Below are 54,654 nucleotides of genomic sequence, written 5' to 3' on the forward strand. Positions count from 1 at the left end.
CGACGACAGTGGTGACGATTTCGAATTTGGTGGTGCTCCAGCTCTTCCCGGCAACAACAGAAACGATAGAAATTGGCACAATCAAGGTAATTTCAACCCCCGTAGGAATAATGATGAATTTAAACTCAAGGTAGATATTCCTACTTTTAGTGGAGATCTTGGTATAGAGGGACTTCTGGATTGGATCACAGAAGTCGATAGGTTCTTTGATTACATGGAAATACCAAAGGAACGAAGGGTAAAATTAGTAGCTTTCCGATTAAAGGGAGGCGCATCTGTTTGGTGGGAACGGATGAGAGAGACCCGGATGAGAGAAGGAAGGGGTTCTGTTTGAACCTGGAGGCGCATGAAACAATTAATCAGAGGTAGATTTTTACCTCCTCACTATGAACAATATATGTTTGAATCTTATCAGAGGTGTGCGCAGGGTTCTCGTAGTGTTAATGAATATGCATCTGAATTTTTGAGATTAGCTGAAAGAAATCAATTATCTGAAAGTGATAACCAGCAGGCAACCCGTTATCTAAGCGGTTTAAGACCGTCTATTAGAGATAAAATTGGTGTACAGATGGTTCTTAGTGTGCAGGAAGCAAGGAACCTAACCTTGAAAGCAGAACTAATGTTCCAGGACAAGGCATGCAGTGATAATTATCGCCGGTATAGCGGGAGCGACAACAGACCGGCAACTGTCGACAGGAACAAATCAGTTCCGGCAGTACAACCTTCTCACCCGGTAAGTACAAGTAACGCCGATAAGGCTACTACAGGAGGACATACTCGAGGTAATCCTTCCAACCCTCCTAAACCTAGTAACCCTTATGCAAGGCCTGCTCCTATTAAATGTTTTAAATGTAATGAGGTTGACATAGATCCAGTGACTGTCCCAGGAGGAAGGCAGTTAATATGGTAGAAAGGGAAGAGGAAGAAGATATTGAGGAAGAAGTATATTGTGGACCTGATGGGGAGGATGAAGAGGGTCCATATGAACATGAGGAGTATACTTGTGTGGTAAGAAAATTAATGTTGTATTAGAAAAATAAGGATACTTCTCAAAGGCACAGATTATTTCGTACCAGATGTACTGTCAAGGGAAAATTATTTAATTTAATTATTGACAGTGGTAGTCAGGAAAATATTATTTGCAGGGATGTCATTCAACAATTACATCTGATTCTTGAAAAACATCCCAACCCATACACAATTGGGTGGATCAAGGAAGGAGGTGGCGTACGAGTGGAAGAACGCTGCAAGGTACCTTTTTCAATTGGTAAGTACCATGATGAAGCATATTGTGATATTGTAGATATGGATGCTTGCCATATTTTGTTAGGGAGGCCTTGGCAATTTGATACAGATGCAAGGCACATGGGTAGGAAGAATACCTACCAACTTGAAAAAGAAGGTACACGTTATACTTTGTTACCCATAACAGAAAAAAATATTACAAATACTCCAAAGGCACATGAGAAAAATTTCCTTACCATCACCTATCATCATGCTGAATTTGTTAAAGAATGTAAGGATACTCATGAGATACATTTGTTAGTAGTAAAACGAGAAGATGTTAATGATGAAAATACAATTCCAGCTGAAATACAGGGACTACTAGATGAATTTAATGATGTAGTTCTAGAGGAGTTACCAAATGAACTCCCTCCCATGAGAGATATACAACACCATATTGATTTTGTTCCAGGTGCTAGTCTACCTAACCTCCCACATTACAGGATGAGTCCTAAGGAGAATGAAATTTTACGAGAAAATGTAGAAGAATTATTGAAAAAGGGACACATTCAAATCAGCATGAGTCCTTGTGTAGTACCTACCTTATTAACACCTAAGAAGGATGACAGTTGGAGAATGTGTGTCGACAGCAGGGTCATTAACAAGATCACCATTGGGTACAAATTTCCCATTCCTAGCTGGACGACATGCTGGATCAACTAAGCGGAGCTGTAGTTTTCTCAAAAATAGATATCAGGAGTGGATATCATCAGGATCCATCCCGGAGATGAATGGAAGACAACCTTCAAGATTAGAGATGGCTTGTTCAAGTGGTTGGTCATGCCCTTTGGACTAACCAACGCACCCAGCACTTTCATGAGGCTGATGAACCAGGTATTGTGCCCCTTCATTGGTAAATTTGTGGTAGTCTATTTTGATGATATTTTGATATACAACAAATCTATCACTGAGCATGTGGAACATATTAAGGAGGTCCTGGAAACATTGAGGGAAAATAAATTATATGCTAATTTGAAGAAATGCATCTTTATGAATGATAATTTATTATTCATGGGATTTATTATAAGCAAGGATGGTGTGAAAGTAGATGAGGAAAAGGTGAAATCCATTAGGGAGTGGCCGACCCCATCCACTGTCACAGATGTCAGGCGATTTCATGGGTTAGCAACCTTCTATAGGCGTTTTATTAAGAATTTTAGTAGTATCATGGCTCCCATTACTGAATGCTTGAAAAAGAGGAAATTTCAATGGGGAGAAGAACAAGAGCAAAGTTTTGCTCTCATAAAAGAAAAGTTATGTACTGCTCCTGTTCTTGCCTTACCAGATTTCAATAAATTATTTGAAGTTGAATGTGACGCCAGTGGAGTTGGCATAGGGCCTGTATTGTCCCAAGAGAAAATACCCATTGCCTTCTTTAGTGAAAAATTATGCGAAGCCAGGAGAAAGTGGTCTACTTATGACAAAGAGTTTTGTACTGTGATAAGAGCCTTGAAAACATGGGAACACTATTTAATTGCAAAAGAATTTGTTCTCTATACTGACCACCAGGCCCTAAAATATCTTAGTGGGCAAAAGCAATTAAGAAGTGATTTACATGCCAGATGGTCTGCTTTCCTAGACAAATTCCCATATAAAATTGTGTATAAGACAGGACAGCAAAATAAAGTGGCTGATGCACTTAGTAGGCGTGTAGCTCTCATCAAGACCCTTAGCGTTGAGATTGTGGGTTTTGAGTGCCTAAAAGACTTATATGCCCAAGATGAAGACTTTTAACAGGTATGTGAGAAATGTGTGAATAAGCATTTAGCAGGAGACTTCTTTATTTATGACGGGTTCCTTATGAAAGAGGAACAACTGTGTATCCCTTGCACCTCCCTCCGCGAAAAAATCATCAGGGATTTGCATGGGGGTGGACTAGCAGGACACTTGGGAAGGGACAAAACAATAAAAGCTATTAAGGGGCGATATTACTGGCCGAAATTGAGAAGGGACGTGTCTACCATCGTAAGCAGGTGCTATGTTTGTCAGACAACTAGGGGACAAACCCTGAACACAGGTCTCTACATGCCCCTACCCGTTCCTACTGCTATATGGGAAGACTTGTCCATGGATTTTGTGCTAGGCTTGCCAAAGACCCAAAGGAACATGGACTCCGTTTTCGTGGTGGTTGATAGGTTCTCAAAAATGGCTCACTTCCTCCCATGCAAGAAAACACCAGATGCATCCGCAACAGCCAAATTATTTTTCAGGGAGATTGTTCGCTTACATGGGGTACCCAAGACCATCACTTCAGATCGTGACACACGGTTCCTCAGTCACTTTTGGATGACCCTGTGGAGGTTGTTTGATTCATCACTTAATTTCAGCAGTACAGCCCATCCGCAGACAGATGGACAAACAGAAGTGGTAAATCGAACCTTAGGGAATTTAATTCGCAGCATATGCCTGGAACGGCCGAAACAGTGGGACTTCGCCATAGCCCAGCCTGAGTTTGCCTATAACAATGCAGTGCATAGTTCTACAAGCAAATCCCCATTCTCCATCGTATACATGAATGTCCCTAACCATGCGCTGGATCTAGTGAAACTACCCAAGGTACCCAGCGCCAGTATCTTAGCAGAGCAGATGACAGAACAAATCCAGTCCATCCAAAACGCCGTGAAGTAGAAGCTAGAGCAATCCAATGCCAAGTACAAGATGGCCGCAGACAAACACCGCCGACCTCAAGTGTTTGATGTAGGTGATGAGGTTATGGTCTTCTTAAGGAAGGAAAGAATTCCCGTAGGTACCTACAACAAGTTGAAGTCTCGGAAGTATGGTCCATACAAGATCGTGAAGAAGATTAATGATAATGCCTATATAGTGGACCTACCAGATCATATGGGTATATCCAAGACCTTCATCGGTACCTATATAGTGGACCTACCAGATCATATGGCCAGAGATAACACTTGCCTATCCTCGTCATGACTCGGGGTCGAGTTCTCTCCAAGTGGGGGAGAATGATGGAGGCCCATCCCAAGGCCCATCTCATCCCCTAGGGGCGGCAACTCCTAGGATAAGGTCAAGAGTCCAAGATAAGTCAAGAAAGGATAATTCAAGATCCATCAAGACTTAATCCAAGACTCCAAGACTTATCAAGAATCCAAGATTATCAAGACTCTTCCAAGATTAGCAAGAACTCAAGACTCCAATCAAGATCCAACAAAGACTCCAAGAAGCATCAAGAAATCCAAGACTCCCAGATTTATGCATAAGGAGAGCCAGGAAGACTGGATGGTGGAAGATCAAGCCCAAGAAATCCAAGAGGGTTCGACCTTATCAAGACAACCCAAGAGGATCAAGATCAAGATCAAGATTCATGTTCTTTCCTAGTCCTTTTACAATTTTCAAATGTATTATAAATACTGTTATTTTCCCAAAGTTATTCATCAATTCATACTTCAGATTTTCAGAATTTCTTCAAGTTCTCTTCTTCCTATTTTCGCCACCATTTCTCTCTCCTAGAGAAATCGGTGTTTTTCGCTAGGTGCTAGCGAACGCCCGGTGCTTGCATAGCCAGCTCCGGTTCTCATTGCTTCCACGCTGCGTCAGTTAGCGTTCATGAGAGATGACCGTCCCTTAATATTATATTTGCCTATTGAGAGCTATTCTCACCAATCCATAGATTGCAGATTAGGAGCATCAATCACCATTTTAGTTTCATCAAATTCATTAACATCCTTGACAATGCGCAAGATGTTGAGGTTACAAAACATATTACAATGTTTCAGTGACAACTTTGCAAGTGTTGGACAATTACAAGTTAGATCACTAATTGTATTCTTAAGTAAATAAAGAGCCATAAGAAAAAAAAGGTTTTGAGTGATTAAATGTATGGAAGAAGGAAGGCTGAGATCACAACAATATAATTGTAAGTTTTTTAATGACTCACATCTAAAAATGATAGGATGTGAGTCATATAATTCATCTCCATAGCAATAACTAATTGGAGCATCATCATCAAAATCTATTTAGAGTTCCTCCACATCATCCTCTAATACTTATTTGATCTATGAGTCAACTTGGGATTTTTAGTGTAGTGAGTATCTACCTTAATGCACAATCTTTTAACCTTAGAACCCTTGTGACGGAAAAGTGAATTTTCAATAAAGGCAACTTTGCGCTTTACTATATGTCTTCGTGTTGGGAATATATCTCAACAAATGTCTCAACCATCTTGACAAGAAGCTAGTCTGAATGATCTCTTCCATTGACATGAAAGGCGTGATATGGTGAAGCAGATTGTCTTGTAAACCATTAAGCAAATCACAGAGTCTCCTACTAGGGTTTGAGATCCATCTCTTTCTGTGTCAGAAAGTTTTGCATCTTACTTCCTTCTACCTCCTTCATTTTCTTAGATAGCTTTCAACTACATAATTAATACTAATTATCGAGAATTGAAAGGGAAAAACTCAAGATCTCATAGGAAAAATCTTGTTTTCACTAGGGATTCTATCCAAGTCCTAGCCAAATTAAAACGTCTAAATACTGAGATATATATGTTGATAATCACTTGTTTCTTTGAATATATAGTATCACTATTGCATAATAGGATTTGTATGGATATATATGTTGATAAACTACTAACTGATAAAATCAAAACAATTGCATGCATTGGCCAAGAGTCCTATCAAAGCCAAAAGAGGTAATCAACACAGTGTTGGTACTTGATTCAGTTGTAGTGACCCCATATAAAAGGTTTATCATCCAATTATTAGTTTATTATACTACGTACATATGGTCATGATCCCTTAATATGATAATTGCCTCTTGAGAGTCATCTTTGCATTTCAGATGCACAATTTTAGGTGCATCAATCAACATTTCAGTTTCATTCTCTACTGATAATTATTCTCTCAAGTTCTCCAGAACTATTTAGCAAATCCTAATGAGTTTAGTTTCATGTTCATGGCTCTTATGTAACTCTTTAACCACACTACAATCATCTTCCTCCTCTTGGTTTATGTTTCATCCTATGAAAAGTTGTATATCTAAAAAGTTTTGACAATCTCCATGATAGAAGAAAACCATGTTCTTGAGATCTCTAGTATTCTCTTTCACTGAAATCATATTGTTGCTCCATTTTATCACCAATCTGAAATTTTGGGTAACAATTTTGTGAAAATAAAGTTATGAAAAGTGAAAAAAGAAGAAAAACATTAGCGACCGTATATTAAATTTTGGAGGTAAGGTAATATTTATAACAAGAGTTTTTAGTTGAGAAAAACTCTTAACAAATACAGAACCTAGAGAGCTCCCATTTTGTTAATCCTATGCTTAATTTGGGACATTTAATGAGGGCTTCTTTTTTTTTTTTTTTTGCATCTTCAATAAACACAATATCTATGCAACAAAATAAGGAGAAATAATGTTTGTTAATTGTGTCTTGTCATTACTGATAAGAATTTACTTAAAAATTGTCTAACACGAACAATGCAATTAGTATAGGGTTTCTAATCGTTAAGCGCACCTTTTTCCCTTAATATCAATAAAAATAATATTTTTTATATAATAACTGAAATGAGATATCTTTTTTTTTTTTTAATATCAAATAAGGGCATTCATCTTCCTCCTCTATTAACGTTTGTCGTCTTTCCAACGTGGTACGCCGGTTTGAACTCAAATTGCGGAACAAAACCATGAGATGGCAAACGTTTGCCTAAACATCGGGAAGATGACAAACTCCTCCTCCATGTGTGCCATCAATAGCGGAACAAAAGCAGGCTCCTCCAATCTAAACGGTTTAAACTCGAATTGCTTCAGTAGTGAATCCATCACCATCTTCCCGATGTGGTACGCCGGTACTTACTCCAACGCGGAAGTACCAACATTGGAGGAAGTACCAGCGTATACCGTCTTCCCAACGTTGGATTTGTTGCAATTCTTGTAGTGATAAGTACTAGTATACACCATCTTCTCAATGTTGGATTCGTTGCAATTCCTACAGTGATAAGTACCGGCGTACACTGTCTTCCCGATGGTGGATTCGCTGCAATTCCCGCGGCGACAAGTACCGGCGTACCTCGATTGTCTGCATCTGAAGCACATATCTATAAAGTGTAGGCCATCGCCGTGAGGAGGTCCGTGAACCTGTAGTTTACGATCGTCTTCCTTTGCATCTGGTACACGATTGCCGAAGAAGAGGACTTAAACAGTTTTGGTTGGTAGGTTGGCAGGCCATGGTCGAAGGACTTACACAGAGGTAGGGGAAGACGATCAACACTGTCCTTGTTTGATATTTTCCCCAGAAAATACCCTGTCTTGGTTATTATATAAAAATAGTATTTTTTATTGATATTAAGGACACAAAATTGGCCTTATCTGCTATTATCCCATTAATATACTAGACAACACAAAACATAAGACAACCCATTGTGTGCTTGAATAACTGCAAAGTCAATTATAAGATCTTGAACATGATCAGCATTGTATAGAAACAATTCTAGATGATTAGGCAAATAGGTAAAACACCTCCAAGATCAAAGTTAGCGTTCATGGGAGATGGCAATCCCTTAATATTATATTTTCCTCTTGAGATCTATTCTCACCATTCCAGAGATTGCATATTAGGAGCATAAATCACCATTTCAGTGTCATCAAATTCATTAACATCCTCGACAATGTGCAAGATGTTGAGGTTACAAAACATATTACAGTGCTTCAATGACAATTCTGCAAGTGTTGGACAATTACAAGTTAGATCACTAATTGCATTCTTAAGTAAATAAAGAGCCACAAGAAACAAGGTTTTGAGCGACCTTAAATGTATGAAAGCAGGAAGACTAAGATAACAACAACATAATTATACTAATCAAATTCATTAACATACTCGACAATGTGCAAGATGTTGAGGTTACAAAACATATTACAGTGCCTTAATGACAATTTTGCAAGTGTTGAACAATTACAAGTTAGATCACTAATTGCATTTTTAAGTAAATAGAGAGCCACAAGAAACAAGGTTTTGAGTGATCTTAAATGTATGAAAGCAGGAAGACCGAGATCACAACAATATAATTGTAAGCTTCTTAATGTTCCACATCTAAAAATGGCAGGAGGTAAGTCACATAATTCATCTCCAAAGCAATAACTAATTGGAACATCATCGTCAAAATCTAGATCGAGTTTCTCCACATCATCCTCTAATGCGTAATCAATCCATGAGTCAATTTGGGATTTTTTAGTGGAGTGAGTATCTACCTTAATGCACAACCTTTTAACCTTAGAACCCTTATGACGGAAAAGTGAAGTTTCAATAGAGGCAACTTTGCAATCTCCTATATGTCTCCATGTTGGGAATAATATCTCCACCGTCTTGACAAGAAGTTAGTTTGAATGATCTCATCTATGGACATGAAATACATGATATGGTGAAGTAGATTGTCTTGTAAACCACTAAGCAAATCACGGGTGTCTCCTACTAGGGTTTGAAATTCATCTCCTTCTGTGTTAGAAAGTTTCTGCATTTTTAATTCCTTCTACCTCCATTTTCTTGGATTAGCTTTCAACTATAAAACTAAAGCTAATTATCGAGAATTGAAGGGGAAAAACTTATGATTTCTACGATACTTAAGAACACAAAACAAATGAATAAGATAACACATATAATTTAGAGTAAAATTTTATGGATAAATTGAAAAAAAAAAAAGAAACAAAAAATAGAAGCAAACAAGGAGACATACTTGTTGAATCGATTTAGACAAATACCGCTCCAATCCCTTCTTATGACTTTGATATTCCATAAGTCGTTGATTGCCCATTTCATGTGTTATAATCTTGATTGTTCATGACCTATGAATAGACCTGTTCATGGGCTGGGCTTGGGCTTAGCTTTTGTCAAAATTCTAATAGGCCCGACCCAAAGCCTGAGCCTGAGAAAGTGTAAAATTGGACCTGGAGCCTGGCCCGTGAACAGGTATACCCGTGAATTAGGGGAAGAAGAAGAAGAAAGAAAGCAAACGGTGGAATCGAAGGAGGAGAGAGATGGGAAGAATCGAAGAAGAATGAATTCTGTTGTTGGTCACCAAGAGTGAAGACGATAACTCCTTTGGTATATGAGTGATGTCTGAGCCTACGATTGGTGCCAACTAACACTTGTAATTAAGTACTTTAACAGAATTTATCTATACCATATACTAAAATAAATGGTGCCGCCGGCTGAAAATTAAATCAGCTGTATGTACTCTCGTATTGCAAGGTTTTCTCTTTCACAAACACACTAGCCAAAATTCCTAGTTCATTAGCTTTTGTAAAATGATGAACATTGGCTCAAACATAACGGTTCTGTTAACAAGAGCATCCGTATGTATTGTTCATCATGAATGAAGTTTCCAAAGGAAGTCTGATAGGTCAATGAAGGGAATAAATTCCAACGGACAACCCACTGTTAGATTTATTGCCACAAACATGAGATGCTCATCCAAATGCTGGATTGTGCAGATGTCTTTCACAATTTCCAGCTTCATATAACCATTCGTCTTTTGAAGAATAACACCCTCCTCGTCTTCGCTTCTTTCTGGTATCATCCAATTCGGTAGGGCTCAAATCTTTTTGTATGTTGGGGCAACTACGATACACAATGTCAGCTTTTTGTATGTTGGGCTCATATATCAGACTAACAAGTTCTATTTGGGTTGGGCTCAGCCCAGACCTATCCCATCCAACCATAAATATAGGGTTTTGTTGGAATGTTGTGTTAGGATTTAGGATTTGGGTCCAGTCCATGAATTTATTACTGGAGTGGAACATCATCCTTGGTTCCACAGTTTGCTGAACAGTTATCATGTTCAGCCAAACCCTGTTCCTTCAAATGGGGTTATTATTACTTGGTTCTCCGTATTATTATTTTTTATTTTTTTCAAAAATTTATAAATTCCAATTCACATGTATGTTCTCTCTAAGTTTTCCTAGAATGGAGATGAAATAGCAAAGGGGAAAAAGGAGGTGTGCACCAAGTGATGGGAGTGCTCAAGGCTCCATGTACTATTGCAACTTAACCATCTCCCACTATTTCTACACCTACCAGTTTGAGAACCTATTCTCCAATTGCAGCCCCCTAGTTTCTCATGCCCATGAATCTGGGAGTCAAGATTCATTTTATTTTCTTAAAAATTTTATCAATTGGGTTTTATTTTAAAATTTTAAAGAATAATAAAGGACAAATTCAATATATATATTTTTATCAATAATAAATTCAATATTTCACTTTTTTTTTCCTGTGAGGTCAATTGTAAAAATGCTTAGGGGTACTTTTAAGTCGACACATAAACCATAAGAGTAGAATAAGTCAATTAACTAAACTATAAAGATAGTATAAGAAATTTGCCCTATTAATAAACCGATTATAAACGGAAACAGGCGTTGTTTAGACAAATCTCAAACTATAAGGTGATTTTTAATAAATTCATGAAACTATAACGGATCTTTTAGTAAATAATCCAAAAAAGTTGCGATGTGTTAATAAAAGTTTCGACGGTCCAGATTAAAGGTTGGTCAACCAATTGGTCCTCGGATTGAAGGGGACTAGGGAGTACGGTATTCCTGTAAAGCTTTGCAACGTGAAATCACCGAAATGCTTGAAATGGTTCATTTGTCCCCAAAACAGATCAGAACCCGCCGAGGCAAGCCCCTCTTCCGCCGGATTCGACTCCAATCATCCATAGTTTCTGGTAAGAAGCTTTTTCTCGTTCTGTAGATATTTCGGTCTTTTTTCTCTTTTACTGATATTTCTTCGAGCAGATCGTGAATTTTATTTACTTATTATTGGTAACCGATTTTGATGCGAAATCTGTAAATCTGATCTCGAATCGGAGTGTTCAAATACCTAAATTGGGGTTTCACAAAAAAAAAAACCTAAATTGGGATTTTATGTTCCAACTGGTCTTCTAAGGTTATATTTAGTTTTCGGATTTTTCAATTATCACAGTTATTCTGAAGCCTTAGGTTACGAAATTTATATCTTCCTCTCTGATATTGTTCTCAATTGATATAATATAAGATCTTGAAGTAATGTTTGCATTCAAGCATATTATTGCTTAGGTTTTGCTCAAATTGCAGTGAGTTTGTGTATTCGGAGAATTTTCTTTTATACTTATTTTGCTTATGAATCTCGAGTTTCTTCATACTAGAAAGTATGTGTTTCTTTACCCCTTCCCTCCATTAAAGATCAAAGTTTATTGGATCCAGAAGAGAAATTTTAGTGGTTTGCGTTTATTTGCACACTCGTCTACGAAAGTATGCAGTTGTGCAATCCTCACTGATGAGTTACTAGATTTTCTCTGTAGGTTTGACCTTTAGTGTAGGGGAGACATAATTCTGTTAGAAAGTTTAACCTGAGTCGATTTATCGGTTGACAGACAGAGAAACACAATCTACACTTAGTGTTTAGTTGGAAGGAGCAATGCCATCACAGAAGATTGAGACGGGTCATCAAGACACCGTTCATGATGTGGTCATGGATTACTACGGCAAGCGTCTCGCTACGGCGTCTTCTGATACTTCCATCAAGATCATTGGTGTGAGCACCTCAGCATCACAGCATCTTGCCACTCTGAGTGGTCATCAAGGTCCTGTGTGGCAGGTTGCATGGGCTCACCCCAAGTTCGGCTCCATCCTTGCTTCTTGTTCCTATGATGGGCGAGTAATAATTTGGAAAGAGGGCAACCAGAATGAGTGGACTCAAGCCCATGTCTTTGATGATCACAAAGCCTCCGTCAATTCCATTGCATGGGCTCCTCATGAACTTGGTCTCTGTTTGGCCTGTGGATCATCTGATGGAAACATATCGGTCTTCACTGCCAGGGCTGATGGTGGTTGGGACACTACAAGGATTGACCAAGCTCATCTCGTTGGGGTCACTTCAGTTTCATGGGCTCCATCAACAGCTCCTGGAGGTCTTGTTGGACCTGGCATTTACGAGCCTGTTCAGAAGCTTGTCTCCGGTGGCTGTGATAATACTGTGAAGATTTGGAAGCTGCAGAACGGAAGTTGGAAGATGGATTGCTTCCCTGCCCTTCAGATGCACACTGATTGGGTGCGGGATGTGGCTTGGGCACCCAACTTGGGGCTTCCGAAGTCTACCATTGCCAGTGCTTCACAGGATGGGACTGTAGTCATATGGACTGTGGCGAGAGAAGGGGAAAAATGGGAGGGTAAGGTTTTGAAAGATTTTAAGACCCCAGTTTGGAGAGTCTCCTGGTCATTGACTGGAAACATATTGGCCGTGTCTGATGGGAATAACAATGTAACATTGTGGAAAGAGGCAGTTGATGGAGAATGGCAACAGGTGACAACAGTTGAACCATAGAATTCAGCTTTTTCAGTTTTTCTCTTGCATTACTATACCATGCTTTAGGTTTCCTCTTCCACTCTGTTGGCAAGAGCTTTCTCCTTTTTCTTTTTTCCGTTTTCTTTCATTCTCACTTTCTTGAGTGTAGTGAGCCAAATACTTTTATGTAATTGTGTTGTTTTTATAGTTGCTTCTACCTACTTTAGGAGTGAAAGAAATGACGGTTGAGGTCACAAACCCTTTTTATTGGATTTGTGAAATCGTCTTCCTGATGTGTATGGCTATACTAGTTCTTCATTTCATCTCTTCAACTTGGTTGTGCATGCTTTTACATGATTCTGTTTTACAACTCTATTGCATCTGGGTATACTAAAGATGCCAATCCACTTGGATCATACATATTAAGTTGCTGTAATCTTTAGAGTTTTTTTTATGTTGAATTGTCATAGAAGCAACAAGTACAAGGGACAAGTAGAAACTGAATGTTCTCACAAGAAAGCATGGTAGAAGTCTGGAAGGGAATGTTAGTGATCCATCAGTAGCCAGATGACATGCAATTTGTAACATCCACTGACGAGGTTTAACTTTTAGTATACAACGTGAAATCTGCAGATGGTTTGAGCTGACTTGGGAATGCGAATTTTGATTTAGTAGGATGTCGTTATCCCAGCACTCTTATATTTTACATGCAATCCCTTGCTTTAAGTAATGCATTGTCTCCCAGCTGGCACACCGTTTTTTTTTAGTTACCAGAGAGAGAAGAACACGACATTAAGGCTGTATTTGGTTTGATAGAAATAAGAGAAAAGAAAGTTGAGGGTAAATTCTCAAGTAGTTTCACAAAATTTTTAACAACCTTCCCTGAACTTTCTGTTTCTCTCCTATTTTCTTCAAAACTATACATTACCCAAGGGAAATATGTGTGATTGAGTAGCCGAAAACATGCAGTTGTGATAAAATTCAACTTATTTTCTTCAAGTTGGTATACTGTGGTCAAACCTGTGACTTGTGATTGAGCTGAAGAATGCCAATGAATTCAACCAAAGAAATCAAGAATTCAAGATCACAAGATGCATGATTAATGGAGTCATGCAAAAGTCATGTCTTAAAACCAAAATCATTCATTGTCGAAAACTACATTGTTTAATTAGATATCATAATTTTTATTTTCTTAAGAGAAATGGTTAACTGATACGTATTTGCTAGTCTCCTAGTATGTATTTGGTTCCATTTATGTTTATTGAATAAATGTTTGTATTTTATTTGCTGGTAAAACCAAAAAATGTAATAATTGCAATTGTTTATGACAACTAGGCACTAGTCACCACTAGGCACCACATCAGCACAACAATGAATAAATGTCTGACTGTTTGTGGAAACTTTAAAAAATAAATTCCACAAATGGCTGTCATGCACAAAAACCAAAGTTCACTTTTTACATTTCCGATGCGTGCAGAAGAACAAGCGAGAGAAAATGCTGAGATGGTGCCTATGTGGCACTGTGAATAAATGTTTACCGAATAAACGTAAACGGAACCAAACACTCTCTTAATTGTCCTATAGGGACATTATGGAAAAATGATTTTGTATAAATGAAAAAGTAATTTTCTGATGAAACGAACAAACGAAAGTAATTGTCCTACAGGGACATTTGCTAGCCTCTTAAAAGTTGGCAACACTTCCAGAAGAAAAATCTCTACATAAAGTATTGTTTCTGTCAATGGTGGAATGACAAGTGATTCTATAGTAATAGGGAAACCGAGGAGATTGAGTTTTGAGAGTCCAAATGTTTTTGAGTAGGATTTGCAAATATTTCTTGATTTGGGAGGCTAATGAGAAAGCTTGGCTTTGAGGCTAAGCCATTTTAACATGCTCAACCATGATCAAAATGAAGTTTTGACAATATGTGGTGTAGAATAAACATTAGGTCATTAGCGATTTAAGAAGTAAAATGTCAGACCTGAGCTAAACATAAAGCATGGTTATAAGAAAAGAATTGGGGAACTAACGATACATGGAGCTGTAAGTCTGCAACTGTTTATCAAACAAACAGGCCTTCACTATAATTCAGGTCTTGATTCATTTCCCCATTTCCTTTTAAACCCATTGAAACCTCTTGAAAAGTAAGTGGGGTCATAAATGTATTCACCAAAATCTAGGTTATGGTGCATAGAAACCATGACTAGATGAGGCGCCACTGTATAGCAGTTTCTCAAAATATAAAATGAAAACTAGATAAATAAGTAACCATACCCAAAATTCAATCAATGCACAATCCTTGATAAGCTGGTTATTGAGTTGACACAAATATTAGTCAAAGAAATGATACCAATAAGAAAAAATAAAAGCAATTACATCAATCCTCCCAAAACTATTATGAATACAATAAAACCCCAGCACAACATGACCATGATGACCGGACACTCCACTGACCATCTCAACCACATAAGTTCTATGATAGTTATAGGAAGGGGAGAATCACAATAAGTTAATATGAAATATCACTTTGGGCTAGATGGGTTATTATAAGTAAATCCATTTTTAGTTTCTACGCTGGTTTTGTATGAGGCCTCGGCAACTAATTAGAAGGTAAACAAAATAATTATAATCATTCAAAGGCCCCATTCATCATCATAAGCTAAGCTTGTCCCAACTATATGGGTTGGGTTGCCAATTTACCATGATCATGTGTGTAACCAGATGCAACTATTTTCTGTTCTGTTCCAAGAACAATTTCTTATCAAAGCAAAGCTTAGTACAGGAGCATAAGTAGAAATAACAGGGGAAAAGATTCACTGTTATTCAATCAATTTGCTAATACAAGAAGAACCTTAACCATGTAATCGTAACCAGATGGAACAGAAGATCCATCATCCAGAATTAATTAGATTAAAGGAAATATATAACAATGAATGATAAAACAAAAATGAAAGAAACAGCATATTTGGTCAAACTAAAATTGTTGCCAAGCTATAACCAGGAGTCTTGGCAACCTTTCTGTCCTTCATCACCCTTCTTATCCTCTCAACATCTTCCCACATACAAGCACTAGCATATATGTTGGATAACACAACATAAACCCCATCATTCCAAGGTTCTAGCTCTTGGAGATGCCTAGCTACCCACTCTGCAACCTCCACATTCCCATGCTTCTCACAGGCACCCATGAGAGTCCCCCAAATAATAGAATTTTCCCTCATCGGCATCCTCTCCACCAATTCTTTGGCTTCTTCAAGCAATCCAGCGCGTCCGAGTAGATCCACCATGCAGCCATAGTGTTGCATCATGGGCGTGATTCCATATGTCCTCTTCATCATTTGGAAGTAGTGTCTCCCATCTCCCACCATTCCACCATGCACACATGCGCTCAGGACCCCTACAAAAGTGACATGGTTAGGCCTGACTCCTGCTTGTCTCATGGAACGAAAGCAATCAAGAGCATCATATGCACATCCGTGCAAGGCATGACCCATGATCATCGATGTCCATGTAGACACATTACGTTCCACCATTCCTGTGAAGACCCTGTGCGCCAGGTCCATTCGGCCACACTTCCCGTACATGTCTATAAGAGAATTCAACATCAAAATTTCTGCTTTCTCTAAAGTTTTAGCTTGGAATACACATTTGTGTAACTGGAGAGCTAAGTTCAAGTCCCCCAAATTTCCACAAGCAGAAGTTACACCAACCATGGTCACATCATCCGGATAGAAACCACATTGTCTTAGCTGTATGAAAATATTTATGGCTTCCTTAGCGAATCCTCCTTGGGAAAGGCCTCCTATGATGGCATTCCAAGAACCCAACTTCCTCTCATGGTTTTGTTCGAACAGCTTACGTGCGTTATTGAATTCTCCCACTTTGCAATAGAAGCTAATGAGCCCGCTCTCGCAGAACTCGTTCAACTCAAGGCCTCGCACAATAGCAACAGAATGAAGTTGGCGCCCGGCGTCAATTGCATAAACCTGACACACGGCCTTTAGGACAATAGGGATTGTATAGGAATCTGGTGACACCCCAGCTCGTGACATGGCAATATAAGCGTGAAGTGCCATGGATGGGACATCGAGCCTGACGTAGGACCTTATAATGCCGTTCCAATAAAATAGAGAGGGATAGATATCTAACATTTGGGTTCGAATGATTCGGGCATGTAGTTGACAAAGTTCTTGTAAGCATGTGCAGTTCGACAGTTGGGTAATGATAATTTTGGCCGGATCCTGATCGGAATCCGGCGATGTGGTGTTCTTGGGAGATTGAACATTAGTTTGGCCTTGAATGTGACAGGAATGGCTAGAAATGACACGGCTTTTGGGTCTTTTGGCTCTACGAAGACCAAGTAAGAGTAGATGGAATGAAGTCATGTGGTATTGTGGTGGATTCAAATACGCAGGATTTGGTTAGTATGACTTGAAGGCACATTATCAGATTATCTGACCACGCTGCTTAGCGCTTAGGAGTCAAGGCTCAGGAGACTCAGAATGGGATCCATGACACTAGTAGATTGGTATAATGGTATTGGTCCCACACAAGATAATAGGTTTAAAATAAGCTTGCTGAATGGCTGAATGAATTCAATTTTTCAAACACCGGCATTTCTCTCTCTCTCTCTCATGATACGTTCACGTTCATAGATAGGTGTGAGTGGGCTTGGTCCAAGAATTGAGGTCAAGCCCAACTTTTCAATCTCAAATTCATCTCATAACCCAAGCCCAACGTATGCAGCAAAACCTGGGTTTGGATTAACTTGGGTTCATAGTTGCAAATTTAAGCTCCGTTTGTTTGTGATACAAATACCAAATCGGGGTATTTATGTATTTTGGTTCACGTTTGCAAGTATTTATTTGATGCGTAAAAAAGTAATGATTATTAGAGTAAAAATGCAAATTTTTGATAGTTTTATACTCTAAAAAAGAGAGCATTATTGTACCTATTTTTTGGATACAATTTTGTATTCTCTTGATAATTAATTTTTTGACCAAATTTAAGACATTAAAGCATATGAAATTTGGAACATTTAATGACGGGCCCACACTTTTGCACCCATTTCAAACAAACAAGACAGAATACAAAAACAGCTTAAAATGTGAACAGTATTTACATTCATGAACCAAAAAATGAGTAAATAATAAATGTTTTTGAAAAGCAAATGAAAAAAGATTTTGAAAAACATTTATTAGTGCTTGTCTAGGTGCAACATATGTCAAACAGTGAAAAACGTCTTATTTCACAATCCGGGGAAACATTTTCTTGACAAACATATTAATCAAACAAAATTTAGACTCTATTGGGGAAATGCCTATTTGACAGTAAAGTGGTGTCATTTATCTAATAAACAGCAATAGAACCAAACAATTAAATGCCCCGAATAGCATCATCAAACTGCTTAAATGGATTAAAACCAAAACTATCTTCTATCATCTAACAAATCTAAATGGTGTTTGGCATCAAGGTGGTATATTTACCCTTGAATTTTAGCATAAACGTTTCTGCCATAGAAGTGCTTGACAGAGATGCATGTTTAACAGGCATTTAAAGCGTTCTAAATTTTCATTAAAATTTGCAATAATTAGGAGTTGGACAAGTCAAAAAAGTGGTTCACTTTTTTATTTCATAGTGGTGTTTTAGCAACACCATATATCTCGGAAGTGTCAATTTGGGCGGTGTTTGGCATCCATGCCGTTTGCTGAAAAAACGATACCACGTAGGCATTATATCAGAAAAAGCGATGTTTCATAAAATGACCTATTATTTGGTATCGTTTTTCTATAAATCACATTTTATAAACCGGAAAAATGTGGTCTGAAGCAATGCCAAATTTGATGTTTTTTCAAAAAACAACCTGTTGTGGTGTAATGATGTAGCATCATCTTGAACGTTGGGTAATATGACCAATGCTGAAAACGGTTCTATATCAATGATACCAAATAAAACCAGTACTGTTTTCTCAGAATATAATCTATTGCATCACTACATCCAAACAAAAAAAAAAAGCACTATTTTGGTATTTTTCTAAGAAAACGATGCTTACAACCAGACATGCCCAGCACCTACTTGATGTTTCCACCACAGCAATGCAAGAAATTGTTCTAGACTATGTTATTGCATTGACATTTTCTCTTGAACATACATATACAAAATACATTTGTTTGCATGCTTATGCTGAAAAACTGATATGATTAATTATTTAAATGCAATGAAAATGCCAAACACTCTCCAAGATTTGTCAAGGAATCGGTGCAGAGTCTGCAGACTGTTGTCTCTATACAAACTTAGAACCCCCTAGAATCAAAGTTCAAATTTTCATTAATATTAAGGTGGTGATTCTTTTTGGAATTGAGGTGAGGGAAAGTTGGTCAATGGGATTTTGGTTTCTATGGATCAAGAAACTCATGTTCTTTCAGATTTATATGGAGACCAGGGAAAATTTATTTTTCTCTTGGGTACCACTTGCCCAGAAAAGTGATATCCATCTCCTAAGTGGATAAATAACTTTTCCACATGAGAAAAAGTTGTCAACACTTAGGTGGGATAAAAACACCCTTTCTAATAATGATTTTTTTTGTTAAAAAGATCTTTATCTTATTTATCTAAAAAAAATATTGATAAATACATTTACCTGGATAAATAATCTATCATAAAATAAATAGGGCATAAATATCAAATCAGGAAAATAATAATTTTTTTAATTTTTAGTACTTGTCTTGAGGATATATTTCCAATGCATATTTGAAATGTGGTGTGGGGCATGTGTGGGGCACGCACCATGGGGAGCGATTGTGAATTGTCTGTTCAGCCGATGTGAGTTTCTTCATTTATTCAGCTGATCACATGAAATTCTGACTGCACGCTTACTAGAGATTCCCTCTGGATTTCATTAATCAGCACCATCAGTTGAGCTTGACTCATCCTTCTCCTTGCCATGTTAATCCCAACAAGGTGAGTTGCATGTCTCTAAACTCTATCCTCCTGTTAGGGCCGAGGAATCCTCGAGTATAGAACGAAGCTGATAGCCTAAGTTCAGAGCCTGGATGAAATCATTCCATTTTAACTTTTTTTAAGGAAATTGAACATTTAAGTTCACACATCATATTTAAGATTTCATTCATGGAGTCACTCAAATCTTGATAAGAAATAGAAATAAAACTTATAATTTCTAAAAATGAACTCATTTTTAATTCTGATACCGGAACCAGAATCACTAAAAAATTTGCAATTTAGTATTAATTTATTAATATTTTTATTAATTTATTATTACTTTATTATTTTTGTAGTACTTTGCAATTTAGTACTTTGTCATTAATATTTTATTATAGTATAACGTTTCACTTTTATCTTTGTGAATGGTCTATCCATATTTTAGTATTAACTTAATTATATTATACTATTAATGCATTATTATTTTATTAATTTAATCTTATAATTACTTTAATAATATTTAATTAGTATTAGGGTTTGGGCTTTTTTTTGTCAAGAATTTTTCACTTCTTGATAGACTTTGGAATGGAAATCCCATACCAAGGGGGAGCCATGAATGGCCATTCCTCCATATGGGAAAAACCCATTTCACAGAAAAAAAAAAAAAAAAAAAGGGAATCAAAATCTCATTTCAACCAAACAAATAGTTGGAATTGGGCTAGGCCATTCCAATTCCAATTCTAATAATAGGGGCAGAGCTAGAATTTTTTGTTGAGGGGGCCAAAACCTTGAAAATATAGATAGGGGGGACCAAAAACTAAGATACATGGGTAAGAGTGTCAAAATATAAGTGGGATTTAAATGGGTTTTATGAGAATTTTAAAAACATAGGAGGGGCCATGGCTCCCCTCCGCCACCCCCTGGCTCAGCCCCTGTCTAGTAACCTATTCTAAGGGAACCAAATTCATCCTCACATTCTATTTGCCTCCAAATGTTGGAACGCATATGTGAGTGATTGTGTCACTGTTCGAAAAACATATAAAATGTCAAAGAATTTATATATAAGGATTGACTCACAAGTTAATGGATTAAGCTTTTGGGATAGATATGGTGTCAAGTCCTATGTACACGTATGAGCTCCCTAATTTAGACGACTCTCTTCACCTTACCCAACACTAATTAAATTCCTCTATAGTCATTTCCTTTCCTCTTAATAGGAGAGTTTCAATTGCCAAGTAATTTTATTAAATGAATCTATAGTCTAAAACAAGTCAATAAAAATTGCAAACTTAAGCATTGATTAAACTAGCTAAATTTTATAGTTTAGCATATGGTTATTGTTATTTGTCAAGCTTTGTATTGTTAACAGAAATAAGAAGAGAAAAGGAAACAAGATTAAGAAGAGAAAAAGAGCACACACAAATCTACATGATTCGGCATAATTACATAAAAATGAAATTCCACTATTTCCAATCAATCAGTCAAAACCCTAAGAGAAAGCTAGTATTGCATATACCGTTTAGGATGAGGTCTCTTGCATAATCTCATTTGCTGGTGTAATTTCTTCATTTTCCGTAAGGCTGCGTTTGGAAACAATGCAGAATGTAGAGTGTAAAACGGTTCATATAAATTGTAAAATTGAGTTAGTTTTGCACTGATAAATTTACCTTCTTATCAAACAGACTTTTAGCTGTAATAGATGCAAACATGAAATCCAATAATGCATATGCTTTTTTTTATCAAAAGCCCACTTGAATACAAATTTACTTCTTTTTTTATTGATGTATTTTTACATCTTATTATCAACATAAATATGCATTGATTTATCATTTGTCAATGCATAAATGTAATATTGCCAAACATAGGCAAAAGTAAACTAGAGTGCAAATTTACCCTGAACCAAAATTTATACTCTATTTGCATTGTTTTCAAACACAGCCTAAGAGCAGACATCCTTCATTTCAATGCATTGTTGGAATCTTCACAAGAGATTTAATTTCTATAACTAAGGAGGCTACAAAAATAATTACCATTCGTTGAAATGACTGAATGCCCGTTTGGGAGGGATTTAACGCAGTAGCTTCTGGTATCACATGAGGTGAAAAACCTGGAACATCATGAAGCCATGTTTGATATATATATGAGCCGGAAAAATCAAAATGTTAGGCAACTACCTACTCTAAAGTGGCTCAGGCAATGCAGAATCTCTCCCAAACGGGGCGTGAAGCTCTGGCTTTTCTTCGCTTGGGAGTAATTAGGGATGCAAATGGATCGGATTGGATCGAATTCGAATCAGAATATATCTAAATCCGATCCAATACTGTTCATGCCGGATCTGATAAGACTTGATTTGAATTCGAATCCTATCAGTAAGTTTGATCTTTTGATCCAATCCGATATGACTTGTTTTCTTTAAAAATTAATAAATTATTAAAAGGAAAATAAAATATATTAATTTAAATAAAATAAAAACAAAAAAATACAAGTATTTTTAATTATTTTCATCATAAATATACATATTTTTATAAAAACAATAAATAATATAAGAATTTTATAAAAATATAATATAAATATATATTTATAAATATATAATATATATAGGATCGGATAAGGGTGATCGAAATCCCATCCGATTTCTGATTGGATCATATTATCCAATCCGCTTTAAAGATACAAACGTAAATTAGACCACCATGATCCGATCCATTTGCACCCTATCGAGTAATATTAGAATGGATGGCAAAACCATATATAATCAAATGCAGCCTGTGTAAATGAAGTCTAAACGATTACTTCCCCAAATAATTCTCTGTCATTCAGAATATTAAGCTTCTTAATTGTAGGTACAGAGAAAGAATCTAAAGTTGTAGCAGTCAGGAAGTAATGGCCATAGAGCTGCCCATTCTGTTGTAAAAGCGGTGAGATAAGCAAATGGTTGGATTATGGTCTTTCTAATCCGTGCAATTCGTTACTGAAATTCCTAGCAAAAAGAAAGCAACGACTTCACACACTACAAATGCTTTCTCTCATGCAAGTTTCTCTAATTAGCAAATGCTGCAAAATGTTATTAACCACCTTTTTGGGGGTTTTTTGATCACGTGAATTGCACGTGCTTTGTACCCGTTGTAATGACTTGTTCAAAAATCTTAGAAAGGTAGAGTTGACAACCTTCTTTATCCAGACTTGGTTGACAAGTTTGGTATCGCATTATGAAAAGAGGAGAAAATCTGCATTCTGAAAAATTGAAAAGCAAAGTTCGTCTGGTCAATTGTAACACTCAATCCATGCATGGGGAGGCAATTAATGTTTGGTTGAATGGTGTAGAGAATGGATAGATGAGCCATGTATGATGTAACCACAATAGCTAGCTTGAAGAGACGATTTAAAGAAAGAGATCATCAAATCTGACATCGTTCCTCTATAATTCATTTCTTATCAATTGAATTTATTAGTAGTCGTCACAGACTCAGACAGATTGCTCACTTGCAAAGCAGTCTGCTGCTATTTGAACATTGGAGTTAATTTTGATAGTCTGGCTTCCGGGGGTTTCTATCGAATCCAACCCCGTCTTGACTGTTTTTGGTTCTGTGTTGGTGAGCTGTTGTTCTATACAAGTTAATTCAATGAGCATTGCCCATCATGGTTTTCAAAATCGGATCGGAAAAATAGGAATTGGTCCGGTTTTCCCCAAAATCGGATTTTTGTTAAAAAATGTTGATTTGATCAGTAAATCATTGATTCGGGTGATTGAATCATTTGAATTTAATTTGTTATTTTTTGTCAGAATGGGCCATCTATTTGATTTGAACAATCGAACTATTCGACCTAAAAACCAAACCCCTGACCAATTTGTTGTCCAAATCGGTTTTAAGGCCATGCACTTTCTATGACTTAGGAGGAGGGGGAATATGAATATTCATCCCTCACTGAACTACTTTGGGTCCTTCTGAGAGGGCTGAAATTTTGATTGAATTGTTTTCACTGAACTTTTAGTTGTAAAAAAATTATTTTGGGCTTTTTTGGGGTTATTACCAAATATTTGCTTAAAGCCATTACAGAAAACCCTAAGTGCCTATTTGGGGGGCTTTCAGGTAGTGGATTTGGAAAAAGCCTGCCTGTCTAGAACCTTCATGTGCTTGAACGTGTAGGGTAAAAGAGTAATTATAATCAATGTTCTTTTAATTAAAAGAGACAAATAAAGAACCAAGTGGGATAATGTATCATGTGGAGGAAGCTTTAAAAGTCAAAACCTAACAGCCAAGCTTTTGTCAGCAGCTTCTGACTTTATGATGAGGTAGGCCCATATGGGCAGCCCATAACCAATGTTTGGTGAAACCCCTGGAAAGCCCAAAATAACCATCTTTCAAGTTTCAACCAAAAATAGGGGCTTCCTGTTGAAAGTTCCTTTAGAGCCTGTTTGGAAGGGCCTCAGACTTGAACTGTGATGAAGAAGCTTTTAAACTTAGCTTCATTGAAAAGTTTATTTCTTACCTTAGTTAAAGCAAATTCAAGCTTCCTGGGTCTTCATCAAACATAAATTTTAGGCTCTGTATGAAGCTCACCTTGCTAAGCCAGAAACCACTGCGTGAGAACTCTCCTCCAAAACGGGCTTAATGGCATCTCCAAAGAAGTTAGTTTTTGTTTTGTTTTTTTCTTTTTCTCTCCATCTTCGGTTGGTGATCAGAGGCACAAATTTAAAGGCAAAGAAAAGTAGAAAGCTACTATTCCTTGGAGGCTATAATCTTGGGTGGTGTTTGGCATTGATGCCATTTTTTGAAAAACGGTGTCATGTTGGTGTCACATCAGAAAAATGGGTGATTTAAAAAACAACCTCTTATTTGACATTATTTTTCCAAGAAAAAAATATTGCTTCAGACCATACATTAGAAATCGGGAAAGTATAGTTTTAATAAATGTCAAATTCAATGTTTTCTCAGAAAACATTCCATTGCTGCCAATGATGCAATGATGTGGTATCATCTTGGGCATTGAATCATGTATACCAGTGCTGAAAAGTGAAAACAGTAATACAACACTGATATCAAATAAAATCAATGTTATTTTCCCAAAAAACAGCCTATATGACAATACCAATGCCAAACATAAAAAAAGAACAATTTTATAAAAAAACGATACAATAAACCTTCATGCATACAACACCTTTTTCTCAGAAAACATATGAAAATATGGCATCGATGCCAAACACCCTACTTAATAAACTGTAGTTCACCAAGTCATCTAATCTTGAATGGCCAGAGCATGGGTCTCACCTTCCAATAAGTTTTTTTTTTTTTTATTTATCAAAAATGTCCCTGGTGTACATAGAAAAGCCAACAGCTCACAGGGGTGAGTCCGGAGATTTAGATGTATTCGAAACTGTGGCTCAGCCATAATATATTGCAGATTATAACACATCACGCTTTCTCTCAGTATTCTGTTGCACCGTGGTGTAGACCGAATCACAATATAACGTGGAATGGTACATACCACAAAATAAAATATCGCCCACGATTATAAACCGTGGACTGGTCCATGGTACTGAATACTGATCCCATTTCCAACCCAAACCCAATCCAGCATCTTATTATTCAACGGTGATAAGGATGAACGGCTACCCATCCAACAACCATTACGTGCATTAGTGACTTATTGTCTCACGTCACACGCACGCACGCTTGAGTTGAACATGCAAATGCAATTACACCTCTACTGTAATGATTTGGAAGTTGCAACCACCCTCTCTATAACGATGCACTATCCGTGAATAACTCCATTCTATTGGCATTGAGTAGCATCGGGTAAGAGGTGTTCACAAAACTTGTTCTTTCTCATTTTTAAACAGGCTTAAGTATTTTTTATCCTTTCAATTTCTCAAATCCCAAATCCTTCATTCTTTATTTTAAGAATAAAAAAAATACTACTGATAGGCTAATGATAAAACATCTATAGTTGGTATTATAAATGTGGTAACGGATCAAATGTTTTTTCATTAAAATTTATAGAAGGTATTGATTGGTGAAAGCTCTTCTGATATCTTCTCTTTTAACATGATAGATTTTCCTATGCTTAATAATATATACACAGGTTTAAAAAATCAGATAATGAGAACGGGTACTAATGATGTTAGATATGTTTGCCCCTAGTTGGTTGGTAGTTCAGACGTTGGTTACTTAGCTGGTTAGTTGAATAGCAAAGAAGGAAAGCTCAAAGAACCTGATGTGGTCATTCCGATGTTTAAGTCAGCGAATTAGAGATTTTTATGATAGTTAAATGTGAAAGAGATAGAGAATTGGTTCGAAGCCTTCAGAGGTAGTCGTGTACGTAGGTCAGTCTTTGTGCCTTATTCGGTTTCCTCCGAAACATTCGGTGTGAGAGCTGACTTCCGAGAGACCCGGGAGTAATTGGGATATGTGCAGAATAAGTCGACGAGCATGTCTCGCAGGTCACCACCTAGGCCTCAATCAGGTCGGCAAGCCTTCGAGGGAGGTCGCTCCTCACATCGATGTCACTTCGGTCAATACTGATGAGGTACCACAGGTTAGCCCTGGACAAGGTGTTATTAGCTGCCCTGAGTTGTGGACGAGGGTCGCCAATTAGACTTTAACCAGGTCGATAGCAGAGGCAGGTTGCCAAGTCAGCGACAGAGGTAGGCCACCAGTTGGGATTCCATCATTTTGACTAAGGCAAGTCATCGCTTAAGAGATGTTGAAATGTCATCCAGCTGTTCTGAGATGTCATGTGTCATGATGTCAATTGAGGGCCAAATCTACCCTCATTAGGTACCTATGTTAAATATAACTGGGTTCTAATATCTAAGTAGCCAAAAAACAAAACCCAAGCCCATCCAAAATTTTATTGAGTTATAGTAAAAAACCCTATATAGTTTTAATCTAAAATCCTAAAACCCTATATAGTTTTAAGGGGAAATCTATGATGCAGAAAAGATATGGTATGGGAAGAGCTTTGACCAATCAAAGCCCACCCATGAATTTTGATAAATAACACTTATTTTGCTATCACCTTTACAATTCCAATTTATCGGTCAAATGCTTTTCACATATCATATCTTTTCCATATCATAGTTGAACCCTAGTTTTAATCTAAAGTCCTAAAACCCTATATGATTTTGGCAAACGGATCCTATTAAAATCTAAAATATTTCGATGCCACAAAAAAATCCCACAAAATTGACATACCAAAGATTGAGCATGCAGAGAGACACTTATTGAGGATCCCACTTTCCCGTTTTATTAGTGTGCCGTTCTGTGACAGTCTGACACAGGCTTAGCCTTGTCTACGCTTGGCAGGCTTACGTTAGGGACATGACCGTCATTTTTGCTTGTAAGATTTTTAGGAGAACTGATGTCATCTTTAGGCAGACCACCAAAAGCTTAACGTACTCTTTGAGAAGGGGTGGTTGACCTCCTTGGGTGCCTAACCTTGGCACTCCTAGACCATCATCCCCTTGCGGGGTAGCCCTGGTTAATGGCTAGCATGGCTACCAAGGTTCCTCATGGGCGCACACTTGCTCATTGAGATAGTGTTGGACCGACACTGCGCTACCGATACTCAAGGGAGGCTTGGCATGCGGGATTGGCTCAAGCATGTCCCTTCACCACACCCGCCCCTTTCCCAAGCTGAGTGAGCTACCCCATTGCCTCTAGCGCACGGGTGTGTTTCGGCCCAAGCGGTTGCCTATCATCACGGCACACAGGTGCTTGTCATCATCGGCATTCAGGAGACCCATCACATCGATTCCAAGTCACCTCATCGGCGCATAGTCACCTTGCATTATGGTTGTCCCCCTTTAGCACGTAAGCGACGCCTCCCATGGACCGGTCTGAGCCAAGAGAGTGCCTCGGCCATTGGACTTGAGGTCATGATCCAGTGCTACTGACTTTGGTGGAACCATCCCACCGGACAACTCCTAGCCTCTAAGCGCATAAAGGCTTGTCCTAGCCTACCTTGGCCTAGACGTCGCACGGGTTTCTTCCGCTGTAGAACTACTCCCATGACAGTTGGTATCAAAGCGAGTTGGCCAATTGCAACCGTAGTTGGTTTTCAGCAGATTAGTCTAGAGCCAGTTGAAGCGGTCATTTCGACAAGCAGCATTTTGTGGGGTGCGGTCCCTAGGCACTTCCACCCAGGATCGAACAGAATTCAGATCAGGCCTGGTAAGAGGCCATTCATTGTTCGTGTCCCCATTCCAATGACACTAAAATAGCTTCCCTTGCGGGGACAGACGCGTTGGTTGTTGTCCTCATGCAGGGGCAGACATGTGAGCCTTGATAGGAATGTGGGTACACTGTTTGAGCAGATTGCTTATCAGGCCTAGCAAGAGGCCATTTTTTGTTCGTGTTCCCATTCCAATGACCCTAAAACAACTTCCCTTGTGGGTGCAGACACATTGGTTGTTGTCCTCATGTGGGGGCAGACGCGTGAGCCTTGTTAGGAATGTGGTTACACTAGCCGTTGGAGGATGGCGGCCCTACACTGGCAATGTATCAGGTGGACATGCTCAGTTTTCAGGTGGATCACTTGCAGCAGCAGAAGCTCATCACAAGGCGAGGGCATGTTCGGCAACTCATGGGTAAAAGTTGCCACCACTCGCACAGATTGCGGTCAGGTCTCCTTGAGGCAGCAGTAGTGGGGCCCCTCGGAGTGAAGATGTAGCCCGAGTCGGCGAGACGAAGCATAGTTTCGAGGGCCAAGAGAGCATAAGCCATGGCTAGGTTTGAGTAACCCAAATCGGCGAGGTGAAGTCTGTAGGCCAGCATGGTGAAAGGGTACCCAAGTCATCGCCAACATGAGGAGTAGACCTATCAGCGTGTTCGGTAGCATCACTAAAAAGCTACCAAGAAGACAGTTGAGCCTTGAGGTAAGATGATACATGGGGCAGACCTCTGCGAAGCACCACACACATTCTTCGAGGACCCTTCTTTCACAGTTCAACGGCATAGCTATTGCGCGGTTTGAGTAACCTCAACTCTAGAGGGGTGAAATCCAGGCAGGATGGCATGGTGAAATCGTTCTGTCCCCATAAATGGACACCAACATAGGCAAGACCCGGGTTGACCAGGTGAGCCTTGGAATTGGTGGAGAAGTGGATGGCGTTGGACACAAACGCGCATTCACGTGAAGACCATTGTCAAGGTCGACAATGGATTGAGTGGGGGAGCCTGTGACGGTCTGACACAAGCTTAGCCTTGCCTGCGCTTGGCAGACTTACATTAGGGACATGACCATCATTTTTGCCTGTAAGATTTTTGGGAGAACTGATGTCATCTTCAGGCAGACCACCAAAAGCTTAACGTACTCTTTGAGAAGGGGTGGTCAACTTCCTTGGGTGCCTAACCTTGGCACTCCTAGACCATCATCCCCTTGCGGGGTGGCCCTGGTTAATGGCTAGCATGGCTACCAAGGTTCCTCATGGGCGCACACTTGCTCATTGAGATAGTGTTGGACCGACACTGCGCTACCGATACTCAAGGGAGGCTTGGCATGCGGGCTTGGCTCAAGCATGTCCCTTCACCACACCCGCCCATTTCCCAAGCTGAGTGAGCTACCCCATTGCCTCTAGCGCACGGGTGTGTTTCAGCCCAAGCGGTTGCCTATCATCACGGCACACAGGTGCTTGTCATCATCGGCATTCAGGAGACCCATCACATCGATGCCAAGTCACCTCATCGACGCATAGTCACCTTGCATTATGGTTGTCCCCCTTTAGCACGTAAGCGACGCCTCCCATGGACCGGTCTGAGCCAAGAGAGTGCCTCGGCCATTGGACTTGAGGTTATGATCCAGTTGTATTGACTTTGGTGGAACCATCCCACCGGACAACTCCTAGCCTCTAAGCGCATAAAGGCTTGTCCTAGCCTACCTTGGCCTAGACGTCGCACGGGTTTCTTCCGCTGTAGAACTACTCCCATGACAGTTGGTATCAAAGCGAGTTGGCCAATTGCAACCGTAGTTGGTTTTCAGCAGATTAGTCTAGAGCCAGTTGAAGCGGTCATTTCGACAAGCAGCATTTTGTGGGGTGCGGTCCCTAGGCACTTCCACCCAGGATCGAACAGAATTCAGATCAGGCCTGGTAAGAGGCCATTCATTGTTCGTGTCCCCATTCCAATGACACTAAAACAGCTTCCCTTGCGGGGACAGACGCGTTGGTTGTTGTCCTCATGCAGGGGCAGACATGTGAGCCTTGATAGGAATGTGGGTACACTGTTTGAGCAGATTGCTTATCAGGCCTAGCAAGAGGCCATTTTTTGTTCGTGTTCCCATTCCAATGACCCTAAAACAACTTCCCTTGTGGGTGCAGATGCATTGGTTGTTGTCCTCATGTGGGGGCAGACGCGTGAGCCTTGTTAGGAATGTGGTTACACTAGCCGTTGGAGGATGGCGGCCCTACACTGGCAATGTATCAGGTGGACATGCTCAGTTTTCAGGTGGATCACTTGCAGCAGCAGAAGCTCATCATAAGGCGAGTGCATGTTCGGCAACTCATGGGTAAAAGTTGCCACCACTCGCACAGATTGCGGTCAGGTCTCCTTGAGGCAGCAGTAGTGGGGCCCCTCGGAGTGAAGATGTAGCCCAAGTCGGCGAGACGAAGCATAGTTTCGAGGGCCAAGAGAGCATAAGCCATGGCTAGGTTTGAGTAACCCGAATCGGCGAGGTGAAGTCTATAGGCCAGCATGGTGAAAGGGTACCCAAGTCATCGCCAACATGAGGAGTAGACCTATCAGCGTGTTCGGTAGCATCACTAAAAAGCTACCAAGAAGACAGTTGAGCCTTGAGGTAAGATGATACATGGGGCAGACCTCTGCGAAGCACCACACACATTCTTCGAGGACCCTTCTTTCACAGTTCAACGGCATAGCTATTGCGCGGTTTGAGTAACCTCAACTCTAGAGGGGTGAAATCCAGGCAGGATGGCATGGTGAAATGGTTCTGTCCCCATAAATGGACACCAACATAGGCAAGACCCGGGTTGACCAGGTGAGACCTGGAATTGGTGGAGAAGTGGATGGCGCGGGACACAGACGCGCATTCACGTGAAGACCATTGTCGAGGTCGACAATGGATTGAGTGGGGGAGCCTGTGACGGTCTGACACAAGCTTAGCCTTGCCTGCGCTTGGCAGGCTTACATTAGGGACATGACCATCATTTTCGCCTGTAAGATTTTTGGGAGAACTGATGTCATCTTCAGGTAGACCACCAAAAGTTTAACGTACTCTTTGAGGAGGGGTGGTCAACTTCCTTAGGTGCCTAACCTTGGCACTCCTAGACCATCATCCCCTTGCGGGGCAGCCCTGGTTAACGGCTAGCATGGCTACCAGGGTTCCTCATGGGCGCACACTTGCTCATGGGGACAGTGTTGGACCGGCACTGCGCTACCGATACTCAAGGGAGGCTTGGCATGCGGGCTTGGATCAAGCATGTCCCTTCACCACGCTCGCCCCTTGCCCAAGCTGAGTGAGCTACCCCGTTGCCTATAGAGCACGGGTGTGTTTCAGCCCAAGCGGTTGCCTATCATCATGGCACACAGGTGCTTGTCATCATCAGCATTCAGGAGGCCCATCACATCGGTGCCAAGTCACCTCATCGGCGCATAATTGCCTTGCATTATGGTTGTCCCCCTTTAGCACGTAAGTGGCGCCTCCCATGGACCGGCCTGAGCCAAGAGAGTACTCCAGCCATTGGACTTGAGGTCATGATCCAGTGTTACTGACTTTGGTGGAGTCATCCCATCGGGCAACTCCTAAGCTCTAAACGCATAAAGGCTTGTCTTGGCCTACCTTGGCCTAGACGCCGCACGGGTTTCTTCCGCTGTAAAACTATCCCCGTGACAGTTCGGCCCGATTTTTAGGTTAAGAGACCCATTTACAAAGGCCTCACGTTAAATCTCACCTTAACCCAAACACAGTCTTGGGCTTAGGCTTAAGCAAATTAAACTGGGCCAGGGTTGAACCGTTCTCAGTATTGGATTCCCCGAAGGGCTTAGGTCACTGGCTATTTGAGTTCTTAGACCTTACTGGTTCTACAATGATCCACTCAAACATCCCCGAGTTACCACGTGACACGTGGCACGTGTTATCACGTTAACGTGCAAATATTAAAGGTTTGAACACCACGTGCGGGAAGCATCAAAGAAAACGGTGATACTCTCTCTATTTATACTCGCAATATGGCATTGACCACCGTCAGTATTGGCTTTTGACACGAGCTAAGCACTCACATGGTTACTGACACCACCTCCAGCTCTATCACGTGCTACTCGGGCCCCACAAGAACCAGAATAAATTAATTAATAGAATATCATCATCGTCTAATTAGCTCCAAAAAGAAGATAAAAAAAAAAAAAATCTCTGAGAAAAATAAACCTCCAGCCGAAGCAACGACCCCGGTACCCTCTCTTTTTTCAGTCGTTCCGACTCCTTTTTTATTCAAGCATAAAAAGTAAAAAATCAAAATTACCTGTGTTAAAAGACGAAAACACCCCCACGGATTGACTTCTTTTCTCTATTCACTACGGATAAACCGTGTCATGTTAATGGCCAACATTATCTTTACCTTATTGAGTTCCCCGACGTGGATTCACCTGGGGATCTGTGTCGTCTGACTCGGGCCCACCTGACGCAGTCTCCAGTTGCCACGTCGAATGCAAACCATAGATCCGCTCTTACTCCTACGTGGCAATAGAAGATTAAAAGCGAAAAAGAACTGCAGGATGACACGTGGTGCGCTAAGAGACGTCGATGTAATATCCAGTTGAGCTGTAACCGTCGTGCTTAAACGTGAGTTAAGAATTTAATAAAGGGCAAAATAGGACAGAAAATTATTATTAAAAAAACGAGAATTCAGTGAGGCGAAGAAAAGAAAAAACTAACGCAACTCTCGAGGAGAAAAAATAAAGCAGAGGAATCCGGCTGTAAACTTGGACGCTAATGCACGAGTCACAGCGACAAACCAGCTAGATCGGTTCCTAAGGAGTTGAATTGAACACTTTATTTTATCACAATTTTTAAGTAATTAAATAAATAAATCTCCTTTTTATGAAATTACTTATATACCCCCGAATATCATGCATAGACAGAAAACTCCATCTTGCCATTACGTCCCAAAATGACTAAAAGTCCATCGTCTTCACTTGTCAACGTGCTAATTTTGGACATTTATGGAGGGTGGTAATGGAAAAACAGACATACTGAGCTCGAAGTAACGACTAGAATTTGAATTTCATTTCATGGTCAAGTAACGTATTACGTATGCCAGCAAAAAGGAGGGTATTTACGTAATTGTGAGAGAAGTAAGGCTATTTTCTTGTTTTTTATTTTGACGCCTTCAGGCAAGCGAGAGAAGTAAGGATTGCTTTTTAAAGTTTAGCACCGAATTTATTTAATTTTCATGGCAGGTAAAGATGCTTTATTATTTATTTTAACTTTTTTTTCTGGGGGGTTGCTTCTTTTTACTCGTCCAAATCCTCCATTTTAGCTGTCCGGTTGTCACCTTCAAACAGAAATAAACCCTACTCTTTCTCTCCTCTCCCTCCCTCTCTCTCTCTCTCTCTCTCTCTCTCTCTCTCTCTCTCTCTCTCTCTTTCCCCCGAACAGAAACGCTCACTCTTTCTCTTACCGGAAGCAAGCCCTAAGTTTGCCCAAGGACACATAAATGGAAGCACCGGAATTCTTCCACGGCGGCTACTGCCGCGCAGGAAATCCTCAATTCACGCCGGAAAAACGCCTTGCCGACTCTAAGTCCGGCGACCATTTCATTATCGATGACCTCCTCGACTTCTCCAATGAAGATGCTGTGATCACGGAGGGGACCTTCGACACAATAACGGGGAATTCGACAGACTCGTCGACGGTCACCGTCCTCGACAGCTGCAATTCCTCATTTTCAGGATCCGATACGCAAATTTCCGGCGACCTCGGTTGCAGGAATTTTCCTGATGCTCAATTCTCCGGAGACCTCTGTGTGCCAGTAATTTCTAATGAGAAATAATATGCTCTAGCTTATTTGTTTTTATTTTTTCTTTTTCGAGAATGCATTGTGTCGATTGTCATTTTCTAGTAGGGCGAAAATTTCGGAAAATTACTGAACCGTGTCTAATTTGGCGTGGTTTTGAATCCTCTTTTCTAAATGCTGGTTTTCATTTTAGACCTATATGTATGAAAGTTATCGAAGAATTCGGTCAGCAATTGTTTCGATAAGTTTTGTAAATTGTCGCTATGTTTTCATGGCTTACAATTCAGCTTCTCGTAAGAGAAACTGATAGATGGTGCAAAATTTTTTAAAACGCATTTGCATTCGAATGTTCTGAAAAGAAGAAGAAACAATTTTCTGAGTCTAGTTTTAATATATTTATATTTTATATTTTTGACAGTACGACGACTTAGCTGAGCTTGAATGGCTCTCGAATTTCGTGGAGGAATCGTTCTCAAGCGAGGATTTGCAGAAACTGCAACTGATTTCTGGGATGAAAGCGCGCACGGATGATGTATCCGAAACTCGAGAATTCCAACCAGAGAACAACAAGAATAACTCGGTATTTCGCCCAGAGATGTCAGTTCCCGCCAAAGCGAGAAGCAAGCGTTCCCGCGCGGCTCCGGGCAACTGGTCTTCAAGACTGCTCGTACTGTCGCCGACAACATCGTCGTCGGAATCCGATGTTGCAACGAGTTCCGGTAAGAAAAGCACGAAAGGGACACTGAAGAAGAGAGAAAGTTCAGACGGTGCAAGTGGCAATGGCGAGGGGCGGAAATGCCTGCATTGTGCTACCGACAAGACACCGCAGTGGCGGACCGGGCCCATGGGTCCGAAGACGCTTTGCAACGCATGCGGTGTCCGGTACAAGTCAGGGAGATTGGTCCCAGAGTACCGGCCGGCAGCGAGCCCGACATTTGTTCTCACGAAACACTCCAATTCGCATAGAAAAGTACTGGAGCTTCGACGACAGAAGGAGTTGCAGAGGGCTCAGCAGCAACAGTTCCTTCACGCTAACCCAATTTTCGATGTATCTAGCGGTGAGGATTATTTAATCCACCACCACGCCGGGCCCGATTTCAGGCAGCTAATCTGATTGATCAGTACTGTTTAGCGGATTCACTCGTGCAGAACTCAATTCAGCTCGACAGTTTTAGCAGACATAATTCTCCGGAGAATTTCCGTAATTTTCTGATTTTCTTGTTGTAAGAGATCTGATTTTGGTCCTAACTCTGAAACTTCGTAGGTTTTAAATTCTCTGCCGCAGAATTACCAAGCAAAAGAAAATGGAGGAAGAAGGAAAAGGTGGAAATGGTACTGAACTCTAATGTTTCTGTTCCTTTTTTTTTTCTTGACAATTTTTTTTGCTTTCCATTTCGGCCGAATTGGGCAAATTCTGGAAGCAAATATTCCCATTTTGGAGAAATGTTTGTTTTGTTTGCACTCTCATTTTAACGCTTAAAGCTTCCTAGAGAAGCAAATATGTTGTGCAGTTTGCACTCTCTAGTGCTAGTTCTATTGTGATGACTGATAAAGCCCCCCAGAAGAACGTCCACTCTCTACTGAAATCTCAGGTTTAGCTACTCGAAACCAGGTTTGATAGGTTGGACCATTAGAATTTCAATTCTCTTGTCATCGGAGCCAATCTGATAAACAAGAAGCATGTGCTGGGTTAGACGGGACGAGATCTGGCCGTTACAGAGTTAGATTATTATTATTATTATTATTATTATAATGGTGACAACTTAAAGAAGCCGTACCCTTTGGCACATTGTTCAGGAATCCCGCGAAGGATATAGGAATTATGGAGAGCCTCGAGTCGAGGCTGAGCTAGAGCGACGAGTCGACGACGTACTGTGTTAGTGTGTCCGGTGATAATTTCCATAAACAGAAACTGAGAGAGGGGGGAGGTTCATGGTTGCATTTATTGGAATCCGGTAAGCGCTACTATGTTAGTAGTATCTTCTTTTGCACGGAATGGGGAAGGAGTGGGCCAGGTGATGCCTTTAGCTCGTAAGCTGGGCACATGGCTTATAAGAGGTACGATACGATGGATAATATTTTAGAGAGATACGACTGTCCGCTCGATCCTAGACAATTGCTAATCCACAGGGCCCTTCCCCACCCAATTCTCTGTAGTAGTAGTAGTCATCCTCTTCATTCTTCACTCTTCACTGCAACTACCTCTCCTCTACCCTTCAGGCCTCCATCCATGTATTTATTTGTTTATTTTGTATATAATATCGCTTCGTCACTTCGTCAGACGAGAGCGAATACTGCGGTGAATCACATGCCATCCCTGATCGCACTCTAGGCTTTGCTCCCGATGATCACAGACCCAGACCTCCATCCATGTGTGCATAGAAGTGTCAAGGGGACGCCTATGATCATGAATTCAATTCATGATGGTGACACGTTTAACAACGGTTAAAACATGTATGAGTGCATCACGTGACTTGCATGAAGAGTTTGCCGTTCGCTGCGCACTGTTTTCCATTATTGGTAGAAAAAAGGAAAACTAAAATATTCACTTCCATCATGTTTCTGGAGAGATTGGAGGGGGATCAGCCACCGATCACGATCAGGGATGCACCACCTACTAAGTACTAGCTACTACCTCAACCTTGAACCTCCACTGTTAATCACTTTTTGGATTTGGAAACACCGTTCAGTCGAGTCAACATTTTAGGGAATCTCGTCATTTTGAAGCGTTACAACTTACAACTTACAACTTATTCCCAAGCAGCTAGCGCCTAGCGGCGGGTCCCATCGGTTGGTATCAGGTGGGAGGTGGGATGGTTCATGGTTACTTTCCATGAACTGGGTGCTCCAGCCAGCCAGGTGATATAATTGCTTTTCCATCAACAATGATCTCTGCTACATGTATACATGGCTTTCGCTGCAACTCTCACCCTTGGTCTTATCTGTATTATTTACTTTACGTAAACAACAGGACATCACATACCTATCAAGTAAAGAGTGAGGAATAAGCACCAAAAAGGACGTCCGTCCGTCAGGTTTTCCGTATCCCCAAATCCAATCCATAAAATACTAGCCACGTGGATAGATAACGTGGCGAATCCATACCATAGGGGCTGGCCGTCGGATTTGAGTGAGTGTCCACATGAACATGAATCCTGGTACGCCATTACTTTGCGGCAAAGTCCCACTCTCTCGGTCTGAGTCCCATCCAATCCAACCCAACAAGCAACAAGTATTCAAGTAACAACAACTCCTTTTGTAAGTGACGCATAAAATGTAAAAGAAGAAAAAAGATGCCAAGTACAAGCTGTGAGATGTCATTGACACCTCCCCACATGCACTCTCTTGTATTATTCAAATACATGTATATATTAAAAGAAATAGGTAATTAAGTAGTAGAGAAGAACGTGGACGCACGCAAACGCAATGGGCCAACGGCTGAGGTCTCCCTTAAAAAGGGGTTTTGTTTAGATAGTAGAACAGTACAAGTAGGGCCAACAGCCATGGGGATCTAACTACACTCCCACAACCACAATCACCTCCTCCAACCCAACCCACCTTGCATGTGCATTTCACGTGGCCGACCAGATTTTTTATTAACCCAAAAGGATTGGGGTTTTGCTTTGGGGTTGCTAGCACTAGCAAGAGCAGGTCCACCACACATGTCATTTATGCTATCACACGACTATCCTCCATTTGTTCATGCATGAGCATGTATGCTCAATGTCAATGGAGACGATGCAAACCAGGAGAAAGCCTTCTACAAGTGAAAAACCAACTAGGCCAAAGTACCACATTTGCCACAGGCCCACAGGAAAATCCATTTCAAGAAAAGAACACAAAACACTGAATAATTAAAGAAGAAGAGTATTGGTGATGTCAAAAGCATATTATTGAACCCCAAAAAAATCAGTAACTTGATATGCTATTGCTATGACAACAATTTCCATGTTACACAATTGTCAAAGAACTCAATAGCAAGGCCAACATGATGCCAGGGCCCCAAGTCTCTCACTCCCTCTGTCCAATAGATAGATTGTTTCCATCTCCAACCTTTGGCGTGTTCCATCCTTTGATTCTTTATCGAGGCACGCTCAGACCTAGTTCTTAACAAGCACTCAGAGGGGAAGAATGAGCAAGGGAGAAAATATCAGTATTAACTCGCCTGTGCAAATAAAAAAAATAAGAAAAGAAAAACTAATCCCAGAAATAAAATGAAACGTAAAAAGCAAAGAAGCACTGGACAAGGTTAGAACACAGCCACGGATATTTGATTCCGTTTGCTAGGAAATAGGTAGCATCATTATAAATATCCCACATTTAAGTATTTAACAAAGGCAGATTAGCTACTAACAAACAATGCTTTGACCATGAACTGATTTATACGACATGATTTAGTGAGCAATATTTTATTAGCAAAACCACTTGCAAGCACAGGATGTCATGATCATGTCATGTGTGCTTGAACTGCTCCACCTGAGCTAACTAGGCACATGGTCTCGCAAAACCCACTAGCACTAGGGGAATCACTGAACATCAAACACAACCTGCATGTGACTCCTTAGGCACACAGAAAATACGAAGTCAAGTCCCCTTGTTAGTTGTTACTCATACTGCAGATTCAATGACTAATCTACCTTGCAAAAGGTCAAAATGAAGATTACATTGGCAAAGCTTCCATAGACTATGCACAAGTATTTCTATTTTCTGCTTCTACTTATCTAAAAAAATGTTCTACACTTCTCTTTTAGTCAAATAGAAATCATTCCTTCTACTTGAAATATGGTAATCTCCACTTGGAAAAGTAACTGAACTGATCTTCAATGTGGAACTATGTATGGAAGTGGAAAGGGTCAACACAAAACGATTGGCATTATACTACCAAACGTTCTCTACAAGCGCCACTTTTGTTGCGGACATTCACATGAACTTCTAACATACACCAGAAACCATTTATACCAGTTACATACTTCCATATGAATCATCCCCACTCAATATGATTCCTTCAAATACCAATTTTATGTAATGCACAACTCTTACTTCTTAGTCATGTCTAACATCAGGGCCAAAATTCCTCAAAGTGGAACAACAATATAGGTGGACATCAGTCTAAGATATGGTTCTGACTTGCTATAGCCTTGGAGGTCCGGATAAATATCATACTGAATACAGATTAACCAAGAGTAATGAGGACAACCAGTTTGCTAGATTTTATCATATTTGTTCAACAGAATCTTCTCTTTTTACTTTTTATAGGGGATATTACTTGGTGTAATGATAAAATCTTGGTCTGGGATAGGTCCATGTCCAGTCCACTTCCAGGACCCGACAGATTGGACCCATATTGGATAATGGCCTTTTAGCATTTTTTTCTCTGTTTTCATTGGTAAAAATGAACCTGAAGGGTGGGCAGCCTTCTGCCAAAATCTTCTGCTCCCACTAGGAAACAAATATTGATCTACAGAATTTTACTTTGTCTCACTAACAAAAAGAAACTATTGAAAAAGTAAACACTATAAAGTTAACTTCGAGCAAAGATTAAACAGGAAATGAAAAAGAAAAAGAAATAAGCACCAAAACATAATGAATAACTCGTTTCTTCAAAAGAAAACCTTATAAAACTATTATTTGGACTCCTGTTTCAGGCAAGTTCAAGGTTAAAGATTTCTGTTTTAACTTTCAGAAGACTAGCAGTAGGAGCTTGTCAGCGGAATTGTATTTATGTATTAAAATGATTTGGAAATTAGAAGTCCCTCCATGATTCAAGCTATTTTTGTTAGGTATCAGAATTAGAAGTGCTTCTGTGATTAAAAGTTCTCTGTGGGGTTGGGGTTCAGATGATTGAACCCCCACACCTGGCATAATTATGGTTTTATTAATAAAATTACTTTACCTTCTCCAAAATAAGGAGATCTTTCACAAATCGGTTGTATTGAAGATGACACGTGTGTCTTTTGTGATGAAGAAACTGAGTCTTCTTTGGATTATGGTTTCTAGGGCCATCGTATTTTCTAGTAGGTAGGGAGTCAGGCTCCAAAATTTTCAAGCTGATGGTGTTTTTTCATATGGTTAGTCCTTTCTTCTTTGGATAGTCTCTCTGAGAAAAAAGATTTCTTGGCTTGGGTATATGGTAAGCGAGAAATGACCATATTTTTCAGAATATTACAAGGCCTGTGCATTAGGTTTTATACAGGGTTTCAAATTTTCTCAGATGTTTAGGTGATAGGGATAAGAATAATGTAGGTATGTTTGGGACTAAGGCCTCGTTCGTTTTCCAGGAAGTGGGGGCAGATAAGTTGGTGGGTCCCACGGAAAAGAAATAAACATGTGCTCTTATTTCAGTAAATAGTGGGTACTGTAGAAAAGAATGATTCCTGAGCGGTTCATTTATCTAGGCAAGTAATACCCTCCTGAGATTTGGGTAAATCACTTACCCATCTGCACCAAAAATTACTAATACGTGATGGGACAATATTGTCCCTTCAATAAAGTCACTTTTTGGATAAAACAGTCATTGTACAACTTTACCTGGAGAATAAAAGAACACTGGTGTTTCCCCCAGGTAAGTGTATTTACCTAGGTAAATGACTTATCCAGATGCGAACAAGGCCTATGACTGAAATTCTATGAGAAGAGATGGAATCAATCATAATAGCCTTTCACATTTTTTCATAATTGGATGTGATGCGGGCCTTGGAAGTTCGGACAATAGGGAAGGCAATTTTGGAATTGTAGATTTTACTAACCAAGACTTTCTTGTAGCTACAGGTGGGTAAATTGAAGTGATGGTGTTCTGGAGGGTGAGCTCCAAGCTATACTGAAGGCAGCGTCTTTTGCTGTGGAACAAAGGTGGAAATTACATGGCGTTTGAATCTGACTCTTGTGGCAGTAAAAACTTTGTCAGAATCTGATTCTAACAATCTAACCCCCCGTGAAGTTGTGGATGAGATAAAGTCGGTGTCTGCTAACCTTTCTTTCATTAGGTTTAGGCATGTTGAAAGGATGTAATCAAGCTGCTCCCAAGTTGGCCCAAAACAGCAAAGTGTTTTACAGGAACAAAATTGTGGCAGTCTGTCCCACCGGATTTTCTATCAGCTGTTGTAACCTTTTGCAACTTTGATATAAGTTATCTTTTAGTTATCAAAAAAGAAAGAAAAAGGTTCAGCAAACATCCTTGTCCTCTGTAATCTGTGACCTTTTCTCTGAAGAAAATGATAGGAGAGTAATCTTCTCTTCAATCAGTAGCAACAGCAATGCCCTATAACTCAAAGTCAAACATTTTTTCGTTCTCAGATTTTAGCTGACCAATTTTTAGCCTTAAAAAACATCTTGCAAAGTACGATGGCTTTTTAAGTGCACAGACCAGTTTCAGCCAAAGGAGTTTGAGGTCAACTCAATATATTCAACCCAACAAAAATCCTGTCCAAATTATATGGTTTTGGCTGCATAGATCCTGCTCCGCCGTTCCACTCTATTCAGTGCAATGTCTACTGTTGAACAATAGGGCCTTAAATCATTGCTAACTGATGCAAGATCTTTGTGATTCAGCATTATCCTTGCAACTAAACTTAGGTCTAGGTGTGTTGCACAGAAACAAAGAGCTAACAAAAGAAAAAAGAGAAGAGAAGAAATGGAACTAAGATGAAAACCCTAGGCAATCACACCAAATTCTGTAGAGAAACTTACTTTGTTCATAAGCCAAAATTGCTCTTCAAATGAACCACTTACAAAAAGAAGCTAAATTAGACTAAACATGCCCCCAAACAATTACAAACATAAAGCCAAACAAAGGGAAATTACTAAGCTAAAACCTGTCCCCAAACATAACCTCCAAAACATGCAAAATTACAAAAAAAAATGCCCTTGCTGTCCAGAAATGCAAGTCAAATAAGTCATGTTCAGCAGCAAATTTAACCACACAAAGAGCATCTTAAAGTGGATAGAAAACTCCAGGATCTTCCCATGTTGTTCCACTGCTAACCCAGCTCCAATGAGGGATATCATTGTAATGATGACAAATAAGCATAGGAGCAGCTTTGGTTCTCTTTTGATACACCTTAAGTTGATTCCCGTCACAAACTAATTCAGCCCATGTATTTTTTGGCCTTCCACTAGCATTCCCAGACCCTTCAACTTGCAATTGGGCACTTCCTGCTGGTGTTGTAGATGTTCTTCTATATACATGACCAAATCATCACAGTTACTTTACCCCATTTTATTGGCTATCAGGACTACTCTAGATTTCCACAAATATGCTTGTTTCTAATCCCATCTTTTCTACGTTTCCCACTCATCCGTCTCAGCATTCACATCTTTGTTACTCTTATTTTTTGAACATGTTTCTTGAGTATCAAGTGCCCAACACCGTCATCCATTTTACAAAACTTGCATTTTCAGTTTAAGTGATATTCTCCTATCTACGTAGCACTCCAGTTTCACCCTTCCACTTTGCCCATGCCACTCTAATATTCTATAGGACATCTTCTTCAAATCTCTCATTTGTTATGAATCACCTAAGCAAGGAAATCAAAGAAGTTACTTTGAGGTATTCAACCATTATTGTACACTTGTTTCCACCCCTATTATCATTATCAAGGTTAAATTTATGATGATTACATATTCTGTTTTAGTCCAACTTATCTTAAAACCTCTTGTTTCTAGAGCATGTCTCTGAAGATCCAATTTCACATTTAAGCCCACTAGTTTCATCAATTAATAATATGCCATCAGCAAACAACACACACAACAGGACCTCCTCTTGAATATGCTTAGTCAATTCATCCATGATCATTGCAAACAAATAAGGGAAGAGTGCCGCTCCTTGAGTGAGTCTGTCTTGTTCAATCCTCAAAATACTAAGGCTCCAAAGCAGGGTGAGTCTACCTTGTTCGTTGGGATATATTACAACTGCAATTGATAATATGAACACTCTCAAAGAAAGGTTCATCTAAAAACTGCCTCTCTCAAAGGCATCCAATCCTAAATTACTATGAAAAGTGATAAAAGTAATCGGTTTCAATCCCTTCAAAAGTGATCACACAGAAATTCATAGGCAAACCACAATGCATCCCAATGGCTACATAGTACAAACTTGTTGGTGCCCATTAGATTAACTTTTTTTTAGAAGTAACAGGTGAAATTCATTAAATAAGAAGCTGAAAATACATAATACATCTGACCAGCCTCAAAAGGATGTCCCAAGAACAAAGCTGAAGCTTAGAAAGAGAAAAAGAAAAAGAAAAACTGTTGAACAATAATTAGTTTTATGATGTTTTTCTGAGTAGATGTTTTATGTTAGTTGTTAGATAGGAGGTGGAGACCACAGTAGTTATGCAAGTCCAAATTCTATTATGTTTTTGAGTGTTATATATGCTGTTTTATGTTTTGTCGCTCTATAAGGGCATAGTTGTCTTTGTACTGTTCTATTATATAATAAAAAGATAGGGAGAATGAAGATTCATCCCAGGGTCATAATTAGTAGGCTCAAAGTACATTTGGGGTTGGTGCCATCTCGGAATTGATGCCAATTAATGGTAGGTATGGGTGCATAAAGTGTGAGTTTTTGACCTTTTGAATGTTTATAGCTCTGCAGTGGAAATCAGAAATCTGCATTGGACCTGTCCGTACTTCTCCATAAAAGGATATGAGAGAGGATAAAGCTTGCCCTGCCCAAAAGCCCAAGGTCACAAAAATCCCTCTCTCACACTCTCAACCCAGCCCCATACAAGCCAAGTAAAAAAAAAAAAAAAAAAAAAGAGAGAAAAAGATCTTCAACAAACTACTTTCTTTCATATTTTTTAATTCAGCAAATTCTTACTTGGTATTAGAGCATCGGCTAGGGTTTCTTGAAGCATTCTCATGCAGCCCTAGATCAGCCGACTACATGAAGTAGTAAAGGGCTGATCGATCTGCTATAGATTGCCCAGCTCTTGGAGTTTTTTGTGGGATCTAGACATCAAGAAGGTGATATACTATTCGGCATCAAAATCAGGAAGAATTGGAGTATGGGGAAGAGTCCCAGAAAAGTTGGACTCTTTGTTTTTCATCTGATCTTGGGCGCCCAAGTATTGTTAGTTTTCTTTTGATTTTATAAAGAGGGCAGTTTGGTTTGTGGAATTTTCTAAGCCTCTCAGAGTGATCGATTCACTTTTCTCTCTATTGGGAGCCGTGGGGAGGAGAGAGATTTCCCTCCAGCTAGGGTTTTCTTCTTCCGGAAGGGTTGGTTTCTGTGAGTGTGATATTAAATTATTTTTTGAAGGCCTCCAATCTATTTTTTTCTTACTGTTGAACTGTTTGAAGTAAAATGGAGAGTTGGAATACTGAGATGAAATCTACTGGTACTGTGGGACTGTGTTGGAGGTAGTAGTGATATTTTTGGGTCTGGGATTATTACTACAGTAAAACTTGATGGTACAAATTATTTGGAGTGGGAAAAATTGGCTAAGATGGCTATTGGTGCCCATGGAAAATTAGGGTATCTCACTAGGGAGGAGAAGAAACCTGATACAGACTCTTCCCGATGGGTGGAAGAGAATTACATGGTAATGTCCTAGTTGTGTAAGTCTATGTTACTTCATATTGCAAAAAAAATCCTATGGGCTAATACTGCTAAGGAGATTTGGGATGGAGTGACTGAAACCTACTCTCAGAAGCAAAATGAAGCCAGAGCCTATCAGTTGAGAAATCAGGTGACAAGTATGAAACAAGGAAAAAAACCTCTTGCTGTGTATTTCTCCATACTGAAAACCCTATACCAGGAAAAAGATCACTTAGAAACTGTAGTATGAGAAAATGTAAATGATGCAGCAACTTATCACAGACTGGTAGAGAGGAATAGGGTTTTCGAGTTCTTGGTAGGGTTGAACCTTGAATTTGACATTGCTAGGCAACATATTCTTTCTAGGGAAGGTGTGACACTTTCTCAGGCCTATGCTTTTGTCTCTGGAGAGGAGAGTAAGAGGAATGTAATGTTGAGACAGCTTGGGATTGACCAGTCGGCTATGGTTGGTACAATAAAACCTAAGTCGAATGGAGACCGGGAGTAGTGAGATTAGAAGGGAAGATAAGGACTTGGTGTGTAATTATTGCAAAAAGCCTATGCATACCAGGGACACTTGTTAGAAGCTTCATCCAAATCATATGCCTGCTCAAATAAGAAACAAGAAGGGAAATGCAAATGAAGCCACTATAAGAGACTCTTCAGCCCCTCTCTCCCAAGCTGATTGGGAATCCATTGCAGTAGCATTAGTGAGAACAGAATTGGAGAGGTTTGGACAGCTTATGAGTAAGAAAGATTCACCCAGCTCTAACCTTCCAAATGGACAGCAAAATGCAAGAGCGAACTACACCACTTCCTTTGCACATACAGGTAGTTCATATGCAACTGCAAATCTTGCATCCATTTCAGGTAAGGAAGGGCCTCCCTTGAGTATAGACTCAGGAGCATCTGAGCATATGATGCCCCTACCATTTTCAGTTCCTATCAGTTGTGCTCTAGTAGAGACATAGTCTCTACAACAGATGATTCACATATACCCATTGTTGGGAAGGGGAGAGTTAGAGTGACCAATGATATAACTCTACCTTCTGCTTTACATGTCCCTAAACTTCATACCAACCTACTGTCTGTTAGTTCTTTGACAAAAAATTTAAACTATTATGTGTTCTTTCTTCTTGGTAATTGTGTTTTGCAGAATTTGGAGTCAAAGAAGATTATTGGGAGTGGTCGTGAGGTGAATGGAGTCTACCTTCTATATGAGATTCCGAGACATCAAGGCCATCATGTTAGCAGTAACAATAGTAGTGGGTCAGAGTCAGTGAACCAGATTATGCTTTGGCATAATCGCTTGGGACATCTTTCTTTTAGTTCTTTGAAATGTCTTTTCGCAAAGTTGTTTGAGTCCGTTCAATTATCTACTTTGGAGTGTGAGAATTGACAGTTAGGAAAGCATTGTAAACAGTCTTTTAAACCAAGTAATAAAAGAAGTACTTCTGCTTTAAATATTGTTCACACTGATGTATGGAGGCCATATCAAATCCCTTCCATGGGAAGATTCCGTTACTTTATCTTGTTTGTGGATGATTATACATGATATTCTTGGATATATTTGATGAGATCACATGATGAGGTTCCTAACTTAGTACGACAATTCCACCAAATGGTTCTCACACAATTTGGAGTGAGAACTAAGGCTTTTAGATCAGATAATGCCAGAGAGTACTTTAAGAAGGACCTAACCACGTATCTCTTAGAACATGGTCTAGTTCATTAGAGCAGTTGTGCATATACACCGCAACAAAATGAAGTTGCTGAGAGGAAAAACAAACACATTGTGGAGGTGGCAAGGAGTCTTATGGTGTGTGCTTCAGTTCCTGTGCAGTTCTGAGGAGATGCAGTTCTTACGGTCGTGCATTTGATTAACTGTGTTCCTTCACGAACTTTGGAGTTTAAGGTGCCATTTAGCTTTCTTTTTCCAGATGGAGAGATATTTCACATACCTCTGAGGGTTTTTGGTTGTGTTTCTTTTGTTCACATTCTTAGCCCTCATCGCAAGAAATTGGATCCTAAGGCCAAGAAATGTGTTTTTCTTTGGTATGCTCAGAACCAAAAGGGGTATTGCTGTTATGACCTAGTGTCAATGAGCAAATTTGTCACTATGGATGTTATCTTTTTTGAATCCACATTCTTCTTTTCGAGTGGTTCTCCTAAGAGGGCGAGTTTTGGGGAGAAGAACTCACAATTTGTTTCTCTTCTTGTTTCTGTGGTGCCTCTATCAGTTCATCCAACACCTGCACCTCTAGTTTCATTGTCTGAGCCACTACGGGCAGCCTCATAGCAATATCAGCGCCGACAGATGATGGTTGACTCCACACCACTGTCTGTCAGTCCTTTTGAAACTCCAGATTCAGCAGATACAGTTCCAAGTATTCCTCTTGAGCCTGAGCCTGTTATATTTTCTGATGATGATGTTTCTATCTCTAACACCATTGTTGCAGCTGATCCCATTGACCTTGATCTTCCCATTGCACTTCGTAAGGGGAAGAAAAAGTGTACAACCCACTGCATTTCACACCATCTTTCCTACAGTGCCTTATCACCCTCCTACAGTATTTTTCTTTCTTCCTTGGATTCTGTGTCTATACTTAGGAATGTTACTAAGGCTCTCACCAAACCTGAGTAGAAAACAGCCATGCAAGATGAGATGAATGCATTGATCAAAAACCAAACTTGGGAAATAGTTGATCTCCCCCCAAACAAGGAGACAGTCGGATGTTGATGGGTATTCACAGTGAAGTATAAGGCCGATGGCAAGATAGAGACGTACAAGGCAAGATTGGTATCAAAAGGGTATACCTAGACCTATGGTGTTGATTATCTGGAAACCTTTGCACCAATAGATAAGATGAATTCAGTTCATATCCTTTTATCTCTAACAACCACCTATTCATGGCCCTTGTTCCAGCTTGATGTAAAAAATGCTTTCTTCAATGGTGATTTACAGGAAGAGGTATATATGGACATTCCAATAGGCTTTTATGAAAATGTTGGTAAAGGAAAGGTGTACAGACTCAGAAAATCTCTGTATGGACTGAAACAGCCACCTAGGGCTTGGTTTGACAGGTTCAGAGGGGCACTCATCTGTTTTGGATACACACAGACACGGTCTGATCACACCCTCTTTGTGAAGAGGAGAGATGCTCTGGTGTCAATTCTGATTGTGTATGTGGATGATATAATGGTGACAGGAAATGATCTGGAGGAGATTGATGATCTCAAAAAATCATTGTAGCAAGAATTTGATATCAAAGATCTTGGTGAGCTCAAGTACTTCTTAGGGATTGAAGTTGCAAGATCCAAGCATTGGATCTTCATTTCACAGAGAAAGTATGTACTTGACCTACTGCGAGAGACTAGGAAGCTAGGGACCAAACCAGCAGACACTCTTATTGATCCAAATCAAAGAATTAATGGTGTGGATGGTGAATTGGTAAAGGATGTAGGGAGATATCAAAGAATGGTGGGCCGACTACTGTATTTGTGTATGACACGACCAGATATTTCTTATGCTGTCAATGTTGTGAGTCAATACATGCATGCACCTCGGGTTCAGCACTGGGAAGCTATTGAGAGAATACTTGCATATCTGAAAAAGCACCCTGGCAGAGGCATTCTTTTCTCATATCATGAGAATCTGAAGCTAGAATCCTATGCAAATGCAGACTGGGCAAGATGCTTAGATGACAGGAGGTCTACATCAGGAATGTGTACCTTTGTAGGTGGAAATTTGATCTCCTGGAAGAGTAAGAAGCAAGTGGTTGTGGCAAGGTCAAGGGGAAAGGCTGAGTATAGATCCATGGCTCATGGTGTCTCAGAACTTCTTTGGGTTAGATCTCTTTTGAGTGAGATTGGGGTGAAAGCAGAGGAATCTATAATGTTATACTGTGACAATCAGGCTGCAATCAATATTGCCTACAATCCAATTCAGCATGATAGGACAAAACACATTGAAATTGATAGACACTTTATAAGAGAAAGGGTAACAACCGGAGAAGTTTGTTTGCCTTATGTCTCTTCAGAGTTGTAGTTGGCTGATATTCTCACTAAAAGATTAGCAAAGAACAAGCTTGAACATGATCTACGCAAGTTGGGAATGTGTGACATTTACTCCCAACTTGAGGGGGAGTGTTGAAGATTAATCAGTTTTATGATGTTTTTCTGAATAGATGTTTTATGTTAGTTGTTAGATAGGAGATGGGGACCACAATAGTTATGTGAGTCCAAATTCTATTATGTTTTTGAATGTTATATATGTTGTTTTATGTTTTGCCGCTCTATAAGGGCATAGTTGTCTTTGTATTGTTCTATTATTTTAGTATAAATAATAAGTGAAAGGGGCGGTCAAATTATTGCTCTCTTTTCTTTTCAATTTCTCTTCTTCTCTTCTTCTCTTCTTCTCTTCTTCTCCTTCTCTCTTCCTTCTCTCTTCAACAAACTACTTTCTTCCATATTTTTTAATTCAGTAGATTCCTACTAAAACTAAGGCTAACGATTTACACATTAGAATCCAATCCTGGGCAACCCCACTCAAGACGATCCTTAGACACTCCCACTCTAGCTAACATGTCAGTCAAAGAATTGGCACTTCTAGGGATCCAAGTGAATGAGGAATTCAGGGGACCCCCCAAGGATAGTGCTTGTCTTAACGAAAGGCCTTAAGGCCCCATCCTCCAAGGAATTTTTTCTCTGTTCTTTAGCCAGAAAATAACCGTTTAGAAATCTCCTTCAATGCCCACTTCTTTCCACCCCTTTAGCTTTATCGATTCCAACCCTTGAATTACTGCCAACGTTTCAGCCCTGAGAGAGATCCCATGTCCAGCTGGACCTGAGACTAGGAAGAACATTACCACTTTCATCTCTCACAACACCCACAACTCCTGACTCTCCTGGATTTCCCAAACAGCACCCATCAAAGTTCAATTTCAGCCTTCCAACTGTTGGTGGAAACCACTCAGCCAGTCTTGGTGGTCTCAAGGTAAATAAGAACTAGCACCAGCCTGCCAAACTCTTAGCAAGTCATTCACTGAAACAACACTGAATTCACCACAAACTAAAACCCAATTAGCCACCCTTATCAATAGAAGTTCACACACCTCCACTGTCTTGTACTTATCTTCAAAAACTCCAGCATTCCTCTCAGTAGACAATCCCTAAAGAATAACTCCTCTTACACACTGCTATAAAAAATTTTGCCTTCCAGCAGTATACCTCATCCAGCTTGGGTTGAAAAGGTCTGCAACCTCAGCTGGGGCCTCCCAAGTTCTACCTTCCAAGGACAAAAAATGCTGCCACACAAAGGAAGCAAAAAGATGGTTGGTACTCTCCCTACTCTTCAAGCAAAAGATACAAGCATGAGGTGAGATGAACCAATTCTTCTGCTTTCTTTGGAGTCTTTTATGGGTATTGATTACCTGAATAGCTGCTTCCCAACAGAAAACCTTAACTTTAGGGGGAATGGGACCACTCCAAATTTATTTGGCAGAGAGAGGGCTATTATCAGAAGGTAGGAAAAAGGAATAACAAGAGAACAGACCATTAACAGCAGGTGCCCAAACTCTCTCATCCCCTTCCGAGGGTAACAAACTCACAGCTTTAAGGGTTTCAAGTAAAGTAATTAGCTCATGCAGCTCTAGGAGTAAGTCAACAATTGAAATCAATACCTCCAAAAGACTTTGATGACCTTTAAGCTTTAAAGGACTTAGGAAACATAAAGATCTTAAGAACAGTAAATAAATTTTATCTTATAGACTTATACAGGAAAAAACTTTAGAAACTACCAATCATGTGATGAATACTAAGATATAAAAATTATCTTGATATTCCAACTACTGTATATTATCATCCTTAACGTTAGGCACCTTGGTGTGCATAAAATGTACCTTTTGCTTTGAGACAAGGAACTTACAAGGTAGAGCCTCGACCCATGGTGTAAGACTGACTAACCAAGAGTTTTTTATAACATCATTTTTAATAAACATAAAAGAAAATTGCCAAAATAGCCAAAAACTCAATTGGATCAAAATGTAATTAGCGCAAACCATACGTGAAGAAAGGATTGATGTCAATGTGTATAAATTGATCATTAAACTAACAAGGCCTTGGAGCTGTATTGTGGGATTTTATGAAAATCAAGAACCCCGCCGTCATAAATATGTTACAAAGGATATATTCAGACACCTGAGCATTTTGTATTCATTCGGTTTATGTCCCGGACAAGAAAAGATAATCAAGGCTGTAAGATTAAGACGATAGGCAGATTAAGGTCATATCACTATCGGGCCAATTAAAAGATAAGGCCACTCTAATTCATGATAATAACCTGTTAAGGAATGTTAACAGTCATATTCGACCTCAAATCCCCCAAAATCAGCCCTAAGTATAGTTCAATAAAGAGTATAAACCAATCCATAAACGGAACCCAAATTTTTCAAACCAAATAAGATGATCAGTGAAATAATATTATGAACAAAATACAAATAAATAAGTAAAAAACTAAGAATAATGAGAACACACATTAAGATACCAGCGGAGGCAAAGTCATTGGTTGGGAAATACAAGAGTGTGGACAAAAAAGAGAAAAAAAAAATGTAAGATAACAAGCAATAATTAGAGAAAAAAGCGTCTTACACATACAAATATAAAGATGGAGATCAAACTCCTGGGTTTGCACAGCAGAGCATACCCTGAGACAGCGACCTCGAACTTCTCGAGTCAATGCCGAGACAAGACGTCAGACGTGCCGAAGAAATAGCACTATGAAGGGGAAGAAGTGATTGAATGCAACCCACCTCAGAAGGTAACCTGGAAGAAAGAAAATAATAAAAATCGTTTAATTTGCATATATTGGAAGAAAACTCAAATGAAATTTGAGAAGAGTGAACGAATTGCCTCGAAAAGGCATGTGTGCGAGGAATGCGCATCGAAGAAATGGGTTTGCCCGTAGGTTTGTTAACGGCCGATTTTAGAAAGCTGAGGGCAGGTTTTGAGATAGATCGACATCGAGATGCCATGATTTAACCAGTAGACTAATAGAGAACTGTCTGAAGAAACAGTGCTGAAGAAAAGGGTTTTAAGGAGGTTTTATTTTTCTTCGAGGTATAAAGGCTCGTGAACTTTAGGGTAAAATATAAAAACCTTCCCTAAGTTTCTGATAATCATAAAAATATCCTCTATAGTTTAATTTTAACAGAAATCTCTCCTCTATTTTTAAAAAATTCAATAAATGCCTCCCTTCCGTCAATGTCCGAAATGGAAAAAGTTAATGTGCATCTATTTTTACTAAAATAATCCTATCACAGCAACTCAATCTATGATCCAGTCGAATACTGTTCATTTTCTTTGTCACGGGGCACAGTGGCAGAATGGTGATGCACTCCCCCTCCAACCTTCCCTCTTCTTTAATTTCTCTCAGATTCTCTCTCCCCACAAACACAGAATAGAACTATTTATCATTCCCCTCTCCTCGACTAAAACACACAACGATGGCGGTTGAATTCGATCTCCACCTCCGGCCATCCGAACTGTCAGTCATCCAACGATGATACTGGGATGGCGGACTAGTTGTTAGTGAGGGAAACACATCTGAGAATTCCTCAATAACAATCAATGGCGGATTAGTTGTTAGTGAGGGAAACACATCTGAGAATTCCTCAATAACAATCAGTCTTTGTTTCAACGAAAATGAGATAGATGACAATGTCAAACATCCAACATGGTACTGGGAATTTCGTTCAGCAACGGAAACGGTACTCTGTTTTCTCGTTCATTACAGGCCCAACCATGCTTCCTCCTGTAATGAACGAGTTGGTTCGAGTTGAAAATGGAATGGGGAATTTGCATGCATGGATTAGCTTTTGCATGTGAATGGTAGATAGTAAGGAAGATCGGGCACTAGTTCGATCAATTCTCTAAGCTCAACAGTGATCTCGACGAGAATAAGCTTCGATCCTGATGTCCAAGTGATTTCTAGTAGAGGTTGTAGCGGTTATCAGGCCGCACTTACACTATCGCATCGCAACCCATACCACAACAAAACTTCAAAGCTTAAACGAAATCATTTTTCGAGTTTCCATCTGTCGTCCTGGAGTGTGACTGTGTTAACCGAGGGCTTGTGTTTACTTATCTGCTTATCCTTGTCGTAGACTGGCGAAGGAAAGCTCCGGGTTCATAACTTGATTTGATCGTGTCGCTTGGAGTTCCAATCGTGCTTTATTAAGTTGTTTGAGTGTGATCCTACAAATAACCTATAGATTGGGTCCAGCCACTGGGTTCAGAAGAGTTTTTAGCTATTGTGCAAAAGCAATTGGTGATGTGCAATAGTTCCCAAGTCAGAAGTAGATTAGTTTTGAAGAGTCAAGCAAGAAGAGGATTCACTGCCAGAGCCTATGAATGCCAAAAGATGGGCACAGAGTGTTAGAATGAGTTTGACTGTATTAAAAGCGGGATACCTCCTTATCTTGTTCTATACAGAGAGAATTATAGAGGGCCATAATGAATGTGATCTATTCCTCCAAACTTTCTATCTAAAGCAGTACGGAACAGGAATTGTTTACCAACAAGACGCAAGCAATAGATGCTTCAAACAATAAGTCAATTTTGGGAATTTCAAACATAAATATTTCTCCTCGGATAACATTTCAAGTTTCCGATCAGTGCCGAGCCAGTTTGGTGACCGGTTATTTGGATGTGAGCCGACAAGGGCTATCAACTTTGGTGCTAACCCTGTAATGAACGAAACTCCCATTATAGGGTTGCCCACCCTAGAGGAAGCATGGTTGCCAACGTGAAAACAAAGTACCGTTCCCGTTGCTAAACAAAATTCCCAGTACCATCGTTGGACGCCTGACATTGCATCCATCTGTCGCCATGGTTGCCCAGCCACTAAAGAAGAGGGAAGGTTGGAGGGAGGAGTGCACCGCCACTGTCCGTTGTGAGGAAAAAGATGAATAGTATTCTAACGTATTTATGGAGTTGCTGAGACAGGGTTATTTTAGTAAAAATAGATGCACATTAATTCGTAAAAGGATAAAATAGATATTCTAAAAAATTTGATCATCTCTTTAACATTTTTCATCTTGGTCTTTTACCCTTAACTTTAAACAGATTATCAGGAATTCGCATCAGCATTCACGTGTAGAGCGCGACCCACAGTCGCCTCAAAGCACATCCCAACCGTGCATTGGGTCCCCATGACAAATACTGGAGATGTTCTCAATACACATTGTGCTTTAGGGTGGTGGGATGGACATTTTTATAATGAGAGAATGACCATTCAGCTTAGGGTCAAAATTTTTAGGCCCAAAGTACAGTTGGTGTGGGTGCCAACTCGGAATTGATGCCAATTCATGGGTGGGCATTGGTGTGTAGAGCAGGGGTTTTTGACCTTTTAAATGTTTATAGCTCTGCAATTTCTCCGTTTTATAATTGATTTTCTCATTTATGGAGAGATGATCCTAACATATGGTTGCGATGGGATGTGACATTGGTGTTAGGCATGTTCTTTGGGAGCAAATTTGAGGTTCACCCCACCATTTTTCCCATGCTATAATAATATTGCATGGGATATCTTCCTCAAATTCCTCATTTGTTATGAATCATCTAAACAAGAAAAGAATGAAATTATATTAAGGTATTCAATCATAATTGTAACTTTGGAGTTCACATCGTCTACATCCGCCAATGGTAGAATACCACGCCACATAAGGGCTTTAAGACTAAGGTGGTGTTTGATAAATCTTAAATTTGAAATCTGAAAAGTTAAAAAGATATTATGTGTCTTAAATCTTAAAAGAAGCATAGGTGTTCTTCTACTTCTTAGAGGCTCTGAATATATAAGTTTGTTTGTGATAGATCAACCCTTCACTATCTGAAATTCATTGGTTTTACTATGGTTTTCAAAACTATACCAGACCGGAAAAACTAGGAATCGGTCAGGTGATTGGTTCCGTTTACCCCAAAACCATTAATTTGCCCAAAAGCGTTGATTTGGTCAGTAAACCGTTGACTTGGGCGGTTGAATGGGGTAGGGGTATTTTTTTATTTTACCCCTATAACATATTTGGATATGTTATGTTGAGTTCAATTTGAATTATCTTATAAAAAATAATTTGCAATCTCAAAATAATATTGAAACAATGCAAATAAAAAATAAAAAATTAAAAATTACTAATTAATAAATGAAACGATTAAAATAAAAAAACAATTAATGACTATAAAAATATTAAAACAATTAATAATTAGTAAAAATAAATAATAATAATAATAATTATAATAATAATAATAATTATTATTATTATTATTATTATTACTCACTGAACCGTCGTTGCAACTTGCAACGGCATTGGAGGAAGACAAGGGGAGAGAGAGAGAGAACCACCTTGCAGCGGTGGTGGCAAGAAGACAGGAGGGCTACCGAAACCAGCTCCAAACACTCAACAAAACCCAAGTATGAGAGTGAGAGACTTTCTAAGTTCAGATGGAGCCTGGAATCAAAAGAGTTGCCCTGGTTTGTGGACCAGCACTCAATCCCCCATATATTAAACATCACCCCAAACAATGAGTTAGAGAGAGACACACCTATCTAGAAGTTAACAAAATCAGGGAGATTCACAGCAAGCTTAGTATATCACTTCCTCT

General features: G+C 39.6%; 3 protein-coding genes and 1 pseudogene across 5 annotated transcripts; 2 read left to right on the plus strand and 2 right to left on the minus strand.

Moving 5' to 3' along the window:
- The first annotated feature begins 10,773 nt into the window (after nt 1-10,773).
- On the plus strand, nt 10,774-12,885 carry LOC148847100 (protein transport protein SEC13 homolog B pseudogene; annotated as a pseudogene). Of its 2 annotated transcripts, none has more exons than XR_016101340.1 (2): nt 10,774-10,955; nt 11,571-12,885. The product of XR_016101340.1 is annotated as a protein transport protein SEC13 homolog B pseudogene, transcript variant X2 (transcript). The 2 variants fall into 2 exon arrangements; XR_016101339.1 differs by having other exon boundaries at nt 10,775-10,955; nt 11,643-12,885.
- Nucleotides 12,886-15,342: 2,457 nt separating this feature from the next.
- Nucleotides 15,343-17,179, minus strand: LOC148847101 (Tetratricopeptide repeat (TPR)-like superfamily protein). The gene has a single exon (XM_088951179.1). It carries the CDS (start codon nt 16,936-16,938, stop codon nt 15,523-15,525), a length of 1,416 nt encoding a protein of 471 aa, XP_088807305.1. The 5' UTR covers nt 16,939-17,179; the 3' UTR covers nt 15,343-15,522.
- A 15,657-nt stretch (nt 17,180-32,836) lies between these two features.
- LOC148847102 (GATA transcription factor 9-like) lies at nt 32,837-34,991 on the plus strand. The gene is made up of 2 exons (XM_088948396.1): nt 32,837-33,476; nt 33,880-34,991. The coding sequence occupies exons 1-2, from the start codon at nt 33,162-33,164 to the stop codon at nt 34,573-34,575; spliced, it is 1,011 nt and encodes a 336-aa protein (XP_088804522.1). The 5' UTR covers nt 32,837-33,161; the 3' UTR covers nt 34,576-34,991.
- A 2,293-nt stretch (nt 34,992-37,284) lies between these two features.
- LOC148847103 (protein NONRESPONDING TO OXYLIPINS 2, mitochondrial-like) lies at nt 37,285-51,124 on the minus strand. Its single transcript, XM_088952170.1, has 3 exons — nt 50,908-51,124; nt 50,653-50,820; nt 37,285-37,567 (listed from the first exon to the last, which is right to left on the minus strand). Exons 1-2 carry the CDS (start codon nt 51,027-51,029, stop codon nt 50,670-50,672), a joined length of 273 nt encoding a protein of 90 aa, XP_088808296.1. The 5' UTR covers nt 51,030-51,124; the 3' UTR covers nt 37,285-37,567; nt 50,653-50,669.
- Between the last annotated feature and the right edge of the window lie 3,530 nt (nt 51,125-54,654).

The sequence above is a fragment of the Nelumbo lutea genome, chromosome 6 (genome assembly GCF_056320005.1).
Source record: "Nelumbo lutea isolate HS-2025 chromosome 6, American lotus-T2T, whole genome shotgun sequence".
Taxonomy (NCBI): Eukaryota; Viridiplantae; Streptophyta; class Magnoliopsida; order Proteales; family Nelumbonaceae; genus Nelumbo; species Nelumbo lutea.

What these genes read in the sequence shown, in the direction of transcription:
- LOC148847101 (XM_088951179.1), bottom strand. Translation starts at nt 16,938, where the DNA reads ATGACTTCATTCCATCTACTCTTACTTGGTCTTCGTAGAGCCAAAAGA.
- LOC148847102 (XM_088948396.1), top strand. Translation starts at nt 33,162, where the DNA reads ATGGAAGCACCGGAATTCTTCCACGGCGGCTACTGCCGCGCAGGAAAT. An exon ending in CCGGAGACCTCTGTGTGCCA is followed by an intron (nt 33,477 to 33,879) that starts GTAATTTCTAAT and finishes TATTTTTGACAG; the next exon opens with TACGACGACTTAGCTGAGCT.
- LOC148847103 (XM_088952170.1), bottom strand. Translation starts at nt 51,029, where the DNA reads ATGGCATCTCGATGTCGATCTATCTCAAAACCTGCCCTCAGCTTTCTA. An exon ending in CGCACACATGCCTTTTCGAG is followed by an intron (nt 50,821 to 50,907) that starts GCAATTCGTTCA and finishes TCTTTCTTCCAG; the next exon opens with GTTACCTTCTGAGGTGGGTT.